Genomic DNA, 72,089 nt, shown 5'->3' with positions numbered 1-72,089 from the left:
GACTTAATGTCTCCAATTCCATAGGTGTTCCACCACCACCATTACACAATGTCACCCACGACACACAGGAGCCAGGACAGGGAGTTAACTCAGGGCTCAATTTTGTCTTTATGGCGAAATATGTAGCTAATGGGATGCTAATACCCGGCAGATTTCAGGAGGCTTCTTTGACCTGTTGAAGTGGATTTCCTTGGGCGTCGTTGGCCCTCTTCTGTAGACATTTACATCCTGCAAGGACAAGCTGGTTCTGAAAGGCTGTCCGTTGAAAGCAAAGCTTAAAGTGACACCAACTGTCTATCACCTTCTAGCCTCTGCCCCTGATCCCAGAGCAGGGTCCCTCCAAGGTGGATTTGATGGATGGATGTGATGTCACTTCTCACCTTAGACACTAATCCCGAGAAAAGCCAGTACAGAAAGGGTGGGAAAAAATAAAAAAATGCAGGCTAGGGTCTTGGAGCTTCTGCCCCACCAAAAGGAATCAATCCTATATCGATGGTAGAAGCCCTCCTCCAAGTATCAAGACTTGATCTTTTTGGGGTGCCTCTGGACCCTTTTTTTCCAAAACATTTTCTTGGCTTTTATTTTTATTCTTAAACCTCTCAGAGCATCAGGAGTTAAACAACTACCGACTTAATAATATGATCTTGCTTTAGAAGACCAAGTTAAATGGACCCTATGAATTTAATTTTTTTTTTTTTTTTTTGGAGTCCGGGCAGTAGCTCTAATTCATTGATGCCAAATGATACATTGTAATTCAAAACATATTCAGTATGACTTTTACTTGTTTATCTGAAGCAAGATAAATTATGATAAAATTATTTCACAAATCTCTTGCATAAGCACATACTTCATGCTTATTACATTCCACCATTTCCAGAAATTGTATATCCAGGTCACTATGCATGACATAACTTCATTCTTCCCATGGCGTATGCAGGATGTAGGTATTACAAAACCATTGTGTACCTAATCATTCAAGCACCTCCCTAACAAGCTTCCCTGTCCCTATTTCAGATTTTAGTAATGTATTGGAAAGAAGCATATCTTTTCTCACCTTAACCCTTAGATGCACAGTAAAGGTAGTTATCAGTGAGCTAGTCTAGGGCCCAACCTCACTGCCATAATTTACCAGGAACAGAAGGAGTTCAGTTTCAACGTATGCTAATGAGCCGCCCCTAGTCTTTCCTACTCTGTATATAGAATGACAGCAACATTCCATTTTCAAAAAGCTTATTCCATACTCACAAATAATTCATTGATAAAAATTTTGTTTTTCTAAAGGCGGTGGAATACAATTCAATAGGAAGCTTTTCAGGGCTTTCCAATTTTAAAAAGTGTAAGATTTCCTTGGCTCTGTGTTTACAATTTCCCTGTGACAGCTCAAAGCCAGAGACTGAATAAAGAAAGAGCTGACTCTCATTTGAACTCTGGCAAGTGCTACTCTTTTAAGTCCTATGACTTAGTTGGCTTCCCCAGAAAATCAAGCATCGAGAGTCCACTACATCACTGGAGACCCTGAGGCAGGCTTCTCTCTTCAATTTTCTCCAAATCTGAACAGTGAAAGCCTGTTTCAGAGATGTACTCAATAAGACTATAATATAAATTTGCCATGTAAATGCTAAATATCGCCTTCTGTGAGTGACGATGAAACCAAGTTTATAAAAATACTACGCATCATAGTTAGAGTTGGGGGTAAGGAAAATATCTTTCTCTATACTGTTGTATTGCTGTTTATTTAAGAAAATAATCAGAGCATCGGTTTGAGCTCTGGTGAAGGGTGAGCACGGACTGAATCCTGTGTAGAAAGAACAGGCAATATATTTGGTATCATTAATCATTTCTTATTCTAGTCTTTGTCATATGTGTGTGTGTGTGTGTGTGTGTGTGTGTGTCCATACAGATACAACTTGACAAATTCATAGGATATTTGCATCTTGACATTTTGGCAGTGAAAAGAAAAATAAAAGAATTTTGCAGAAAATGTCAGCAATGCAAAACTTAGTGACATTCTATAAAACTGGGCTAAGCATTATCAGGAAAAAAATCATAAGGGTTGGGGGAAGTTAAGACTTCCAGGTACAAAAGAGCCAGATGCTGGGTGTTAGATGGAGAAGGAAAGTTAAAACTAAAAAAAACTGACCACCCAAAGGTCAGTGAAATATTAAAGGCCAAATCCTGGGCTAACTGAAAGAATTGGATCCACACGGAATTCATTTTGCATTTATTTAAAGAGGGTACTTTGGAAGACACTTTTACTACCCAAGTGTGTGTGTGCGGTGGGGGGAGCTCTGAGTTTAGCCGATGGAGTCCTGTGATTTGTGAGATGTGAAGTTCCAGAAGTGGTTCAGTTATGTGTGGAAATTAATGAGTCTGAAGCAAATAATCTAATCAATATTCTATTATCCAATAGCCCTGTACTTACACTGGGCCTGAAGAGCCGCGATTTTCCTGTTAGTCATGCCCTCTGTATGCTTAATGATAAACTCTCTGCCAAATGGAGTCTAGACAGGAACAGGCCTTTTCCTTTCTCCAAATTCAAAGTAAAATGCCCTGAAAACATCTGGATCAAAAGGAAACAAGGAAATTGGCAAATCTCTATAGTAAGGGTAAAGTAATCCCATCGCATCGGTTGGATGAACTGTGCCCTAGAAGATGATCTTGGTGACCACTGTTAAAAGAGCCTTACTGCTATAGGATTTGCATAGCCTTTCCAAAGGTCCTTCTAGTTATTATCATGTTCACTCCTCACGGTGACACGCCAAGTGATGTGGTCATGATCTTAACACCGTGGAGTTGAAATGCTGTCCCCAGCTGCACTTGGCTAGTCAGTGGGAGCACGTGGGCCGAATCCAGGCATTCCAGATCCTGCCAAGTTCACCCTTCCCAGAGTCACAGCAGGGTCTCTACAGGGGTAAGCCCTCCAATGTATACACTTCTGTCCCTGTGCATTTTGTCAGTCACTTTGCCATGGAAAATTCTTGTGTGATCATTGAGAAGAGAGACTAGAGAATTCAAAGCCAAGGGCCTTCCTCCAGGGCTTCCTGAGTTTATCATCAAGCTGTAGTGACCTCTCTCCACCCCCATCACCTCTCTTCACCTCAAAGTCCAATCACTCCTCAGTTCCGTCCCCAGATGCAGATCCGAATCAACACTGCCCCATAAGTTTCTAGGAAGCATGTGTATGTACGATGGGTTGTGTCTACAAAGCCTTTACCCCTTTCCCGACTGAATTCAGAGCTCTTCTTTTCACTTGCTAATTATCCATATCCTACAAACTACAGATGTGAGTAATGGCGATGCACTCATGATGAAATATCATCACTTTTATCAGAAGCGGTTGCGAGGTCTTATTGGAATTCATGACAAGAGTCTGCTTGTAGGGGTGCCTGGGTGGCTCAGTGAGTTAAGCCTCTGCCTTCGGCTCAGGTCATGATATCAGGGTCCTGGGATCAAGCCCCGCATGGGGCTGTCTGCTCAGCAGGGAGGCTGCTCCCCCGCCCCCGACCCCCACCCCCCGCCGCCTGCTGCTCTGCCTACTTGTGATCTCTGTCTGTCAAATAAATAAATAAAATCCTTAAAAAAAAAAAAAAAAGAGTCTGCTTAAAATGGATCCTTGTAAGGATCCCAGCTTAGGCTTGTCTCATAAGCGGTTCAGTCAGCGATCACTAGATGGCCAAAGGTGAATTTGTAAAATTGGACCCTCCCTCTCCTTACATCAATTGTGCGTATAAAGCGGTTTCAAACATCGCGTTCTCCTACCACACATACAGGCGACACACATAATTATTAGTAGGACTTTGAGAGCCACAGACAAAGATGCTTGCAAAAGTAACTGGCCAGGTGTCTGATACAAGTGAAATTCACCATGGGCGACGCAGCATGAACTGAATCTCCTTCTTTCCTGCATGGTAAATTTCACTTCTTCACCCCACGTTATCCCTTCTTCTTCCCATAGCTCCCTCGTTCCAAGTTCCCTACCACTTTTTCTACTCATGACATGTTACTTTCCATCACTGTGCTCTTCATAAATAGTAACAATAGAAAAACATTTAGAGTGGTTTGGAAACAGGAAAAATATAGTAATGTTTCCATGGCTGAAACGTAGCTGTTTTCATATTTAGGTATTCCCTCCTCATATTGGTCTGGAAATTGTATCTTTATTAAGTTAAAAACACGATACATACCCACTTTTACATTCTGCATTTTTCACATAATATATTCTATAAATATATCTCTATGGTCTTTGCTATTAGCATTTTAATGATGATACTCCATTGGGTTGATGCCTCATAATTTACTATACTCTAGTGTAAGACACTTAAATTGTTTCCAATTTTTCCTTGGTGTAAATAGTACTGCAGAGAATATCTTCATGAATAAAGGCTGTGTGTGTTTTAGATTTTTTTTCCTTAGGATGGATTAACATCCATTCGGTCTCCCATATTCCAAAAATTAGAGAATGGTTTGTAGCCACAAACTCTACAGGAACCAGGCATGTAATTTAAACAAGTAAAGTGGCCCGGTAAATACAGTGAATAAATTAGTTTTTATCTCAGCTCTGACAGCATTCCCCAAATCTACTGCCCTGACTAACAATATTGATGCTTCCATCTGTCCATCCATCCAGTCATCTATCTGTTCATCCACCCATACTTCTGTCCGTCTGTCAGTCAGTCTATACTGATGTTAAAGACAACAGGTCCAAAGTGACGTTGCTAAGCCAAGCCCCACATCAACAAACTGAGACTTAATTACAGGTTCAGATCTCCCAGAAATGAAATCTTAAACCAATTAGGAATCGCCCTATCAGCATTAGTTTCGTCATCTGCCTAATAAATCCCTGCCGTCCCCTAAAGGAAAATGACCTTACAATAACCAGCCACTTTTTGTCTCCGACAACTTCCTTGTTCCTTCTCCCTTCTGCCTATAAAAGTCTCTAATTTTGTACAGCCCCTCAGAGCTTTTTTCCCATCTGCTAGGTTGGATGCTCCCCAATTCCTAAATCGATGAATAAAGCCAATAAGATCTATAAATTTACTCAGCAGAATTTTGGTGTTTGTTTTTTTTTTTTAACACTGGGTGAGGTGCCGTGATCAATGACTAATAGAGAAGGCACAATTTCGCAAAGCTCTAAACCATTTGGTGAATTGTTATTAATTAATTTGCTTGATTGTCAGTGTGAAGTGCTGACACTAAGAGGTGTTGAGGGGAATCCGGAAGATGCTACTGGAGTGGTCTAGGTGATTTCAGGGAGAAAGCAGAGCTTGAGATAAATTTTAAAAGACAGTTTGAGGGTTGAGTTTGAATAGAGTAAAAGTAACACAGGATTCTGGTCATCGGTATACTTCTCAGTGCCATTTATTGGGGATCTTGAAATTTTTCTATACCTTTGACCAAAGTTTTCCAACTCTCCAAGTTGAAAAGCACCAAATAATCCCTCTTCAGCCAATGAAAATCTTTATGACTTTGTGTCTTCCCTTAAGTATAAAAGTCAATTTCTGAGTGAAGTATGAGGATCTAGATTCTTGATCAGACTAGGGAAAATGGGTCTGTTCTCTGAGACATGTAAAATCCATTAAAAGTAATCTAGTTCTCAACATATGGAGAAAACTAGACTTGGGTAGGAAAAATGGAATACCATGAACTTTGCCCATACAAGTTGCCAGTCTGCCAGCAATATTGCCCAAAGTCAGCTTTTGGCTTCTACAATAACCAGAGAACAAGGACATGTTTCCAATGAGTCCCAGCATCCGGAAGGAGGCTTGATGGGTCTGTAATTTAAAATTTACTCGAAACTCTACAATCTAATCAATAACACCAGAGGCCTGACTCAAATGAGACAATCAACAAAAATCACCAATTTCCTGCCTAACTAAAAAAAAAAAACAAAAAAACACACAACAACAAATAAAGCCACTTCCCCTAACCCTTCAGGTCTCCTTCACGTGGGCTTTCTCTTTAAATAGCAGATGCATTGAAAGTTTCAAGTGTTTTCTCTGAGAACTTGAACTTCTTTCTTTGTCCTCTTCCCTCCTTTTCTGTGTAAAGTCTATAACACTTCTTGTCTGCAGGTTTAATTATTTAATTTCCTCACTGCATTATTTAAAGAAGATGGTTCTGAGGTTGCAGGAGGCATGAAGGAAGTATGACTCCATGCAAAATTGAAGGAAGCTGGGTAATATTTCGTAGCAGCGTGCTCTTTAGTACAGAATATTCTGCAGTCTCTAATCATCTTTTAATGTTTCCTCCTGCCAATATGAACTAACTGATCATTTTGTTCACTATGACAGATAACTATCAATGTAGAAAAGACCTTCAGGAGCTTGAAGAGAGGTGACATAAGTGAAAGTATATCATCCTTTTCTGTTAAGATCCTTGAGAAATGGGCCGAGATGAAGGCAGGACTAGAAATGCTGATCACAACATTTAAATATAAAGATTTCTTTGACTCTTCCTCCCAAAACAAAAAACCAAAATGGAATGTCAGTTGCATTGGAACACAAGTATGGTTTGTAAAATGTATGATTCTCTTATATTTAGGAGACATTTTCAACCAAAAGTTTAAATACCTCAAGGGTAGAGGTAGACATACTCATGAATAAAAATTTTCTCTGAATGGATCAGTATAAGTTTATTGTAGAAAACAGTAAAATAAATAAAAGTATTCCATAACCTCCCCATCCTAAAACACTACTAATCACTATCTTGGCATATATACGTTTTAATCCCATCTTTTCTCTTTATCTTCCTCTCTTGATAGATACACAGATATAGATGTAATGTGTATAGATATAGATAATATCCAATACATATCAAATTACCTATGTGTCTTACACACACATATATATACATACACACATACATATATACACACACTCGCAGTTCTATCCAAATTTAACACTTTTAGTTACTTTAATTTACTTTTACTTCCATATTTCAATTATATTCTATTTCCCCATTTATTTTTTTAAATATACCTTTTCATGGTTATCTATCATATGGACATATTACACATACACACACACACACACACACACACACACACACACACAGTATATACACACATACATAACCATTATTCTATTGTGGACAATCTAAGCCATTTCCAATTTGGGACTATATTACAGATAATACTGTATTGACATATGTATACAGGTACATCTTTTTGGTCATAAGTTATCAAAGTCAAATGATTTTCACAGAGGAAACTTCACAGTTCCATAATGATCCATGGCATAGCCTGACTCTACATGGAAATCATAAAATGTCAAAAAATTAATAATGAAGGTATATTTCATGGTGTTAACACTATGGATTCTGAAATCACACTGCCTAGGTGCTAACACCAAATTTACTGCTTCTATGATCTTGAGTAAATTCCTCAAACTTTTTCTTTATCTGTAAAATGGGTATAGTTCTAGGATCTATTTCATAAGTCTATAGCAGATGCATGATCAAATCATTTATAAAAAGGGATTTAGCAAGTTATTTCACATAGTGGTTTCTTAATAGGAATTAGGAGTAGATGATATTTTTATTAATATCATAGTCTATGTAATACTTACACAGACCAAAATACCTCTAAATACATACCATCCAGTGGTATTCCAATTTCTCCCTGCAAGTATTTTAACAATTTTTCATTGGAGCACATAAGAGAAAAGAACAACTCAACATTTAGAGACTATTTCATTGATTTTGTTAGCATGCCAACCATCATTTATCTACTATGCCACGTTCCACCACAAATACTCAAATCCAATAGACCCATTGGGTAATATCATGCAGGGATTATGGCACAGAGTCACCCTCCGTAGCTGATGATTTCTGATTTGCCCGGATGCACATATGTCCCCTTCCATGCAGTATCTACTGAGAATTTTTCTAGGTGGGCGAAGACATCTAAGATACAAATCCTAGTGCATGCTGTCAGAGGTCACAGATGAGTAAACCTGCCCTCTCTTTGAGACTAGATTCATTTCAGAGGTTCTGTCTGGAGAAAGGAGTGGTTGGCTGTAGCCAACCGTCAGAGTGATGCCAAATGGCCCCTTTGGGGAGCTGATTGGATAGAGCCATTTCAACAGATGGGCAAGTAGGCATTTCGCATGTTGTACAAGTCAGGATGTTCACAGTGTTCTTCCCACTACTTGGAATTTCCTTCACCCTTCGCATCATCACTTTGAGATAAATTTTCAAGATTCACGCAAGGAATCAGTTTTCGCAAAAAGCCTTTCCCCAAACCGTGTCCTCCCTTACCTGCAGCAAACCGCACTGTAGCCAACCCCACGCCTTTCTATTTCTGCCTCTCCCTCCAGCTACCTATCCACACTCCCGCCTACTCACGCGCGCATGCGCGCATACACGCACACGCGTGCGTGAGAGTGCACGCGCACATACACGCACTGATCTTAAACTCCTGAAGGCATACAGCATGTCCAATTCTCTTTTCTATCCTAAGTAACACGTGTGTGTTAGGTGCCTAATATCTGCCTGTTGCATGAATAATTCTGTAGTCTTTCATTTCCGGAGTAGACTGATGGCTCACATCAATTCTGGGAGATGTGCAGATAAAAGTAATATTGATAGGGATTTTAAAAGTATGTCTTTTTTTAAGGTTTTGTGAATGGAATGATATGCTTTGGATATGCCTCAAAAGAATCTAGGGTTTTTTTTGGGGGGGAGGGTGCCAGGAAGTGGTGATGGAAATTGTAAGTATTAATGAAAAAAACTGGCCATGCATTGATAACCGTCAAGGCTAGGTGATAAATAAGAAAAAGTCAAATGAGCTATTCTATCTACATTTCTATTTGAAAATTTTCAATTTTGTATTCGAAAATTTTCATGAAACAAAGTAACTATTATATATATAGTATACACACGCAACCACGAACACACCACATGAAAGCACATCCTAAGAACACTGGCTTTATAAAGTTGGTATCTTAAAGGAGAGCATACATTGCTGGAATTTTATTTTTACAGCACATAACTGCTACGTTTGGGGAAATATAATCTGAACGAGGTCCAAGTATAGTTTGTTCTGCTATGAAAGGCTAACTACCACTGTACTTCGGCCAAAACTGGTGGGATTACAAGAGCGAGGTGGATAAAAGTCTCCTTTATACAAGGACCCAAAGGCAGACATTGAACCAAAAATAAAAAGAAAGAGAAACAAACTCCGAACTACAGAACGAAAAAGAAACAAACTATAAGCTTCAAACCTTTAAAATCTCGCCAATAAAACTCATCTGCAAAGTGCCGGGGGATGGCACCATGGCTGAGGTGGCAGCCTTCATGTTTATGTTGGCCGCTTCGTTCCCCTAAACACCTTAGACATCTCTAATTAATCCCTTTGGAGCAGCAGTGGCTGGAATTCGCAGCTCACAGTCTTGCCAGCCAGATGTAATCCTGAGCCACTGCACGTACGTGTGAAGGGACATTATCACCCTTCAGATTTAAGAATAACTGTCTAATCTATGAGGTCGAGAGGTCTCTACTCTGTGTGCACCTTAAAATCAGTTCAACCAGGGCCGCCTGGGTGGCTCAGTGGGTTAAGCCTCTGCCTTCAGCTCAGGTCATGATCCCAGGGTCCTGGGATCAAGCCCCACATCGGGCTCTCTCCTGCTCCACCCGCTCCCCCGCCGCCCCTACCTGCATCTCTGCCTATTTGTGATCTCTTCGTCAAATAAATAAATAAAATCTTAAAAAAAGAATTCAGTTGATCCCGAGAGTGGGAATTGGCCATAGACATTTTGAAAACTTGCCCCAGATGATTCTATTTTGTTAGACCAATCCCTTGCCTGCCCCTCCCCCCGCCTCCCCACCAAAGCTGAAAGATAGCAGCCCCAAGACATCAGTAGCCTTCAGGAATGAGAAGGGGAAATTTTGCAACTGGTCACTAGAGCCATGGTGTGGTGTGCTGCTCAGATTGTCCCCACCCCACCCCTCCGGGACCAAGGCGCTCATTCTCTGAGTGTCCTTTCAAGACTGTTGGCTCCTCTAGGCTCCCTTCATACCTGATTCCTTCCTAGGAATTACCTCAACCCAAGGAAGCTGCCCCATCCAAGGGTGCCCTCCCCAAGGGTGGTCTATATCCAGTCTCTGCGCAGGTAGAAAGGCATGGTCCCCTCGCTTTAATCTGGAATATCTCTGAAGGGCTCTCCCTGCTTCTGTGCCCCACAGGCGATCAGCTGAACCAGAGGTACATTGCAGCTCAATTCTCCCTCCACTGAACCTGCTTCCCAATGCTTTGCAACTCCCTTACAGAGATGGCCTGCATAGCCTTCCCCAGTGAACCTGTTCCCTGGAAATCTCCACCCCGGAGGCTGTTGCCCAGCGCCCCTGACCAGGACAGTAATGGAGGCTTGCCGCCCAGCCTGAGGGTTACCCATCTGCCTCCAGTGGGGACAAGAAGTCTTGGCATTTGCTTTGCTCCAAGTGATTATTTACAAAATCAACTCAGCACTAGATTAGAGCTGCTTCCAGAAGTCTCATCATTTCTCCTAGTTATAATAGATGGAAAACTCAAGACTATGATCCATAATTAATGTATGCAAAATATTTTAAGTCTGAGAAATATTTATCTCCATGTGGCAAATCAGTCAAAGGAAAAGTAATGGTGAACAACTACAGACGCTCTTTTTCTCTGATGTCTCCAGAATCGTTGTGTGATATCCGGGTATTTTTTGGACCGGTCAGCTTCCTCTTTCCCCAGTGGGTATCCCTTAAGGCCCTTGGACGCTGCTTTGTTCCTTTTCCAGATCCTCACTTCCTGGCTTTTCTCTGCCTCGTGAGCAATGCAGACAGAGCCCGATGGAAGTTCTTACTGGGAAGGCCTGTGAGGAACAGATCTCTTGTTCATGGAAACCTAATAAGGTAGTCACAGGAGAGAGTAGTGCCTGAGTGTGTAGATCTGCCAGACTTGGCCTTCTTCTAAGCAGAAACTCTCTGATTTGTAGACTTGAGATTACATGATAGACTTCAAAGTACGAAGCATGGGGAGAAGAAGTGTATTTGGGGAATCCAAGAATTAATGTCCCGCTCTCCACTCAGTGGTGACTAAAATCTGTATGGATTCAGCTATGTCAGGGACAGCTCTCTTCACTAGTTTATGGGCCCCAAGAGGTTGTAATTTTTTTTACTTTGATAAGTGACTTTCAAGTTGCACCCAGTCACTGAACACAAGAGGGCTATGACCTGTGTTTTACAACTTGGTAGGTAACTTCATTTACTCTAACCCTGCTTATCACCATGCGGTTTATGAGCCCGCAGCCCTGACATCACCTGAGAGCTTGTGAGAAATGCAGAATTTGGGTCCCAGGTCTACTCAATCAGAATGTGCTTTTTTAAAAACAAAACAAAACAAAAACAAACAAACAAATAAAAAACCAAGAAAATTCTGTAGTTCTGGGAGACTCCACAGAACACATTTTGAGTAGCAAGACTCCAGAGAATTCCATCATGTTTCTAGTCCTTACAAATGTTAACCCTTATTGGAAGGGGGGTTATGGTGGTGTCGTTCTATGTCCGTTAGGGCCGTGTTGCCCCTTCCCATTTGCCACAACAAGCCAGAATCCTATGAAAGACAACTAGACAAGCAGCAGCCTCCACCTGGTCACAGTGATTGCTGTTTCCAAAGAGAGGAAGAGAGTCCTTGTCTTAGGGGCCAAACCAGTGTCTGCCGTAAGGGACGGAGCCTCTAGGTCATCTCTGAGAAATGGGTAATTGCCTCATAGAGAAAGTTCAGCAGGAAACAGCTGTCACGTGGAGGAGAATAGTGCCCGCCCAAACCGAGAGAACTGCCTCTCCACTGGCTCCATCCAGAGGCAGCAGGAAGCGAAGCCTGGCGGGGGTGGGGGGGGGGGTGGGGGGGGGGGGGGGGGTGGGGATCACACCAGTGATGGTATTCTGTCAACTTCTAAAATAGAGAGGAAAAGCTCTTGATTGGGAGGCAGGAGACTTGGGTACTGGTTCTGCCTCAGTCACCAATTGGACAGAAACACTGACAAGTTACTTGTCCTCACTGGACTTCAGTTACCCCAGCTGTGGAGTGAGGAGGTTTCTGAGATCTTCCCACTCTTCAGCATCCAAGAACTCAGACGCTCTAGAATTGGCTGCAAAACCTGCTCTTGCCACAAGAGGGAGTTCTCTTTCTGAAATCCCAGAGATTCCATGTATTGTCTTAATGAAATGCTTTAGGCAAACCATAATATTTGAGCACCCCAAACTAAATGGTCTTACATAAACAATTAAAATAGATTAAAAGGGTCATTAATTTTTTAAGCTGAGATTAAATCAAGACTAATTCCTTGCTTGAACGAAGCAAAAAAGGAGACTAGACTGAATGGGGGCAGTCAACAAAAACACTGATGGAGAGCCTACAAATATAACAAAAAAGAATGGTCCGAACTTCCCTGCTCGGCTTCATTAAGAATCCGAGGCCTGTTTGGTGGCTCTTTTCTTCTTTACAGCCTGGCAATTTTAAGGGTGACCTGGCCCTGGGATAGAGTTTTATGTGCCTGGGACTATATATGGGACTCAAGGTGTGTACGTGACAACAAGTAATTCTGGCCAAGAGTAATCTGGTGCAGAAGGCAATGGGGGAGGGGGAGAACAGTTTATAGAATTCCAAACATCTGCCCGGAGAGTGAAATACTTAATTGAATTTCAACATACTGCCTCCACAAGAGACGTTCTCAGATACCTGGATGTTGGGTGTCAGGTGAACTCAAGGTCCAGCAGCAGATCTGAGTTCTCTCCATCTGTCCTGGATCACCCAGATCCTGGTCTGTAAGTGATTGCACCCTTTTTTCTCTCATCTTTTCTCTATCTTTCTGTCTTGTTAAAGAGAACCTTCTGGGCTGAAGGTGGTTGAGATGCCTCCCCGAGTTAGAGGACAGAACATGGGATGTGACATTTTGGCTAGGCTGGGAGAGGAAACAGCAGACTGAACTGGGGGGCTTCAGATGACGTCTCTCCACCCTGCCTTTGACTAGAAAGTGTGTCTCCAAGAACTGTGCCGGAAGGCCTTCTCAAGGTCATCAAGTTCAACAGTTCCCAAAGTTGAAAGAGTCTTGAATTCATAGAATGGAGATATCATTTTAGCTTACGCATGGACAATGATAATAACATTGAATGACAGAGGGAGAAGAGATACTCCCTTTCAGCTCTCAGGCCTTCCCTCTAATGGCCTCAAGGAAGATCCCTCACTCTCAGGCTGGGATGTTTCTGAAGCTGGTCTAACCGTTGCCAATTTCTCATTTTAACCATGTAAGAGAAGACCTCAAGAATCAGAGTCTTCACTATCTAGCTAGACAACACTATCTAGCTAGAATATAATGGTACTGCTTGATTGATTCTATTGATTTTTTATGATAGTGTTCTATGTATGGCAATGATATTGGTTTTCCACCCATGGTGACATTGAATTTGCCTTAAGCAGAATTTAAGTAAAAATGTGAGTTGACTTAAAGAAGAACCTTTTGTCAGTGATAGTATAGGCGGTGTGCAGACAAGGCAAATATTGTATAGATGGTACCGGGAGGTAGAGGACCTTGACAGTGAACACCTAGCTCGACCTTTGACTCTGTGGCAAGTTCTCACCTTTGTGTACTGGTTCTATGTTGGGATTGACCACTAATGAGTTACTTTATTCAGGCTGACACAGAAAAACAAATGTGCCCTAATTTTCTTTCAACTAGTCAAGTTTTTACTTCATTACATATATTAAATAACTCCTATTGCTCCTTGGAGACAAACAGGGGAGAGGGGAAAATTCCTTTTGTGCCAAATAATACAGTTTTATGTTAAATCCCATCGCAGCCCCTAGGCAAAATCCCATAGCTGCCAATGCCATTTCAAAGAAAGTTCTCTATTTCCATATCCCTGTAGCTCCGAGTTAATAGTACTTGGTTTACCTAATTACAACAAATTCTTTCCAATAATAATCCTCACATCCAGTGCTTTCTCTGGCCTTGAGCCAGTCGCTCCATAAAGCAAAGCCCCAACTGTTACTTCCTTCAGGCAGGAAATCCTTTCTCTACTACCTCGGATATTTCTTATAATTTTATTTGTATGTTTCTCCCCCAGTGCAATCATACTCCTTGTACTGAATCAGCTCCTTGAAGGCAGGGCTCTCTGTTTTGTTCACTGCTGTATTCTCGATTTTTGGAAGGGTGCCTGGTCTCCAATAGACATTTGTTGATTAACGGAGAGATGAATTAACAGCACTGGTGGGAACAGGTCTTGATTTGGGAGAATTGTTTGTTTATGTAAAGCCAGCGGGAACATCTGCTCTGTGTAGGTGCACATCACAGAAGCAGCTTTCATCTTCAAGAGGGAGATAAAGAACATACTAGCGATGTAGGTTATGCTTGGCATGGGAAATCATGAATTCCAAAGAGTGCTCGAGGTTATCTACTCTGTATTGAACAGTGGAATCATCCCCGGTGGAAAAATGCCTAATAATGGTCCAAGGCCATCAGAAGCATAGGCTGGCTGGCCAGTCACTGCACATTGCCAACAGGTAAGTGTTCTTCCTGTGAAATCATACAGAATTATCAAAACCTCCTGCGGTGATTATGATTTGGGGGGGAGGGGTATTGTTTTAGCTAAACATTAAGTGGATTCAATGCACACACTGGATTTCATATTGCCAACCCAAACAGTTCAATTTAGTTCTGTGGAAAATACACAAGCTACAGGAAAATGCAAGGTCACAGATAGAATTGTTAGTTTAGAAGAGCTGGGTCCCTTGAATCTCCCCTATGGCCACAGCATTTTGTTTTCACAGCAGATATTTCTGTGCCAGAGAGCACTGGCCATACAACATGGCATCCTTGCCCTCAAGAGGTGTGATCGCAGCTGAGCTGGCAGACACACAGGTGGGCCAGTAACTCTAATCCACATGTGTCACAGATCCTATCAGGAGAGCAAATGCTTGGTGCTAGGGGAGCACGTGGAAGGGCTCGTACCCAGTCTCTGTGTGCATAGTGGATGCTGGGGGACCAGGAAGAGCCCCTAGGATGAGGTTAATAACCTAACCATCTCGTAGGACTTAGCCAGGGAGAATGAGCCAAATGTTCCTGGAAGAGCATGCTTCCCTTAAACTGTCCCCACCATGCTTCCGTTCTCAGGGCTGCCTTCTGCTTTGCTCTGTGCTGTGGTTCTCTCTGTGCAGTTTTCATGTGTCATTACAGAAGAAGGCAAGATCATTGCTGTGGACTGCATGTTTGGGTCCCTCCCAAGTCCCCATGTTGAAGTCCTAATCCTCAATGCAGTGATCTTTGGAGGCAGGGCTTTTGGGAGGTAAGGAGATCGTGAGGGTGGAACCCTCTTGAATGGGATTAGTGCCCTCCTGTGAAGACAGGAGAGGGATGCTCTCTCTCACCGTGCATGGAGACAGCAAGAAGGCAGCCATCTGCAAATGGAAAGCAGGTCCTCAGGAGACACTGAATCGGCAGTCACCTTGAACTTGAACATCCCAACTTCCAGAACTGTGAGAAATAAACGTTTAGAGCCTAAGCCACCCACTCTCCGGGATTTGTTACAACAGTCCCAGCTGACTCAGACAGCAGTGATGTAATCCAGCATGAAACCATCTGAAAATGTCATCCAACCCCTGCTCCCATCCCTGCTTCCAGGGTCTCCTCTTTGAGCCCAATAAAACCCTTTTATATCCGAGAGCAAAGTTCTCACCAGGGACCCCAATGTAGCCTTGGGACAGGGGTCTGGGGGATAAGTAGAAAACATGCACATGCTCCCACCTCTGGAAAGCTTCAAAGCTAATGTTGCTGTCAATGGTGTACACAGTACATAGCCACATTCGGTTGGTAAAGCACACATATTTTTTTGAACCTGGCTCTTGTCCTCAGATGACAAGAGAGGGAAGTCTTTTTGCATCATAAGCTGTCTCTGAACAAGACATTTACCAAAGCCTCTGGCTGGCTGGAGGAGGGGAGGAGTAGGTGACAATGACCAAAATACCAAAATACCTTCTAGGTTTTCCTGAGACTCTCAGGAGATGCTACCCATTCTTCTTTAGGAGAAAATAGAACTAATTTTAATTTTTTAAAAGTGTGTTGATTTTTGAATAATTCATAGGAAGTTAAATGCTGCATGGAGTTGTTATTTTCCTTAGATTTAAAAAAAATACTGTTTTATTTTCAATATTTTAAGATTCATAAGAAGTTATAAAAAATAGTACAATGGGTACCTGTATACCTTCCATCCAGCTTTTCCAATGAGAACATGTACACAATCCTAGTGCATTGTCGAAACCAACGCCCCTTAGATTTTAAAGTTAACTTTCTAAAATAGAAAACTTCTATTTATTATATACTTGTTCATTTTATAATTGATGAATTCTGCAAATGTTTAATGAGAACTTCCTCTGTTCTAAACATTGTACCAGACTTAGTGACTGAAAGCCGGCTAAAGCATGGTTCCTTCCCTCAAGGAACTCATAACCCCGTGTGGGGAACAGACCAGGACGGTGTGATCACTCCCAGGACACAGTGCTCCCTGGGACCAGACGAGAGGCAGCTCCAGAAGACTGCTTGCCCAGGAAGACTCCTCAAAGACCAGCCTGACTGGGCTTGCAAAGGTAGGTGATCTTTAATTACCCAAAGGGATCAGTGCATACTTGGAGCAGAAGAACTACATGTGATATGTCCAGGAACATAGAACAGCAGAATTTGTTCAGAGAACAGAACTGAATCAATTTGGACAGGTCAAAGAGCAAACAGCACATATGTGCTGTGGGTAGGCAGTGGTGGGAAAAGGAGAGGGGACAGCAGGTAAGTGATGATAGGCAGTCATGGTCCAGATCAGGAAAGGTCCTGCTTGTTAAATTAGTGCCTTTGAAAGTTAACCTGAAATTCAGGGTGAGCCATCAATGGGCTTTGAGCAGAGAAGTGATATGATTAAAAATGCATTTTGGAATGATTGCTCTAACAACATTGTGGAGGATGCATTGAGGGGGAAAAAAAGGAAATCTAAAGGCAGGGAGGTAGGAGTTAGGAGTCCCTTTTACCACTGAAGCTGAGAAAGAAGGGAGAAGAGGGAGAAGGCCAGAGGTGGTGGGAAAGAGCAGAGGCGGAAGCTCTAGAACTCAGTGACTGGTTGGATGTTGGGCTGGGGGCTGAGTGAGAGCAAGTCCAGGCTGGCTTGCAGGTCCCTGGGACTGACCACTGGGTGTATTTTGGAGACAGAACATAAAGGAAGAAGGGGAGATTGGGAAGAAAATTTGATTTTCGATATATTAGCGATGGTGGAGATATCCAGTTGGAAATTATATATATATATAAGGCTGATATTAGCCATAAAATAGTACCCATTTATTAACAGTTACACCTTCAGGACCTGGTTAGAGCTACAAACTGGTTGAAGGTGAAACGATCCAGCTAAAGTAAATTCCCACCTCCTAATTCATTCTGTTCCCCCGACAATAGTATCTTTTTACCCAAACACCAGCTTGGTGGCGATCATCCTTGTGTCCCCAGTCCTGCACACAGTAGGTGCTCGATATTTCCTAAATGCATACAAGTGACTGCTCTGTTGGTTTCCTATGGTATGTAAGTACTTCCTACCTTCATGTCTGGGCAAGTTTCCAGCTCTAGGACCCCAATCCCTGAGTATTTCCTCTTCTTCCCTATTCTTGGAGCTTTGACAGAAGCCACTAGAGGGTGACATGACAACACCCACTTAAGTGGCTCCACAGAGAAAGCCTTCCTTGTTCAGCAAAAGTCAGAATGGCAGGGGGCACGCAGGCACGCAGCAGATCCACCGAGAGAAGACGGAGGTAGTGTCGCCTAGAGGCAAAGCATACCATTGCCAGCCTACGGATGCCGCCATTACTGTACCAGGGGCACGTGCTCTCCCCTGCAGAACAGCAACACAAGGCTGATCTTTGTGCACTGTTTCTGGCTTTTTGAAGTTTATACGCTTATCATATAATGTCTCTGCTCCCATGAAAACACAGCATGGCAAAGAATAATTTTTCAAAGGTACACTCTTAAGAGTTAGCAGAAAAGTTTTTGCACTAAATTTCGGTAAGGGTTTTGGCACACGAAATGCCTTAGGCTGTTATTAAATAATAAGCTAACAGGAAAACAGTTTGGCAGTATGTCTGAACCATTACTTCACTCTTTTTACTTCTCAAACAAATAGTCCTTGGGTGCCTGGTGATACGGCGACAGCATAAAGAACGGGCTTTCCTGGAGCTTAAGTTCTTTTTTTAAAAAATTAACTAATTAACTAATTAATTAAAGGGAGGGACAGAGGGAGAGAGAGAACTGAAAGCAGGCTCCACACCCAGCCTGACTCGGGGTTCCATTTCAGGACCCTGACATCATGCCCTGAGCTGAAATCAAGCGTCGGACCCTTAGCCGACTGAGCCACCCAGGCTCAGTTCTAATGGGCTGAGGAGCTGGACAGACAACCATGCCTTGTCTGAAGGTACCAAGCCCTGCCGGGGCACAGTGGAGCCACCTGCTCTTCGTAATCACTGTCACTGGGGCTCATCCCTGGGGTCGCACCATATGTGACCGCTTCCAAAGCGCTTTGCCCCTTGTCATTTCATTCCCGACCTCATGGGGGGACAGCTGTTTCAGTAGATGGGAAAATGGAAATTCAGAGAGGTGGAACTCTGTGTGCAACATTGGGCAGGTGGTTTGGGGGTGAAGCACGGTGTTTTGGTTTCAGAAACACCAGTGCCCCCAGGAAGAGCTGATCAAGCGATAGAGAAGTCTTTCTCCCTGGTCTGTTGGCAAACTGATTTGCACTGGAGGTAAAACCCAGGCCACAATCAGGCAGTTGTTGCATTTTTCCACTGATCTCTAATTGATAAGAGGGGCCTCCGTCCCAATACAAGGAGTTGCAGAAATAAACATCGGTAAGGGGAGGATCCTTTGGGGTGGAAAGATAGGGAACTCAAATTCGGCCTCTTCTTAGGAGCCTGGCGGGACATCTTCCAGGTAAATTCTTGGGGCGGGGGGAGTGAAGCCCAGAGACGACCCAGAGTTGGACCTCTCACTCCATACTGTCAAACCCCCTCACTGCTTCTCTCACTATGGGGAGCCCCCTTCACAGAGCTGCCTTTTGGATCCTGAAACTTCTAGATTTGGAAGAGACTGTGTTCCTTCAACAGCAACTTTGCAGCAGCTCATTTCCAGTACCAGAAAGGGTAGGGAATCAATGAATATTCATGACGTAGCTAGAGAAATGGAAGATTTTAATAACATAAAACTTATTTTACATTAGAATGCTTCCCTCTGTCGCCTGCCTTACTTCTGTCTCCATCTGCAGATCTCTGTCAATACGAAGATGTTTCACTGGGAGCACATTTTTTTGTTCATAGAAAGTTATGCCTTTATTTTTGGAAAACAGAGCTGGTGACTGCGGGAAGCTTCTTGCTACTTTCTAATTATATGTGCCCGACTGTACATGGAGGTGGGAAAATGCAACTCTTTTTTATGACGCCGGCCCTGGAGCCCTGCAGTCCTAGCTTCTCCCACTGGTTGAGCAAATAGTTATTGAACTTGAGGCTGACAACGTCTGACCCCAAGGTCTGTCTGAAGTCTGGAACCAGATGTGCTCTACCACTGATCCACTCCATTTCCTTAAAAATTGAATGGATACATTTCAAGCTGATTAGATAACAATCTTTGAGTCCATCTAGCTGCCCGGCTTGTTGGTAAAGTCGACTCTGTTTGGAAATGTAATCTTGGAAATGATGGGGAGGACGGTTCCCAGGATGAGAAAACAAACAAGGATTCTAACACACAGGCCACCTTTACTTTCCTTGGGCTCATGTGATACCAGAAGGCGAGTGGCTCCCCGAGAGCCTTTGCATTTACAAAACGTTATACTTACTGTTGCTTCTGTTTTGTGCTGATTGAGTTAGTCAAAAACAAACACAGAGAGGAAATTAAACTGGCAATAGGATCCCAGCAAGGAGAAGCAAAGGCCATAATATTTGAGCATTGCTGTTGTCTCTTTCATACAGAGCCGTGTCAAAGAACACAAAAACAAATCTCCTTTGACACATGGCTCTCCTCATTTGGATTATAATCATGGCCATGTTTCTGGCTTTCCAGACGTCTCTCAGGGAGGTGACAAAGTAGAAAGCAGCATAAGCCATGGTGGAAAAGACGATTTTCTCAGGGTACCGAGGCCCCTGATTGAATGAGTGGGTAATGGCGCTGCTGATTTTCGGAAACTGGCCCTTCCCTTCCGGCTGGCATGTTTCAGAGTGGTTGTTATCTGGGAAAGACCTATTCATTCAATGAAAGGGTGAGGTCATTGGGGGGTCCCCACCCTTCCTACACTTACAATGCTGAGACCTTTCCTACCAGTGTCAGATGCCAAAGCCTGGTGAGGGGTGGAGTCCGCCAACCAAAATGAACCAGGAGACTTGTCTCCTGGCGAAAGTTGAATTCATGCTCTGTGTGCAGCGAGCTGAAGACCGTGTGGCGGAGACTGGCTTGGATAAGGAAAATTGCAGATGCACAGAATTTCTGAATAAATGAGAAAGTTATGGGTCACCTAAATCAACCTGAGTCTCAATTAAAAAAAAAAAAAAAGCTTAAATGTGACATAACCTACTTTTTCCTCTATACCCAAGAGTGAAGGAAAGAAGATTGTTTTGAAAAAGTTAAACACTAAGTGAAATAATCCTGAACGTCCTGTGATATATTGATTTACCATTTGAGTTCAAATTGCATAAATGCTTTTCCCAAATTTGAATCCCCAAATCCTGCTTTTTATCTCCTCAAAAAGAGAAAAAAAAAATTTAAGGTTAGTGTTCTGGGCACCCCCCACTTCTACTTAGTGTTCCTATTCCCTGATGTGCTTCTCATGTATAGAACAGTGCCTGAGACATAGTAAGTGATCAACGCTTTTTTTTTTTTAAAGGTTTTATTTATTTGACAGAGAGTGGGATCACAAGTAGGCAGAGAAGCAGGCAGAGAGAGAGAGAGAGGAGGAAGCAGGCTCTCTGCCGAGCAGAGAGCCTGATGCGGGGCTCGATCCGAGAACCCTGAGATCATGACCCGAGCCGAAGGCAGAGGCTTTAACCCACTGAGCCACCCAGGGGCCCCTCAACGCTTGTTTTTAAATGAATTAATTACTTAATAAGTTGATGCCTTCTTTGTGCCAGGCATTCAAGGGCCATTAATAAGATTAATCCACTAGAGTTCTTATTCCCAGTGAAACCACAGGTTGAAAGAAGTAAATATACCACAGTGAATTAGAAGCAAAGTAGAAAGTAACTTAGAACACTTCTAGTTTACATAGATCACCTCCCTTAACCTGAACGACAAACCAAATAGGTAGATACCGTTATTATCCCTGTTCTACAGATAGGAGCAGAACCAAACCAGGATATCATTATAAAGGGGACACATTTGAAGCAAACTTAACAAGATAAGCAGGAGCTCGGCATTTACAGCAGTGAATGGTTTGCAATTCTACCTGTTTGCAAGCTAACGAGTGAGCCTCCTCCAGCTGCATGAATGCGCTTGGAGATGTGAAACTCCAGGGTCAGAAACAAAGAACAGCTTGTTATTCACAGCAATAGCTTGTTTCCATGTCTAGGTGTGGGAGCCACTGACTAGTTCTGCCACTTCTCTTGTTTCCCGAGTGCCATCAGCAGGTGGCTTATAGTGGTAGTGCTCAAGCCCGTTTGCCTGGCCTGGATCTTTTATTCTTCCATGGTTGTTTCTGAAGGGGAAAGTACAGAACAGTGGGTCTAGTCCCAGGTCACCTCAGCACTTGGAAGAAATTTTGTAGGGAAAAGTGTGTTTCTGGTGACAAGGAAATCACTTTGGGTTACTTCTAAGGTACTCCAGAACTGAGTTAAACTGCTGATAATAATCATTTTAACATTCTTTTTATTGGCATAGAGGAGAAGAAGAAAGGAGAAAGGGAACATTTTCAAAGATCTGATGGGATTTTTTTTGTATTTAATAATGGTATCTTTATTAGCCTGCGTGGGCTGCCATAATAAGATATCATAGCTGGGGTGGCTAACATGGGAGAGATTTATTTGCTCACAGTGCTGGAGACTGGAATTCAAAGATTAAGGTGCCAGCAGGGTTGGTGTTTAGTGAGAACTCTCTTCAGTTGTAGATGATAGCCCTCTCTCTGCTTACGAGGGTCCTTCCTCAGTGCATATGCACGAGAGAGAGGTAGGTAGGGGAAGGGTGTGGGGGAGGGAGGAAAGCGAAGGAATATGAGTGCTTTCTAGTGTCTTTTCTTATATGAACACTAATATTATCAGATCAGGGCCTTACCTTTATGACCTCATTTAACTGTAATTACCTTCTAAAGACCATATCTCCAAATATATCTGCATTGGGCTTTGGTCTTCAGCATACAAATTTTAGGTAGGGCAATACAATTCAATCCACAGCAATATCCTATAAACCTCAACTAACTCCAGAAGGTCTTGATTCCTGTTATTCAGAGAAGGAAATGAACTTAGAAATGTTCAGTGAACCATGCCAGGTCACGAAACCGATAGGTGGGAGAGCTAGAGATTGAAACCAATCTTCTGGCTTCAAAGCCCATTTTGATTTCAACATCACAGGCTGCCACCAACGGCCATTTTCTATCTCCTGTATAATGACTACTTCCCAAGCGTCAGCAACCTTGCTAGAGGACTTTACAACACTATTTTTTTTAACCCCTCAACAATGATGGGAAGGCACAGAAGAGTTAAGTGACTTCCCAGAGAGCACAGTTAGAAAGTAGGATGACCCCAAAACCTTAAATCCAGATTTAATTTTATTCCAATGCCAACATTTTTGTTCTGTTTCTCTATAATGGATTTTTGGGGTTGGTCAATTACTCGCTAATCAATCATTTAATTAGAATGCATTATAAAACAAAGTACTCCAAGCTTTCTGAAACTATGGAAATTTTTGTACCATGAAAAAGAAAATCCACAGAACATTAATCAGGGTGAAAAGCTTTAATATATGTAAGGGCAAATGACATCAAAAATCAAATTTGTACCAGAGTATGCCAGAAATTCCACATTAAAGGGTAGAGGCCAGTATGACCTGGAATCACACGGAAGAAATAGTCATTGGGCGGGGCGCCTGGGTGACTCAGTTGGTTAAGCAACTGTCTTCAGCTCAGGTCGTGCTCCTGGAGCCCAGGGATCGAGTCTTGCATCAGGCTCCCAGATCCGCGGGGAGTCTGTTTCTCCCTCTGACCCTCTCCCTTCTCATGTTCTCTCTCACTTTCTCTCTCTCACTCTCTCGCAAATAAATAAATAAAATCTTAAAAAAAAAAAAAAAAAGGAAATAGGCACTGGGCTTGGGACTGCTGTCCAGGAACGTTTCCATAAAATGTCTTTGGTTTCACAGTTGTGTCTGGTGCAGTTAGTTTATGTTTTCCACCCAAAGGTGGCAGCACCCGTATTACTGCTTCTGGTGTGCTTCCGACTGCATTTAACATAGCGGAGTCTTTGAGAGTTTCAAGGGACCTGGAAGGTCCTCGAGGGCAGCCCCATTGTTTTGAAACAGAGGAAGCTGAGGCCAAGAAATAATCTGTGACCTGCTGAACACCCCACAGCTTTTTAAAACCCCAGCCCAAACTGGAGTCCAAGGTCCTTGACTTTCCAATCTGTCTTCAGGCCCTAAGCTCTCCTCAGCGTTAGTCACAGATTCACAGCAGATGGGGGATGATGAGAGGGTAAACTTGAGTTCACAAGGGGAAAGGAAGAAGGCAGGAGGGAGAGGAAGAAAAGAAAGGAAAGCAAGAAAGGCATTTAATTTGGGAAAGAAGACTTGCTGTAAACAGAGTTTTGAAGCATGCTCTAACTTCACAGAAACGTCCAAAGTTTACTTCCACCTGCAAAATAGACCTCACGTTCTAGGGGACAGTTAGGAATCCCTTGCTCTGCACAATATCAGATATATAAATATATATATTTATTCTGCTAATCAGCCTTTTTCCTGGCTAAGATACTGCTAGGAGCCATTAGCTAGTTAGTGGAAGGGAGGGGTGGGGGTGGCATTGACAGTGCCTGGAATGGGATCATTCAGCTTTTCATAACTCCCTGAGGAGGACATGGAGATAACATCTGTTCTCACTTTGTTCCGGCCCCCTTCTGTTTTCACATACAGAGATGGAAGCATGACACCTTTGGTATACCTTGCGGGAGGCTATGAAACCACCCAAAGTCATAAATCTTCTGTAATAAAACACTGAATTGGGGTACCTTTGGAAAAAAACATGAAAGAAATGCCAGCGGACACCCACTCTTCCGATAGGAAAACACCGAGACTGAGAAAATTCCAGGGGAAACACGGGAATTCACGACCCTTTGTTCATTCTACAAGTATTTTTCGGAGCATGGGCAGCGCCGCCTCAGACAATGGGGCCCACAGAGTCAACTCCGCTTGTGTAGTAGGATCTGGGGTGCCCAGCTGGGGCGCTGGATGGAGCAACACCCCCCAGCACCCAGCGTTGGAGATCATCCAGTACCAGCTCAATGGAAAAGGAGGAATAAGGCTGGAAAGCACTGCTGCTATTATTATTCTGTTGTTGTTGTTGGGTATGACGATTTTACCCCCGAGAACACATCGTTTATTTCTTCTTGTGTGAAATGGGGACATGATTGCCCTATCTAGCTCATCTGGAGGTTAATAGAATCAAATGAGATTACATACAAGAAAGAATTTTATAAATCCATATTTACATATGTATATACGCATCTATGGCAATATATGCCAACCAGCGTTCCCGTTATTATGAAACTGTCATTAAATATTATTATTTTCTGTACCTGGGAATTTCCAGAGCTTCTCTTCCTTATCCTTTTCAAAAGTGATAAACAACTGAAAGGTTCTACAGTTTCGACTCAAGCAGGGGTTGGCAAGCTTGCTCTATAACATGCCAGACAGTGAATATTTTGGGCTTTATAGGGCCACATGGTTCCACTACTCCACCTTGTCTCTGTAGCTGGCAAGTAGCTTTGGACACTACATAACAATGGGCGCCACTGTGTTTCTGTAAAACTTTATTTACAAAACACTGCTGGCAGGCAGAACGTGACCCTGTCCTCCGACCACTCCTGACCCAAAGCACTCCCTTGAGTTCTCAGCCTTTGATAAGCTTCTGTAGAACCTGGGAATCCAGAGGCAAAGGAGAGACAACAAGCAGAGATCTATCTCAATGTGGTGTTTGGGAAGGGGGAAGGAAAGCTTTTGGCAAAGTTAATCTCGAAAATTCTATTCAAAAAGAAGAGAATTTGCAACTATTTATTGCCCGTGTACTGTGTCAAGCACTGCTCTGGGTTGGGCTGAGAAAGTACGGAGTTTGGGTTCACATCTGCTCTGTGACGTCAGAGCAGATCAGTTTGGAGCACTGACTGTACAGTCTGGGCCGTGCTTGTTACAATGGAGAGAAAGAGAGGCTCCTTTCCACCCAAGGAGCTTACTATTTACTGAGATTGGTAAAACCAGCTATTAAAGACAATAAATAAGGACTAAATTGAGTATGGGACCAGGAAGACTTCATAAAGGAGGCAGGGACTAAGCTGGAGGGGCTGGGATAGGCTCAGTTAGACATTTCCCCAAAGGTAGGTAGTTGGCGGACAGAATGGATCTCTGAGCTCATCCTTCTCCATTTAGGATCAGTCTTTGATCAATGAGTTGAGAGAAACTGCATGACTCCTCTTTCATCTTCTGCCAATTGTCACAAAGAAAGATAAATCAAATAGTATCCTCTACCCAACCTTATCCCCTACCCCCAAAGAAGTAACCTGGAATTGTGAGAAATATAGGCTACCTTCCTGTTCGGTTGTTTCTTTAGGTGAAACCCAAAGAGAAACCCATTCCCACCAGGACAAAGCCTCCTCGGTATGGCTCAGGTTCAAGAACCTACCTAGCTGATGTCTATTGTAACAGCAGTATGCCCAGATATTTTAGAGCTGGAAAGCTAAAGTCATGGACCATTATGTCAAGTGATCCTGTTTTATGGAAGAAAAACAACCACATTTCTTCACTCTGTGCTTGTAATGCCGTTGAAAAAAAAAGATTAGAATCAGAGTGTTGAAATACTACGGAACCAATCACCTATCTATGCTGTATAGCTCAGAAAGCACTATCCTACATGGTCAAAATTCAGCCAACAAGGGGCAAATGTGACATAGGGCAGACACTTTTCCTGAAACCCGACTAACAAAATACACATTTAGAAATATTTCATTTTAAATTTTGAAACCGGAAAAGTTGTTTTGTATTCCTAAACAGCTGAGTCAGGCCGTGCGTGCAGAAATGAAGTCATAAGAAAAGAGAAATTCCAAGGAATATTTTGGAGAATTAATATGAATGGCAAATAATAGCTAATGTTTGTTTACTATTTGCCATGCACTACATAGGCCTTTATATTAATTGACTTATTAAACTTTACAGTACCTCTGTGAACTCTGTAGGATTACTTTTGCTTTATTAGAGGTGATAAAACCAAGGCTAAGAGGGATTACCTAATCTTCTAAGACTCCCAGAAGATAAATTCTGCCCCAGCCAAAGCTTAAACCACAGTATAAGACAGCCTTGGGTATAATCAAGGGAAGAGATGAGAAAGCACGTTCAAAAAAAAAAAAAAAAAAAAAAAGACTTTTTTTTTGAAGGGATAGTGAGGACAGGACCTGCATATCTTTGAATCTACAAATTGAAGACTGACTGTCGTGATTGGTTGAGAAAGCTGTGGTCCAGAGTCACATAATGTGTTGATGTCCAGAGTCTGGGTCTCCTGACCCCATTTCCTGGACTTTCGCACACTCTCCAGACCACCTTAAACCATCTTTTCCTTCTATAAGATGCTGAAAGATTTGAGAGAAATATACCGGCTGGCAATGCCTACGAGTCTCATTCACTCGTTTTTTGTTTGGAGGTTTTTAATTGAAGTCCAGTTGGCCAACAGTGTTATGTGAGTTTCAGGTGTGCATCATGGTGACCATGTGATTCTCTGTGTTATACGGTGCTCACCATCTGTCACCAGATGACGTTATTACAGTATTATTGACTATACTACCAAATTGTCTAATATGATTTGGGGTAGGAAAAGAGACAAGCTCCCAATTTTAAAAAAATTGTTTCTCCTTTTTAATTCTTTCTTAGTTCCTGCAGAGATGTATAGCTTTGTTCTCCGAAAAGAGTGAATCCAATATCTGTTTATCGTCTTTTACGGTAGAGCCAAAATTGTGCGTAATTAAACTCAAGAAGATAGAATGCTTGTCCAAATGGGAAAAGAGCCTTGGAAGCTGCCAGGGCTGTGACCCGTGATGGCTCCTATTGGTCGTTCTGGAGCTTGGAGTCTACGTGTTGAGCGCTGCTCTGGAATGCAAAGCCCACACTGTGAAGCCACTGTTGGGACACGTACTTTGTATTTCTATGATTGTCTAGGAGATTTCCTAAGTCATCAGATTCTTAAATGGGGATGGAAACAAACTTTTCCCAGGTACCTACTGGACCTTTGCTTATTGCCCCATTTAATCATTCCTGTGCCAACTTTTTCACGGATGCTGTGGTTCAAGGGAAGCTGCCCAGAGCCATCTAACCTGACAACACTAGGGGTTGAACCCAAGGCCTTCCCTTCAGGTCCCAAACTGTGCTCTTTTCCCCTCTGTCCCCTTTTCCCCTTTCACCAGATAACAGCTTGTCCTACTTGGAGGCAGGATCTGGGGACAAAAAATACTATCTACAGAAAACTTTAATCTTGTTCCAGAAAGAGTAGGTTACGAAGCTCTGTAGAGAATAACACAACTGAAACCAATTACAACTACAGAAAGTGGGAAAGGAGGTGAACATTTTTAAACATATTTACAGAATGCTTCCAGAATTTGCAGTGTGACATCCCCACATGATCCCACTCATTCCCCCTTAACAGATCTGTGAGGAAAGCAGGGGAGGTGTGGTGTGGTTTTGCCAAAATTCACAAAGCATAGCCGAGCCTAGGTGTCCCTCACCCCCATCTTCTTCTCACCCCGTTTTCCCACCCCTCTCGCCCCATGCTTTTCCTCTTAGAATGCTTATGATCTGGAAATTGCCCAACCTCAATTGACTGGTGAGTATAGGACTGACAATTGGATTGGGATGTCTCCATCCACCGATGGGCTGAGTGACTTGATCTAGTCCTACCTACAGCACTGGTTTGCATTCCAGAATGGCCTTCCAATACAGGCCTTGGAGCTAGGAAACAGGAGTGTTCCACATCCTCCCCAAGCCTCGTCTCTACCATGCTGTTAATAAACTGTTGTGTTTTTAAATCTTTTCACTTACTTATTTGAGAGGTTGGATTTAGCACAAGGTAGAAATGAACTTCATCCTAATTTTTATGTATTGAATCTTTCAATAAAGAAAATGTGGTACATTTTATGCCTTGCCTTTTATTTTGTATGGTGCAATGATGACCTTTTATTTCCTTCCCTGGTGTCCTCAGCATATCAATCTTCTGCATGATTCCATCCTAGCAAGACTTAGGTTCTGCCATACTTTTGACTATACATGAGATAAGATGGTTTCTGATAAGACAACTTAAACAAAAAAAATTTTTTATACATGGGATATACTAATTGTAGAAAAAAAATTCAGGGACTATGAAGAGAGAAACCAGCAGGTATGCCCAACCTCAGGTCCCACTTCCCCTCTCAGAGGTGACCCACACTAAATAGCTTGATCTGTTTCTCTTTAAGACCTTTTTCTGTGTATTGTATAAATAGTGTTTTCAAAAGTCTTGTGGCCCTGATTCTAACTATGGCCTCTCATGGAAGATAGTGAAATTTTGACAACACCCAAAGTTATATGCACTGTCACAAAGACACAGTGATGGTATGACTAGAAGACTATCATCACATAATTTAAAATTATATGACTCCTGGGGCAGCTGGGTGGTACAGTCAGTTAAGGGTCTGACTTTTGGTTTCGGCTCAGGTCATGATCTCAGTGTGGTGAGATCGAGCCCTGTGTCGGACTCTGTGTTTAGCACGGAGTCTACTTAAGACTCTCTCTGCACTGCCTGCCCCCTCTCAAATAAATAAATAAATAAATCTTTTTAAAAAATAACTAAAATAAACTGCATTTAAAAAATAAATAAAATAAAAACTGAGACTCTTTCCCAGACTACATTGGTTTGAACCAACAAATACCTAATATATATTAAAGACTTCCTGTATTGTCTTATTATTATATATCACATGTATAATATTATAATATACATATGATATATAATACATTATGGGTCTTATATATGATATACATAGAATCATAATTATATATATAGAAATCCTGTACTTATCTTGAGAAGAACCTTATAACTTTTTTAATGTTGATTCTTTGATGTCAACCTATAGGAAATCACATAATTTCTGTGATTCTGCTTTAGAGATCTTCATTTATTAGCAAACCATGAGCCTTGAGAAATGGATATGGCCTCGGCAGAGTCCTGGCTTGGAAAGCAGTCTGTGGCTCTGCTTCTTGCTGTTGCAAACTACTTAGGGGACCTGGGCCCGCCACTCTGAGAGGCTTCTCTGATCTTGCCTTCAAGAGGAAGAGGCCTATTCGTAAAGTCCCCATTTGATCTCACTGCGGGCTGGGTCTGTGGTAGGACTCATCCAGGCTGCCTTTCCTCTGTTCCCCTTAGTGTGTCTAGTGCCTGTCCCCATCGTCTCTGCAGGACTCAGGGGCCCTGCAGAAGGACAGTGTAAGTGATGCGAGAGCCTATATATAAGGCACCCACAGTGGGGGAGGACGGAGGTATTTGGGGCAAAATCTCCCATCTAAACAGCAAACAATGTGTTCTCATCTGTGGGTCCACACTCAAATATCTTTCACAGCTCCAAAGATTAAAAAAACACCTAATAGGGGCACCTGGGTGGCTCAGTGGGTTAAGCCTCTGTCTTCGGCTCAGGTCATGATCACAGGGTCCTGGGATCCAGCCTCGCATCAGGCTCTCTGCTCAGCGGGGAGCCTGCTTCCTCCTCTCTCTCTCTGTCTCTCTGTCTCTCTGCCTACTTGTGATCTCTGTCTGTCAAATAAATAAATAAATAAAAATCTTTTTAAAAACTAAAAAAATAAAAATAAAAAACACCTAAGAGTCCTTTGCAGCCCGGTGATCTTAGATCAGCTTTCTTAATCTATAAAATGAGTGGGCCAGACTCATTAGAAAACTTCCAAATGTACTTTATCTGAAGGAAGTGTGTATTGCTTGCCTGTGATGTTTAAATCCATGCGCAAATTTTATATGCAGACGACCTTGGGCTTCGTTCCTAGTCACCGGCTGCGGTTTGCAGGAGTCAAAGAATATCCAAAATATCACAAATGGCATGACATTTCTCAACTTGTGAAATTTTCCAATTTATTAAAATAATTTGTATTTTTTTATTAACGGAGAGTCATTTCACCCACAAATGAGGATAATTGGATGCATTTCACAAGAGAAAGAAAGACAGCACTTGCCACCTTGCCCTGCTCTTGAAAAATTAAACTCTGTAGTACGTGAGGAAATGAGATTATACCCAGAAGAACGTCGTTTGCTCTGGAGCTGTTCGTACGTCACTAGTTCCAAATTCTGTCAAATTGCCACCTTCTCAATAGCACACGGAGAAATGAATCAACAGTGATAACACTCAATGGGGAGTTAGAAATTATGGATAATACCAATTAAATAGATGATTTTTTCTGGTGGTGTTTACTAGTGGGAGTCTGAATGAAGATGTTACCTTATATGGCAAAAGGAATTTTGCATGTGTGATTAAGGGTCTTAAAATGGGAGATAATCTGGATGATTCGGGTAATCACAGGTGTCCTTAGAAAGGCAGGCAGGGGAGGTGTGACTATGGAATAGACGTGACAATGAAAGGAAGAGACTAGTGTGATGTGGCTGTAAGCCCAGGAATGACATGCGACACTCAGGAGAGCTGGCAGCCTCTAGAAACTGGAGAGGCAAAGAACAGGTTCTCCTTTGGCGCTTCCAGAAGGATCCAACCCTGCGTGCACCTCGATTTTAGTCTTATAAGATGAATACTGGACTTCAGGGCTATTGGAGAATAAACACAATAAAATATCGTGTTTACCTCAATATACTGAAAATGTTACTGCAACATGTAATCAGTGTTAGAGATTATGAATGACATAGCCTACGTTATATTTCGCGCTGAGCCTTTGGGATGCGGTAGACATTTTATACCCGTGACACACTTCACTTCAAACCAGCACTTGAAATCAAGTGCTCTATGGTCACCTATGCCTTTTCACTATCATACTCGTCAGCCAGTCTAGATAAAATGCCATAGATTGCCCTTCTGTTGTTGAGGTGTGAGTAGGTCACGGCTCTCTGTTTTCTGACTTACGCAGTCCAAGCCTATAATAGGTACTCACTGAAATGGGAAGTGTGCATGTACATTTTCTGGTGTGAGATTTCCCGCTTTTGTTCCCGTGTGTTCTAGCATTCTCACGTGGTCACCTGCTTCCCAGCCCCACCCCGCCCCCATTCTGCCATGTTGGCTTCACACCCAATTTCCCACAGTCGTGCTCGAACACCTGCACCTCACACGCCAGCCCCATGCCAGGCTCCGTACACACCACACTCCCTGCTGCCTTTCCTGCCTCATTCCCCTACCATGGCTGTGTGAGGTTTTGAAAGGTTCTTTCTTAGTTCCCAGAAACGGGCAATCAGATCTCATATCGAACAATGTAACACAAACTACTTCTTTTTCTAATTTGGGAGAACTTCCAGGTTCATGCTGAAAGGGGCCACTTCAGAAGACCATGAACTCCCCCCTGTAAAAGAAGGCTTACAGGAAGCAGGAAGTCCAAATTTGTAAAATAACAATCACCTTTTAGGCTTTCTTCCTATGTACATGTCTTTTACCTATGTAGCTGTCACCCATCTATCTCTGATATATGATAGATATGATCTATTTATGCCTTGCATTGGCAGAAGATTTTATTTTTATCACCATCAAATATTTTTAATCATTTTTATCAGAGGACTTTCCTTTTCCCATTTGTTAGCTCATTTGCTCTTCAAAAATCTTGTGACATAACAGATTAGTTTCATCGCTTTCATTTTTCGGATGAAGATGAAGTTGAGGCCTTTGCATAGAGCAGCGGGGAAGGTTTACTTATCCTTTGAAGGGCTGCATCCTATAGCTCAGTGTTGCTGGGCCCAAAGGGGTAGCCAAACCCTCTTGTGGCTGTTTAAATTTAAATCAAAGTTAGTCAATACTGAATAAAATTAAAAGTTCAATTCCTCTGTTGTGACAGTCACATTTCAAAGACTCAATTGTCACATGTGGGTAGTGGCTACCTTGTTGGGCAGTACCGACAGGGAGCATTTCTATCATCGTAAAAAGTTCTACTGGAGGGGCGCCTGGGTGGCTCAGTGGGTTAAAGCCTCTGCCTTCAGCTCAGGTCGTGATCCCAGGGTCCTGGGATCGAGCCCCACATCGGGCTCTCCGCTTGGTGGGGAGCCTGCTTCCTCCTCTCTCTCTGCCTGCCTCTCTGCCTGCTTGTGATCTCTGTCACCAAAAAAAAAAAAAAAAAAAAGTTCTACTGGACAGCACTGTCTTGAAGAGACACCCCAGCCTCCTTCAAAGGCCCACACTTCTCTTCTGCCATTCCAATTTCCATACTGCCGGCTCGACAACAGCGCTGGATGGCAGCAGGCATGCTCTGGGCTCCAAAGTGGGATTGTGATCTTCACTGCTATCAGATGCCATTTAGGATGAACCTTTCCTTATCAAAGCATCATTCGACAGTGAGGAGAAGCATCCTAGGGCAATACGAGCTGTCTTTGGAAAAGGCTGCAGTTGAACCCGAAATTGATAGGATTCACTGAAACCATCAAGGCGCTAATGTCAAGTTGATGTGACAGAGCCGACAAAGAGACGAGTTTTCTAAGCAGCTGTCCCACTGAGTCTTGGAATTGGTCTTCCAAGACAGTAGCCATAACTAAGAGGGATTTTCAGACTCTTCTTTTGCCTACTTTGGGTTGGTTTTTCAGAGGAATTTGGATTGAGGATGATAAAGGTTTGCTTCAAATTGCAATGATTTCTTTAGCCAAATGGGACTGAAGGGATACAAAGGCATATGCAGGAAAATGAAAACTGTGAAATAAGCAACTTCATTTCTTCAATAAATATCTATTAAGCCAACTATGAGCCAGATGCTGTGTTAATTGTTAGGAGGATAAAAAGAAACACAAGACTTAGTCCCTGTCCTTATGATGCTTAAAGGTAATTAGGAAGATTAAAATAATCAGTCATGATAATAGCCCCCCTTTATGGAGCACTTATTCCCTTCCACAAACTATGCTAACCACTTAATGTAGATTATTTCACTTAAGGATCCTCAAAATCCTAGGAAGTAAATAAGTGGGCCACGGTCAAAGCAGAGATTAAATAGGATTGAGAGAGATACCAAGAATCCCAGCCTCTCTTTTGTCTACGAGTGGAGAAGGGACAAGCCATTGGAATAAACCTTTTTATTCAGAATACAGCCACGTAAGTGGTCCCTTAGTTTTATAAATCACAGTATTAAGGTGCTTTTAATTTTTTTACTTGACTAATACTGACACATCTCTAGGTCCTTGGTATACAAAGCTGGTCCTGGGAGGAGATGGCCCAATTTACCTAGAAGTTCAAAGTTTTCTGAGGAAGAAGGGATAAATCCTAGCCCTATTTCCCATATATTCATATATATACATATCCATATACACACATATATACATGCACATACATATACATATATATACATGCACACACAGACACACACACACACACACACACATCAGAGTAGATCAGGTAGGTCCCAAGCAAGATGCTCTGGTGGATAAACTGAACTAGAGGTAGGTGTCTATGTGTTTGGGCGAGTGAGAGACCAAAAATTATGCCTGGTTGCTAATGCAAATGCCAGAGTTATGATACCCTTGCTTTGGTGCCCGAGTCTCAGTTCCCTAGAACAAGGAAAAGCAGGTGAATGGGGAGCTTTATAATATGCATTAACTGGAGAGTCTCTGGGATCATCAGAACCAAAGCAATCTGTATATTTTGTTAAATTCATTGCTTCCCTAAGTTATTTAGTGAGGTATGAAGAAGAAAATATTACATATAGTATTTGGCCTAAAAGTCTTGTGAATTAATGTTCCTTAGAACATCAGTTTAAGAAATGCTATAGAGATGTGTTCTAATCAGGGTCTTCCTCCTTCCATTCCCCCATCATGCAATATATGTGTATTAGTTTGCATATGGAACAAATATAGGAGGGCAAGCTAATATTTACATCTCAGAATCAAGATACAAAATGACTTTGACTGGGACAGGTAGAACCATAATTCCCCATTTCTATGATGAAATTTGGATGAGAGTAAATTATGAGAAAAAGAAAATATACAAATAGGGGGTCTCAGACTTCTGTTTCAATGGCAGTTCATGTAAAGAAAGCCATGGATTTTCAACATTAGAAAGTTCAATATGAAACTATTGTGCCATGACTGACTGCCCCCCAATCGTGTAAATTTGGGTGGCTCTAGGAGTTCCACTTATAGCTCTGCTGTTGTGTCCTGTATGGGTTCTACTGTTGGCGGAGATTTAAGAGGAAATTTGTAAAACCACAGCAATTCCATAGACTGTGCTGTCATTTATTGTCAACTGGAGTATGACAGAACACATTTTCCAGCATTCTCTTCACTGCATGATTAGAGTTGGTCAAAAAAGTTGCTTCTAGATCTGAATGGTACAAACCAAGGAGCAGCCATTGCTCTCTGAAGTATGTGGTGTTGGATGTGGTGGGAGACTTAGGGATGACTGGTTGTCCTTGTTTCTTGCTCTGCATTTAGTTCTTCTTCCTGACTACTGACTCTGTGGAGCAGTGGTGGTGGCAGCCCATCACCAGAGGCTGGAATGTTGATCCACCATCCCCTCTGTAGGTGTTTCCACAGCTCCCTCTCGGTGATACTCCTTCTGGCAGTCAGGTGATCTGGGTCTTCTTAGATGGATACGGTGACTCCTCTAATTTCCCAACAGCTCCTTGGACCTTCATTTCCTGGCTCCTCCCACAATCATGTAAGTCTTATATTAATTTCTATATCTCGCAGCTCATATCTGTCTCCCCAGTCGAAGCCTGAGTCAGCTTTTTAACAATCGTAAATGACACTATCTTGTCTGTGGCTATTATTATTGTTATGTATCTGAAGAGCGCTAATTCTTTACCAGGCACCATTCTAAGAGCTTCGCATACAATCATTCATTTATTCCTCCTAGCAGTCCTATGAAGTAAATACTATTATTATTTCCAGTTATAAGTGAAGAAATGGAAACACGGAGTAATTGTGAAATTTGCTGTACTTTCTTTAGTTAATAAAGGGCAGCACCAAGATTCAAACATGAATCTGACTCAGGAATCCATTTTCTTAACCATTCCAGAGATGAGGCCAATCAGAGTTATGAGAGGCCCAGGAATCATGTCCAAAAGGAATCATTAAAAAATAAAGGAGATCTAATCTAAAAAAAAAAATTCACAGTTAATATTGTCAAATAGCTCAGGGAGAGTGATAAGAAGAGGGTAAGCTTGTTTATTCCTATCCTGCTGGGAAGAACTGTAACTCTTTGGTAGAAGTTGGGGAGACAGGTTTTATTACTTTTGAAACTCTGCAATTATTAGGGTTCAAAAGTGAAATGTCCTGCCATGTGATATTTTTTAACCATACATGGAATGATCATCAGTCAAAAAGAGGGCCAGGGAAGTTTAGATTGATTAGGAACTAAGTGCTCTTTCACTCACTGAAGAAATATTTCCACATATTTCCACACTATGCTTACACTGAACATCACAAAACAGACATGGTTCTGCATATCTCCAGTCCAGCAATTACTGATATGAAACAACAAAAAGCATATGTATTATACATACATACACTAAACATATAATACAACCCATGATGAATGCTCTGAAGGACAAATAGAGCTAATTAGTAGCTTTAGGAAGACTTCCATTAGGGAATTACAGTCAATCTACATCTGCTGACTAAATAAGAATTTTCTGGGTGAATTGGTGGGATACAACAGTACAAGGCAAAGAGAACGTCTATTCATAGTCCCAAAGGCTGGAAAGACAGTGGCAGTTCTCCCTCCCTCCCCCACTTCGTCCCTCCCTTCCCCCTTCCTTCTTTTGAGAGTGCATTCAGGGGCGGAGGGTGAGAGAAGCTTAAGCAAACTCCACACCCAGCATGGAACTCAAAGTGGGGCTCGATCTCAGAACTCTGAGATCATGACCTGAACCAAAATCAAGAGTCAGACACTTAACCAACTGAGCCACCCAGATGTCCCAAAACTGGCATTTCAAAAGGAGGTCAAATGGCTGAAGGACAGATGGTTAGAGAGAAAAGGAAATACTATGGCACTCCGTAGGTAGATGAGACGGATGACGTAGAACCTACCCTACAGGGGTGGATTTTTGTCTTTAGCCAAAGGGGCCGTGGGAGGATTTTAATGAGAGGTTTGACATGAGAATCATTATAGGTTACGAGTATCATTTTGGATGCAGTGGGAAGACTGGTTAAAAGAGAAGAGTGAGGTGGCTCATACAGTAGTTCAGGTAAAAGAGGAGAGTCTTATGGAACTGGGTGGAGGTGGAGAGGAGCAAACAGATCCCGGATAGGTTTTAAAGGCAAAGTATACGGGGCTGAAAGTGCATTCTTGGATATGGGAAGTAATGGAGAGAAAAATCACCAAGATCACGCCCAGGGTTCTGATTTGTACAACTGGTAACCCTGGCTTGAAATACACTGAGATAAGCATGTCAAAAGAGGGCTGAATCTGGAGAACAATGGAATGGGAGACGACGAGGTCAGTTTTGGAAAGGTTTTATCGAACTGTTGGAAATGTCCAGTTGAGGTAACAGAGCAAGCAATTGGCTAATTAGGTTGGTGCTGGTGAAGGTGTGGCCTTGAGATAGAATCTGAGAAAACATTTGCATGCAGATGGAGACAGAAACCAGGGCTCAGGAAAGGGCGTAATGTAAGAGAAGAGGGGCCAGGGATGCATCTGGTTGAACTCTAATGTTAAAAAGTCTGACCCTAGAGGATGTGCACAGGCAAAGGAGCCTGAGAAGAAGGAATATCAGAATAGCAGGAGGAAAATCAGGACGGTAGTGACTTGGAAGCAAAGAATGGAGGAGCATTTTCAGTGAAGAGAAAATGATATGATATCTAAGATGGCATCTAGCTCCAAAATTTTATTATTCTATAGTTTGGAAAATAGATATGGAGTTTTCCATTGCATGATTCTATTTTGAATACCTTTCAGCATGATCAATGCAGAAAGTCGAGAAAGCCTGACATTTGTATAGTGCTTCCACACATATCATTATCTTGCCCCTCACACAGTTGAGGAAGAATGAGGAATATAGCCTTCAGGTGTTTTCAGATAAGGAAACTGAATTTCAGAAAATCAAGTGTTTTGCCTAAGGTTGTAACTAGAAGAGATAATTTGACTTCTTGGCCATTTAATTTTCTTTCTCTTCGAGTTTCTTCATATAGAATGTTATATTAAGTTTTAGCCAGTCTGTCTTTAAATTATAAGAAATTCTAAGTGGTTAACATGCCTATATTTGACTGTATCAATTTTTAAAGCTCACAGCTTACCAATCTTAAAGATTGGAGTGTGGCTGAAAATAAATTTTAAAAATTTGATCTCAAGAAATTTACCTGGATTAAAATAACTATATTTTTCTTAAAGAATAGTCTCTTTCTAATGTATTACAGGTCAGTTCAGTGCTTTTATTCTCTTAATTGATCACCCTGGAAACATGTGCAAGTTTAGGAGCTGCTAGACCAAATCTACAATCATTACATGGTGAGCTCCCCATTGATGATACCCACCATCAACGTAACCGAGTGAAATTTTGACTTTCAGCACTAATTTAGTCACTAATTTTGAAGTCTATGTCAACTTTATAGGTCAATAAAAAAGTAGAACAACTTTTCTTACAGAAACAATGCAAGGATTGGTAATGAAAATGAATGCAACCCATATAAAAGTCAACAGTGGCTTAAGAAATAATTCTCTTGACATTGGCCTTAATGTCAATGTCAATTAGCCTCACTCTTAATCTGTAAGGGCATTTCAAGAAACTCTGCTTAGCAAGGTACTGAAGAGAATAATTTAGTCAAAAGAATAAGTTACTATTTAAATCAAATGTGCATATTGTCTTGGAAGCCAACTGAATTCATTAAAACAAAAGAAAAATGAGTAAGCTGCAATCTTGTTATTTCAGAAACTGATGATTAAATAAAGCTGTCAAATTTTACTCAGGTCCAATATTATATAGCAATTACTTGATACGTCAACATATTTTAAAGACTTATTATCTTATTTGTTGAAATTTTTTTTTCTTTATTTTCACTGGGTCTATAAAGTCACCTAATGATTCTTCTTTTCTTCCAGCCTAATAATCCATAATCTCCATCCACTCTTTCCTCTACTTTCCATTCCAACATGCCCAGCTACCTTGGAACACTCGATCCTCCCACCACACAACTTTCAGAATTTAGCATAACCTTATTATGCTGCCTACTTCCTTGCTCACCTCTTTTGAGTCATCCCCTCACACCCAGACTGTCAATATTTGATGTTATTTGTTTATTTTCTCAGGAGCTCTTTTTCTCTAATCACCAAACAACACACTTTGCACAAAATCAAAATAAGACAGAAAGGTAAAAATCAGCAAGTGATAATGCCCTAAAGCTTTGCCCATATCAATGGCCTAGTCTATTCTGTAAGTATTAAAAAATGTGTATTTTCTTTTATAAGCATACGGAAGTATTTGTATTTTATAGGGCTTTTGGCTACATTTATTCTTCTGCCAATTACTTTTCTTTAATTGCATCATATTGATTAGTTTTTACATTCTCTATTTCAGATATAATTTATATAAAATTTTGTTAACAGATGCAGTAAACTGCTGAATGAATGAACTCAGTATAATTCCCATGTTATGCTTATGATATCTGAGAGGGCATATAAGCACATATAATGACATGATAATGACATATAATGTCTGAAAGGCACAGAGTCCAAGGTCAAAGTAAAACAGGGGTCAGCAAACTTTTTTTTAAAAGAACCAGATCACATTTTAGGCTCTGTGGACCATATGATCTTAGTTACAACTACTTAAGTCTGCTGTTTTGGTGCCAATAGAGCCACTGACTATACGCAAATAAGTGAATGTGGCTCTGTTCCAATAAAACTTTATTTACAAAAGCAAGCAGTGGGCCAAATTGCCCCATAAGCCATAGTTTTCCATTCCTAATGTAAATCATTCCTTTTCCTATTGTGTCAGCCTATTCAGAGTTCACTTCTGCTGGACTCTTTCTGTTCTCCCTCCTCTTCCTCCTCTTTCACATTTCTCACAGACTTGTGTACTACTTTGCCTGTTACCAGGGCCCCAGTTCCAATTCTAGGATGATAGATTCAGAGCTAAAGATTCTGTGCATAACTATAAAGTTCTTCAGATTTTCTTAGACTAAACAAACAATTTTGGTTTCTGATATTGTTTGTCTAAATGTAACTTCCTTAAAATATTTACTATCTGGTCCTTTACAGAATAAACTTGCCAACCTTTGTTTTACAAATATCTTTGGAGGCAGAACTGTTCTACTACCACAAGAACTCCCTTGTGCTACCCTTTTAGGGTGGCATGCACCCCCACACACACACCCCTGTCCCTGTTCCCTGGCAACCACTAATTTGATTTCCAACTCTATAGTTTACAATCCTATCTTCTTTTCACCTTTGCAACCACATGCCTTACTATGAGTGCCAGGTACACAAGTATTTACTAAATATGTGTTGAATCAATGAATGGAAACAATGCTAAATGTTCCTTTTTAAAGTTGAAGACATAAAAAGTAGAATATCTTATATTAAATTTCTGATTGTTTGAAAATTATGATTAAGGTTTCAAAATAATTCAAACTACCTCTACTAACATCTTTAACAGCATTTTCTGAGGTTGTAAATGAAGTCCACAGAACAGTGATCAAGATGGGGTTAGGACGCCACAATGACCTCCTTGGAGGTCTTGCTAATTGTGTTACACAGGAAGTGTGATCCTGGCACTTCACAATGGGTCATTTTTCAGCTCATGCGCTAATCAGGAAGTGACTGTGACCAAACGAGCTTGAAAGGCCCTACCCTTTCCTGTACCTTAACCGAGACAACTTAGTGCAGGCTTCTGAAGACTGGTTAGACCAAGTTTGAAACCCATCACTGCTTACTGTGACTTTCAGGGTCAAGCCTTCAAGAGGTCCTCTGGAAGACAGTTCTTGGAGGAAACCTCAGGTAAGTTAAAAAGTGAGGGGATCCCTGTGCGTCACATGCCATACAAACAGCCAACGTTACACGGAGAACCATTACCTGAACTTAGACATCACAAAGGAACACTGGAGGAGGCCAGTGGACCTCAAATTGGGACACCCAAGGGCTGTGCAGGCACAGAATTAGATTTTCAGTTTTAGTCCTTCAAGTTCCTAAAATTTCAGTAGTTGAAATTGCATCTGAGTTCCCAAAAACTCTTCTCCGGTTTGACACAATAAAAGCATTTCTTCTCATCCATCCATAAACATTCCCTGGGTTCGGAACCTCAAGAGGACCAAGTAAAGGAGGAGGCTCTGTTTACTACCAATCTAGGCATCACTGCCTGGGAGGACTTCCTGTCTTACACATTTTGCTCTTCTGGGTGAAGCTTGTTCTTGGAAGACTGAGCAGCTCTGAGGGAAGGTCCCATAAGAGCAAAGCAACGAGGCAGAAAGTACTGAACACTGAAAACAGCTTAAAAAATCATTAAAATCAAATTTGTTTCAACTCTTCTCCATACTTATCCTTACAACATATAATGAGCTGAAAACAATGAGCACCTTCCAACAGCTGAGGCAGGACAGATTGGTATTATTGATTCTCTTCATACAACCAATATTTCCTAATACCATGCAAATTTTCAAGATACAGTGGGTAAAACTTGAATGAAAGTTTTATGTAATTTCTTTAAAATTGTGAGGTGTTGAGGGAAATTGGAAGGGGAGGTGAACCATGAGAGACTATGGACTCTGAAAAACAACCTGAGGGTTTTGAAGGGGTGGGGGGTGGGAATCTGGGGGAACCAGGTGGTGGGTATTATGGAGGGCACGTATTGAATGGAGCACTGGGTGTGGTGCAAAAACAATGAATACTGTTATGCTGAAAAGAAATAAAAAAAATTGTGAGGTGCTATTTTAGTAGTAATTACCATTTTATCAAGAGTGTTTTGAAATATTTACTTCAAATATAGTAAATCTTTATTTTACTCTACCCCCCAAAATATTTAGTATTTCCATTTCCCATTAACAAAAAGTATATGCTAGCCAATCAACAATTTTTAGCAATATATGCTCTTTTATTAAGTATATAAAAGTTTGACTGTAGTACCTAGTAAGTAAATGGTATTATTTCTAATTTTTAAAATTTGATTCTTATTTAATCACTCCTAAAAGCCAAGTAGCAAAAAATATTCACTAAATTCTATGCCTTTTTATCATACTTCTTGCTTCATAAATAACATAATTTTAGCAATATTTTATATTGTCACTAAGTAGAAAATGAGTAATAGATATTGATTTATTATCTTAAAAACTTATTATAGATGTATTAATTACATTAGGTCTATAATGATTTAATCTTGAATAATTTTGGTAATGTATTTTGCAAGATGTGGTCTATTATTCTTTGCTTATTAAAAAACATTCCCTAAAGACCTTAATACTACACTTTACTGCAGGTAAAAAACAGGACCACCCTTTTTCTGATGGAAAATAGGTCTTATATGGCTGTTGGGTAGAAAATAAAAGTCAGCCTTCTTAAACAAGTTACCTGATAGAGAAGTCCCATAATCTGAATAAGCAAAATCTATAGCTCCAGGGTTTTGGTGAAGGTATATTTAAAGCTCACGATGAAATAAAACTATTTTATCAAAAATAATGCAATTGTGAAAGTGTGCGAAACTACAATGCTTTGATTTTACTCAATTCTTTCCATAGTTAAACAAGATGGCTTTAATTTGAAGAGTAACAAGTATAATTAATATAATTATATATTGTAATTATATTATAATTAATATTATAATTAATAATTATATTAGTTAATAAGTATAATAATTAATTGTAATAAATTACAATTTTCAATGTTTGGATGAAGACTCTATTTCCTGAAATATTAGCCAGTGAATGGCTAACTCAAATGTCTAACTTGTAAATTTTATTTTTTGCAATTCAGATTTCCAGTTTTTTACATTCCAAAAAATTAAAGGAGTCAATTAAATTTTTAGCTGCTACATCATTAAAAAAAAAACAAAACACTTTTGATGATAGAAGATTGCATGAGTTTTGGTTTATAACCAGGAAGGAGTTCAAAAAATAAAGTGACATAGCTTAAAAAAAAAAAAAAAGTCTATCTCATATAGTTCTGTGAACGTGGTAAAAAATTGGTACAGAATCAATGGCAACACTTACTTCATTTGGGCATTAAGCCATTTTTTATCCATAGATACACGAACTAATTGAGAATAAACAACCTAAGTTATCTCATTGGAGAGCATTTGCATTTAAACTTGATGTCTTATATATTTACTTATTAAAATTTGTAAAATAAAAATGCTGTTTAGATCAAATATTTTAAAATAATAATTATAATGATAACTCATTCCAGAAAGGTCTTGATCACATGAAGATTTAATTAAGGTCATAGGAAATGAAATCACTTTAAAATTTGAAATATAGTCTATATATGTATTTACACGCACATGTAGATGTATATTTGTATATTTGTGTATTTATATATAATTATTATTTTCTTTCAGTCAGGACACTCTAATTCTTTAGTTCTGGGAAATATTTTTGAATTATTCCTTTAATTTCTCCTCCATGATGAGTTTTCTAATTTTCTTACTTTTTTTAATGTTTGAGCTCTGTTCTCTTGTTCCACCATAAGGGATTTTCCCTTAATTTTAACTTTAAGCCTTTATATTTAATTTCTGCTATCATATTTAAAACTTCCAAGAGTCTTTGTTTTGTCCTTTTTTCTTTTTTAATTGTACTTTTTGTTTAAGGAACCCAAATCCCTTACCTCCCTGAGCTTAATGATAGTTTTGGTTTTTTTTTTTTTTTAGGATTTTATTTATTTATTTAGAGAAAGACAGAGTGCACACAGGTGTGTGAGAGCAGGAGGGCGGGGCAGAAGGAGAGGGAGAGAGAATCCCAAGCAGATTCCATGCTGAGTGTGAAGCGGGTGGTGGCTGGATCTCAAGACCCTGAGATCAGGACCTGAGCCGAAACCAAGAGTCAGATGTTTAACCGACTGAGCCAGTCAGGTGCCCCACGGTAGTTTATTTCTAAACATCTTCTTCTTCCTGTAGTTTCTATTTTTTCTAAGGTTTTTGTTCTATTTCTGTTTATTCATTTTGGTCTATACGATTCATGGGAGCCTCATCCTCTCTACTATGGGAGCCAGTACACATATGGATTATTGAGCAATGGAAATCCAAAATCCAATGTGCCGTACATGTGAAAAATAGTCTGGACTTTGAGAACTTAGAATGCAAGAAAGGATGGAAATAGCTCTTTAATATTTTTATATTTCTTACATGTTGAAATAATATTTGAAATATACTGAAACACATAAAATATATTCAAATTGATTTTTATTTATTGTGGCTACCAGAAAATTTTAAGGTCCATAAGTAGCTTGTATTATATATCTAATTGGGAAGTCCTACATTAGGTCCTTTCTCAGATGTCTGGCAAATTCTGTTTTTTTTTTTCATGTATGTGGAGTGTGTGCATATGTATTTGTACCAGGCTTACTGAGATAAAACTCACGTGCCCTAACATACCCTTCAGTAACTTTTAGTATACTCAGAGTTGTGTGATCATCACTATCAAATAATAAAACATTTACATTCCCAAAGAAATAAACCCTTTTACCTATTAACAATCCACTCCCCATTCCCATCTCCCTCTAATCCCTGGAAACTACAAATCTATTTTCTTTTTCTATGAATGTACCTATTCTGGACATTTCCTATACATGGAATTACACAATATGCAGCCTTTTGTGACTTGCTCTCTCACTTTGCGTAACGTCTTCAGGGTTCATTCATGTTGTAGCCTGTGTCACTACTGCATTCTTGTCTATTGCTGAACAATATTCCAGTGTATGGATATACCACATCTCGTGTATCCGTTCATCAGTTCATAGATATTTGGGTGGTTTCCACATTTTGGTTATTAGGAATAATGTTGCTATGAACACCCATGTAGTAGCATTTGTGAGGACATGTGTTTTTATTTTTCTTGGGCATAGAGCTGGGAGTGTTCATATTGACAGACTGAGGCACTATTCAGCTCGCCAGACTGTCTGGGCATGGCTGTGAGGCCAATAGAGTGTACACCTTCCTGTCTGGGGATTTGGCTAGAAAGATACCTTGTTATTATCACCAGGTTTTTCCTTTGGGCCAGATTTCACAGAGAAATGCTCTAGCATCCTGCAGGACTGACTCAACGTGTCTGATGACTTTCTTGAAATTAATCGAAAGAAGAAGGTTGGGTTTTTCAATATTCAGTGTGTCAGTACCTTCACCCTTGACTCTGTTGGTATCTCCCAGTTAGAAACTTTCCAGTTGACGCTCACTAGGAACAGGATGGGGGATGGCTAGTACTTGACGGTATAGAGTGGGAGGAAGGATCAGAGACTCCCTTCTTAAACAAGCTTTTCTCTGGCTTTTTGTACCACCAACCATGCCTAGTTCCCGAGGTACTCGCAGCAATCGGTTCCAGCACCTTCAGTAGGTCTCATGGAAGAAATCGGTTTTCTTTCAGCTTACCCACTTCCAGCTTAAGGTTTAGTATTCTTAGCTGTACTTATCTGCTTTCCAGATTCCAAAGTTCTGTGAGTGATGTCTCCTCCCCCATTCTCTTTTGTTCTTGTGGGTGTATGCCTTAAAAATCTCTTCTGTGCCATTTTAGAAGGTTTTAGGGGGGAGTGAAACTAAGTGCACGTAATCAATCAGCCATCTTTATCCCAAAGTCTCTGTTCTATGCATTTCTCATGTATTGTTTCAAATGCTTTCTCTAACCGTTTCTCAAATTGGCAAACCAAATCATCCTTCAAGACTCTTAGATCCTACTGGGGTACCTATAATATGGAAGGCATAATTATTTGCAAAACAACGACTTGACTGATTCCCCTACTCAATTGGATGCTCCTTGAAAGTAGGGATTGACCTATTTTTCCTCTGTCCCCTGCTGCTTAGCATAGTGCCTGGCTCAGTAAATGCTTGCTGAATGTAATTGATGCACAAAGGTTAAACAATGGTGTCTTTAGAAAGGAAAGAAAGACCCAAATGCTCAAATCACTCATTTTCTAGGCAAGGCTTTTGTCCATCCACACTCTGCTTTTGTTCATGAAGAAGTTTGTCTACTTAGGGATTTTCGATCTGGGAATCTTATGGAGGCAAATCAGAGAAAAATTGTATCTACTCTGTTCACCAATAACAGATAATGACAGTGGTCACATGTATATTGTCCCTTTGGATGTCACATGTATATTGTCCCTTTGGATGTGGATTCAGATAAGTGCATTCAATAAGAGCCTAGGGAGTCCCTGGATTTAGGAATTTCCTGAACCTAACTTGTTCACGAGCTTATGGGGTTTCTGTAATACACACACACACACACACACACACACACACACACACACACCCCTCTCTATCTTCCTTGATGTCATGGTTCTTTTAAAGCAATTACCTCTTAAATAACAGCCTTCATCCTGCCCCTTGCTATCTGCTGATATCATTCCCCACAGGGCTTCAGGTCAGGCTTCCTTGAGATTAGCTTTCAACCGAGCAAGAGAATAGAGACAGTTTGGTCTGAGAAGGTTGGCTGCCTTGGTCCCCAGACCCTTCCCCGATGCTGCTATTGCTGTTCTTATTCTGCTGTATTGTCACTGTGTGCAGATTTTCTTGTCTTTTAGAATATACCCTCCAGGGGCGCCTGGGTGGCTCAGTGGGCTAAGCCTCTGCCTTCTGCTCAGGACATGATCTCAGGGTTCTGGGATCAAGCCCCGCATCAGGCTCTCTGCTCAGTGGGGCGGGGGGGGGGGGGAGGCTGCTTCCCCCTCTCTCTCTGCCTGCCTCTCTGCCTACTTATGATCTCTGTCAAATAAATAAATAAAACCTTAAAAAATAAAAAAAGGAATATATCCTCCATGCCAACCATGTGAGTTGGCTTTGGACCTCCATTTTGCTCTGCCCTTGAGCCATATTTTATCTTGGCTTTCCAAGATTTTGATCTACTAAGACCTTGCCCTTTAGTTTTACATTTGCTTTAATTTCTGGACTAGGTGTTTCTTCCAATATCCTCACTGGCCTGCTGGAGGGAGTACTGAGTTCCTTTTTTTTTCTGGCCTCTCAGCACTGGCTATCCCACTCCATATCCAGCCTTACTTTTCCCTACTATCAAAACCATTTTTTTTAATCCTGTGATTTTTTAATTTTCCCAGTTACAAGTTGGCAAAGGAGAGTGACCTTGTGTTAAATACTGTGAAAAAATCTCCCTGGGGTGTTGGAAAATATTTGGATACTCTGTGATTAGAGTTGGATGCTTTCAGGTGTGTTGGATGCTTTGGAGAAGGTGAACAGGTGGTGGATTACAGGTTGCACCAGACTCAGCAATAGGGCATAAGCCAAGGAGAGTACTGATTCAAGGTATGGAATGATGTTATATTTGACCCACCTTGTCCCAACACCTTGGGGGTCCTAAGTCTCTGATGTAAAATAAAGTTGTAAAATAAAACAACTGGAATTCAACATTAGTGTGCTCAAGTAACTGTTCTGAAAGAACACCCCCCACCCCCAAAACACATGCAGACCCTCACTTTCCAAACAGGGGCACTGGAGATAGTAAACAGTTTCCCTTGACAGCTGAGACATGAGTAGCAGAGCTGAAAACAGATCAGGGATACCATGTGGGCAGCCCAACAGGGTTTTGGCCTCAAGAAGAACCATGACAGGTGACCTTTGGTGAGTGAGAGTCACAGACAGGCAAAGCTCCAGGTGGCAACAGCAGTGAGAGGACATGTTGCAAGGGCACGGAGACAAAGTTCAGGTCAGTGATTCCGTGGTAAGGAGCCCCAGGAGAGTCGAGGAAGCACTCCCACTCCAAGCCAAATGATTAGAAAACAGGTCAGAGCAATGGCAAGGGTAGGGCTGGATCATAAGGACAGCGAGGTGCATGCAGGCACCTCTTGTGTCTCTCTCCTGTGAGACTGTCAGCCAGGTACAATACGGGGGACAGGGGTGCTCTGAGTGCTTGTCCCTTGGGAGACAGGAGGTTATAATCTGGGAGGATTTAGGGATCAACCATTACTTCAGTCTTAACCTATGGTTCATACGCTGGTAAGGCCTTGGGTAATGTGCACATTATCTGGGAAACAACATTGCAGAGTGCCAAATGTTTCATGAGAAATGTAATATTTATGACTCATTATGGGGCTCTTAATCACTTGCCGACTGACTTTCCTATTTGTCACAAATACAATTGTACATAGCCATTTCCTTTAAATGTAAAAAGAAAACACAGACACATACTTGCAAATATGCACAAATACCTCGTTAAAAAGAATGGAGGGCAATGGAGTAGAAGAGTGTTAAAAATTTGAGAAGACCAATCGCAATTTCCCCCCAACTGGCCCACACTGTAGAGTGCTGTTTACAGGGCTGCTCTCACCTCCGCTGTCCTGGGAATGGCATCCCTTTGGCAATTTAAGTTATTGGAGAAGATGATAGTCTTACATTTCAATTACAGCTTGTTTGCAGAGATTGAAAATACTTGTCCATGATTGTAGAGCTGACTTTATTTTCTATATGAATGCATTGTCTAAGATACATTCTAAGGGCACAGCATCCCGGATTTTTGTTGAATGACTGAATGGAAAACAACCAGCCCGTCTGGCGAGTCTTCAGAGCCCATGGATAGTTGCTGTCAATGAAAATTGGAACTGGGGGTGGAGGAGGATTGTTGTATACAAATCAGAGTTAGTTCAGTCTCCTGGCAAGAAAGGGTTGAGATGTTACCCAAAGCAACAAGCAGAGGAGAAAGTTATAAGGATACCAGGTCAAAGAGGTCAACTTCCAGACATGGAAGTCCAGATCCAAGGTGAGATGCATGATTGGGATTCACAGAGAAGAGTTGGGGGACTGAGTCAGACGGAGATGCTGGTGGTGTTGAACAAAACACCTCCACTTAGTAGATGTGTCACCTTGGGCTGGTAACTTCATCTCCTTGTATCTCAGCGTCCTGAATACTTAAAATGGGGATGACAGTAATAACAATTTCACAGAGATTTTGTAAAGATTAAATAAATACCCAAAGCAAACTACAGATTTAATGCAATCTCTATCAAAATACCAACAGTATTTTTCACAGAACTAGAAAAAAAATTTGTATGAAACCACAAATGACCCCAAACAGCCAAAGCAATCTTGGAGAAGATAAACAAGGGTGCTTGGGTGGCTCAGTCAGTTAAGCATCTGACTTGATCTCTGCCCAGGTCTTGAACTTAGGGGTGTGAATTCAAGCCTCACACTGAGTGTGAGCCCTACTCAGCATGGAGCCTACTGAAAAAAGAAAAGAAAAGAAGAAAAAGAAGAGAAAAACTGAAGGTATCACAAACCCAGATTTCAAGATATACTACAAAGCTGTAGTAATCAAAATAGTTTGGTACAGATTAAAAAAATGGACACACAAGCCAGTGGAACAGAATAGAAAGCCCAGGAAAAAACCTACAATTATACAATCAATCTTTAATTTCAATCAATCTTTAATACAATGGGAAAATGTCTCTTCAACAGATCATGTTGGGAAAACTGGACAGCCGCATAGAAAGAATGAAACTGGACCACTTTGTCATACCCTCCACAAAAGTAAACTCAAAATGGATTAAACACCTAAACGTGAGGCCTGAAATCACAAATACCCTAGAAGACAGCACAGGCAGTAATTTCTCTGACATGAGCCATAATAACATCTTTCTAGATATGTCTCCCAAGGCAAGGGAAACAGAAGCAAAAATTATCTATTGGGACTACATCAAAATAAAAAGCTTTTGCACTGCAAAGGAAACAACCAACAAAACTAAAAGGTGACCGACAGAACGGGAGAAGATGTTTGCAAATGACATAGCCAATAAAGAGTCAGTATCCAAAATATATAAAGAACTTATAAAACTGGACATCCCCAAAACAAAGATTCCAGTTTGAAAATGGGCAGAAGACATGAACAAACATTTCTTCAAAGAAGACATCCAGTGGCCATTAGGCGCGTCAAAAGATGCTCAGCATCCCTCATCGTCAGGGAAATGCAAACGAAAACCACAGGGAGCTATCACCTCACGCTTGTCAGAATGGCTAAAATAAAAAACACAAGAAACAAGAAGTGTTGGCAAAGATGGGGAGAAAAAGGAACCCTCTTGCCTTGCGGGTAGGAATGCAAACTGGTGCAGCCACTGTGGAAGGCTGTATGAAGGTTCCTCAAAAAATTAAGAGTAGAACTACCCTATGATCCAGCAATCACACCACTGCGTATTTACCCAAAGAATACGAAAGTACTAACTCAAAGGGACACATGCACCCCTATGTTCACTGTGGCATTATTTACAATGACCAAACTATGGAAGCGGCCCAAGTATCCATGGCTAAATGAATGACTAAAGAAGATGTGAGATATATATATATATATATACATACACACACACATACATATATATGCATATATATATAATGTGTATATATATATATATATATATATATATGTATATGGACTATTATTTACCAGTTAAAAGAACGAAATCTTGCCATTTGCAACAACATGGATGGAGCCAGAGACTTGTATGCTAAGTGAAATAAGCCAGTCAAAGAAAAACAAATACTATGTGATTTCACTCATATATGAAATTTAAGAAACAAGACAAAGAATAAAAGACTCTTAATTATAACTGGCGGCGAGGGGGTTGGGGGAGGGGTGAAATAAGTGAAAGGCATTGAGAGTTTACTTTTCCTGATGAGCACTGAGTAGTGTAGGGAACTGCTCAATCACTATATTGCACACCTGAAACTAGTGTAACACTGTATGTTAACTACACTTGAATTAAAATCATAAAAGATTAAATGAAGATTAAATGAATTAAATGAATAATAATTTATAAAGTTATTACTAAAGTACTTTGAAATTAGTCCTCAAAGAATGTTGAAGCATCATTAAGAGAGTTAAGCACTGGGTTTCACTAGACAAACCATAATTCAGCTTCACCAGACTTAAGTTTTAGCTAGGTCTGTATCTCCCACGCCTCGCAGAGTGTCTGGTGCTCTGTAGGTGTCCATACTTGTGGGCAGAAATATGCAGTGAAATGCCTTGATTCCATATCATAGCCTGTAACCTGGTATAGACCTTTGCCTGACACAGCCCACTGCACAGGAAGGTCAAGGTTCTGGATCTCAAACAGCAGGAACTGGCCTGGAGTCAGTCCTTAGGACTGAGTCAATGCCACAGTAGCTGATAGTTGGTATCCCAGTGAGTGGGACATTCGCTAGGCCACCAGCTGCTTTCCTGTCATGGTGGGTCACCATCAGTTTAGGAATGGTCTGTGCTGAGTCTATTTTCTTCATCATTATATCAACTATAATAATACACTGGTATATTATTATTAGTGACCCAACATTTTCTTTCACTGCAATTCTGTGTTTAAATACATGAATAGTCTCTACCCCCATATTGATAGAACTGTCAAAATATTCAATATTCCCTGCAGTAATCTCATCTGGGCATAATAAATTAAACATTTGATATCAATCATAATCTCCTGAGGGCCCCCAGTTGGCCAACCCTGAGCACAAGGTATTCAAATGTTAGATTTTAGGCTTTATGCCACTAGCTCCTGGCATCACACCTAGCATGTAATGAGGCATTGAAAAAAATGCTTATGGAAAAGAGGTGAGCAGCTTTTAAGAAACTCATGTGCCACCCAGTAAATGCAATCCTGAAATACATTTAATCACTAAACAAATATTTATGGAGATCCTACTATACGCCAGGCAGTCTTCTAGAATCTGGGGATACAGTGAGGAACAAAACAAAGCTATCTCTTGGGGAGCTGACATTTCACAGAGATAAAAATGTAAGAACATTTTAAATAAAGATAAGTACTGTGATTAAAATACAAGGCAACGGGAAAGGTAGATTAGTCACCACTAAGGATACTCCAAGAAGGTGATTTTTAAGCTGAGACTTGCATGACTAGAATGTTTCAGGAATGCAGTGATCTAAAGTGGGAATGAACTTGGTGTGTTAGAGGAATAGAGAGAAGGCTGCTGGCTAGTGAGTGATGGGCAGTTGCAGGGGAGGAAGGCAGGGAATCTAAGGAAATGGGGCTCTGTGAGTGGACTGAATTTTATTTTATACATATAGGATGCTTTTGGGGAGATGGGTTTGTGTAGTAAAATGCTATGGGCTGCTGAGACCCATCGAGAAGCTCAGGAGAGGGTACCACAGTGGGGCAGTTGCAGAATCAGGAAGACTAGTTAGGATAGGAGGCCATTGCAGACAAAGTAACAGCTTGGACTCAGATAGTAGCTATGGGCCGAGGGAGAAGTAGATGGATGCCAGGGATGTTTGGAAATTGGTGCCAATAAGACTCCAAGATGGGTTGGATATTGGAGGTGAAAGGGAGGAATAAGGACATTGCCTGTTTTGGTCGAAGCAATTAGATGCTTTGCGGTGACATTTACCAAGATGGAGAAAACTGGGGGAGGAACAGGTTTGAAAGGGGGTAGAAATCAATAATTCTGTTTTGGGCATATTAAGTTCCAGATGCAATACCGTTTTTGTAGTTTTCAATTTTGATCTCAGTGAGCTAGGTGGCAATTCACTGGAGAAAGCTTATCTGTTAAATTTTTAGTGGAAGGAGTGATCACTGGAGAGACTGAAAGGAATGCCTTGGATCTCAAAGAGCACAGGTGGGAGGCGGCAAGGACACTCTCCATTCTAATGCGTCCTGAGGCTCACACAGGGGAATTACAAAGCAACTCCCCGAATTCCCTCTAGCTCCTTGTGGCTTTCTCAGAACTATTCCATTCAGGAAAAGAAAAACAAGAAATGTGCTTACACCATATTGCACATTCTTTCCTGGAAAAATCAATCAACGCTGTGTTTATTTCCCTGGCTTGCTGTATATGGAAATGAGAATTATCAAGTAATAAAAAAAAAAAAAAAAAAAAAAAAGCCTAAACTGCCTCAGCACATGGGCACCCTGACATTTAACACAACTCCCGAGAAGTTAGTGCAGTAATAGTTCCCAGACTTCACAATATGGGAGATGTTCTTAATTTTCGATATTCTTTCCAAGCGGATGTTATTTTTTTCTCTGTCTCCTATGGATTTATTTATTTATTATCTAGACACTTTTTGCCCCTCAAAGGGTGTATTCAGCCAGGAGCTCTCAAGCTTGCAAACACTGAAGTATGAAATGTGGACTGCAAAATTCTTTATTGGGCAGAAGGATGACATGCCCAATGGAGAGAGAGGGTTTTTTAATTTACTGAATGGTAAGTAATTCACATTCATCTTTTTAAATCTTGCAAATTTTCATGTTACGCTTTACGTTTATTTCAGAAGTATTTTATTTCTCGTGGCAGATAACAACAAACTGTTGCCGGCACATGTTTACTGTGACAGTCCCATTTTGTTTTTTAAAGTCAAGCAATGAATTTATGCAAGTGAAACAAAGAATAAAGGAGGAATAGGACTTTGTAAGCCAATCCCAGCTCCCTTTCAATTCATTTCAAGAATTTTTTTTTTTCCATTAGAGTTTTGTTTGAACATATTTATAATAGCTAGCCTAGTGTCTCTGACCAGTAAGTCCAACTTCTGGACCTCCTCAGGGATGCTTTCTATTGACTGATCTCCCAACCCTGTGGTGCCATACTTTCTTGTTTATTTATCTCAAAATCTGTTGTCGAAAACTGGATGCTCTCAGCTACCGCCCCTGAGTTTGTTGTCATAATTGCTGCCGTTGTTATTGCTCAGTGACTTTTCTGGAATAGTTCTGTGAAGTCTCTGCTCTTTGTGCTCTGTGGTTGCTGAGATCTCTGCTTGGTGACAGCAATGGTCAGCTGCCTTAGTGGTCCAACTAATATTTGGATAGAAATTTCCTTAAAGGCCTGCGATCCACAAGCCTCCCAGCCATTGCCGAGGGGTTCATTGTATATATTAGGGTATGTTGCAGTCCTCAAGTTGTTAACCACTCTGCCTCACCCTTCACTCAGTGCCTGAAGAGTCCCACAGTCAGCTATATGTGTGAGTGCTTAAAGCCTTCTCAGGTCCTTCCTGAGCATGCACCAAGCTCTCAGGTCCTTCACGGGTTTGCATGTGGGGCACGTGTACACGGCCCTACACATGGGTGTGACCTTCTAGATTCCAGAGAATACGTGGGGGATTTTCAAATCTCTTTATAGACATCTTATTCTCCAGTTTCTCAACTGTCTTCAGTCAGCTTGCTGTTTGCCCCAACTGTTATCCCTACCTCAAGCCGCTGAACTGTAAACAATTGTCACCACTAGGGGAAAGTCTGTTCTATTGTTAATGGGCAGAGCTCTGAGTCAGGTCAAATAAAGACAAGCCGCTCATGTGTAGTTTTCAAGGGAAGAGCCCATAATGACAATTCCCTGGAAGTAGGACTTTGGAACACTTTCAATACCTTTCTGTCACCTCCAGAGGCTTCTAGGCTACTGGTCTGAATTCACATGCTTGTGGAATTGTTGGTTTTCAAGGCTGCTGTGAAACCAACGAGGGGGAAGGAGGAGAAAGCCAGTTAAAATGTCACAGAGCTTGTTCTTACTGATATTCAGATATTTTTCTTGAATAAACTATCTCCGTGTTGTTATAAGCCTTTCATTAATTTCTAAAGTTCTAAAAAAGCTGATGCTGACCACTTTTTCCAGTGTTGGTAGTAAAAGCGTTGGGTAAGAGATCCTTCAGCTCAGTCAATGTTAACATAGTGCAAAACAGTCACAGTTGTCCCAACATGGAATGGGCTGCTTTAGCGAATAATGAATCCCCTCATCTGGTGACTTTCAAACAGGAGGTTAACAGCACATAGCCAGGAATATCATGGAGGAATTCTAACAGCAGAAAAATGACTAAAGTAGATCATGATGTTTTTTACTATTGTCAAAAATTTTCAATATCAGCAAAAGCAGAGGAAATAGTGCAATACACCTCTGTATACCTATTCTTTAAGCCCGACCACATTAGCTTCATCAATACGTTTTTGATTTTTGCTTTTCTCTGCTGAAGTATTTAAAGGAAGACCTCAGACATCAGGCAATTTCATCCTACCAGACTTCAATCTATGTCTCTAAAATGTAGGTTGTTTTTTTTTTAACATAAATGATATTACATAAATCATATAAATGATATTTACATAAAGGAGAGACTGGGAATCATCATAGATGCTATGGAAAATAGAAAGTTATAAGGGAACTGAATGAGTTTAGGATAAAAATCAGAGGGAGGCTGATGAAACATAATTCCAAGAAATACATAATAACATTCTGAAAAATACTGTGGGGAAAGTTTAAATTCACCATTAAGTCAATACATCAAGATGGAAAATGCCTTCAGGCTTTATCAACTGCTTTGTATATTCCCAAGATACTATCTCAAGGGAATAACCCATGTTTTATTATACTTTAAACCAACTTCGGCTCAGCTATAAATTTTAATGCTTTAAAAAATAAACAGTACAAAGTTCTAGATAAAATTTTATCTTTGCTAATATTTAGGTTTGGGCTCAAATTCCCAGTAACTGCAGAAAGAATTTTGTTTAAAAAAAAAAAAATTCTCTGCTGTTTGGCAATTGAAAAGGACAATCAGGACACCCAGAGAGAGCAAGTTGTGTTTTCCTAAGGATCTTAGCTCTGTCCTCTTTCACATCACCTGTCCACACACAAAGGCCTCTCTCAGGCTGGGCCAGTGTGGATGGTGAGGTCTTCTCCCTTACACACTGTGATTTTTAGGGAAATAAAAGAGTTGAATTTTTTTTTTTAAGATTTTATTTATTTGTTTATTTATTTAGAGTGTACTCATGAGCACGGGGAGGGGCAGAGAGAGAGGGAGGGAGAGAATATCAAGCAGACTCCTGGCTGAGCATGGAGCCTCACGTGGGGCTTGGTCCCACCACCCGGAATCATGACCTGAGCTGAAATCAGGTCAGATGCTCAACCGACTGAGCCACCCAGGCGCCCCTATGAGCTGAATTCTTTACAGAGAAGACATTATCTTTTATAGCTATTATATGTAAAACAAAACAAAACCCAGTTCTTTCCATGTTTGCAGGGATATCTGTTAAATATCTCCTTTCTCTGAGACCTACCCACTCACTCTATAGAAATGAAGTCCAGATACCCACGCTTATGCCATACAATCCTGTCCCCCAAACTATGTCCCCACATGCACCCTGCTTATCAGACGCCCAGAAGACATCTGTTCTGAGCTCCACGTGGAGGTTTGACTCCGAGTAACTTGGAGGTGGGATTCAGAGGTAACTCATAAATTTCTGCCCATGGACAGGACCCCAAGTGATTGTAAGTGAGGGAGCTGGAGGTGTGGCCCCTTCTACTGTGTACGAGGAGATGGTGAAACATTGCCCAGTCAAGAGAGAAGAGCAAAGACATACTGAGAGAAGCAGAGATAACTGAGAAAAGAGACAGCTGGATTCCTGTTCATTTTCTACTTCTGGTTGTAGTCACCAGATGGTCCCAGTCTCTTCTGGATTCTGCAGAACTCACTAACTTCCCAATAAATGCATTTCTTTCCCCCTCAAGTAAATCTGGGTTGCTGTCAGTTACTTGCCGTCAAAAGAATGTTGACTAAGACAGTTTGCCTATACTTTGGAGGAAGATGGAATAACTCCAAGTGTCAAGTGTATGTGTAGTTACAAGCAGTCAGTTTCCAAAAGGCTTTTGTGAAAGTCGAGTCGTTTTCATTTCCCCAGCAAAACCACTAATCTTCTCTTAGTTAGATGCTGTCAATAAATGCACTTACTTCCATTCCTCTCAGATGAGAGTCTCAATGTTGTCAGTAAAATCAGTGTGAAGAGAGATGTTGATGCAAACCCCTTTGCCCCATGCTGATATGAAATGATAAGTTCGAAATGACACCCTAAACAAGGTCTTCCTGAATTAGACCCTAGTCTTTTTAAGATAAAAGGACTTTATTAAGATGCCAAATCCAACAAAGCAAGATGGACCTTGGTGACAGAGTGATGGGCAGATCTCCCTTTTTGTGAATTAGCTGACATTTTTTTCTTGTGCAAAGAAGGATGTTGATTCTCTTCTACCTGTATGTTTACATGGGGCATTTTATTCCAACGGATGAATACTGACAGAGAACTCAAAGCAAACCTACAATTCAGAAACTCTGAGAGCTGGCAAGGACAAAAGTGATCACTCTAAGTTCCATGGGATGGTGTTTTATCCATTATTTCAGCAGTGATATTACTTTATAGTTTTTAACTTTTTCTGCACTCTTTGAGGGAGAAAAAGAACTCTTTATTAAAAGACTAGTCTCATAAAAAAAAAATTGCTGGATGCAAAAATAGACCATCTTTCAGGAGATCCTAAGGGAAACTAGATTCTGCCTGGTCTTGCAAGTTTATTCCCCAAGGTGATGCTTGATTTTTTTTTTTTTTTCCCCTCTACTGAAGCACAGCGTGTGTTCTACTCAGGAGCCTGGAACAGGGCCCATGGTTTGGGATGCAGCAGGCACAGCTCAGGGATGAGGATATGACTTTAGGGCTAGAGCATGATTGCTTGCTTCTCATTGAACAATAGTAGCTGACATTTATTGAATGCTAGCAATGTTCAAGCATTGTTTTATCTTATAGCTATAATCTCATTTAACCCTCACATTCCTATGAGGTATGGGTAGGATTGTTATAATCCCATTTTACCAGTGAGAAAAAGAAGGCACAGAGCACTTAGGTTACCGTAGTCCAAAATCGCGAAGTTGGCAGAGCTTTTTGGGCTCAGGTCATTCCTGAGCCTTTGTGAAAAATCACCATGTCATGGAGGACTTCTTAAGTACATGTTGTTTACTTTACACACCTTGCTTCTAATATTCTTTTAAAAAATACAAGCTGGGGGGCGCCTGAGTGGCTCAGTGGGTTAGGCCGCTGCCTTCTGCTCAGGTCATGATCCCAGGTCCTGGGTTCGAGCCCCACGTCGGGCTTTCTGCTCGGCGAGGAGCCTGCTTCCTCTTCTCTCTCTGCCTGCGTCTCTGCTTACTTGTGATTTCTGTCAAATAAATAAAATCTTTAAAAAAAAAAAAAAATACAAGCTGGGTATTGTACCCATTTTACACATGAAAGAAAATGGATGACCAGCAAGTAAAAGTGGGATACTCAATACTCTTTATCACTAGTTTTCCGCAATTTGACTCTAATACTACTTAGCATCTTTTCCTTTGTGTTTATCCTGCTTAAGTCTCACCGAGTTCTTGATTAGTGGGTTTAGTTTTCACCAAATTTGAAAAATTTCCAACTATTACTTCCTCAAATAATCTTTTCTGTCTCCTCTCCTTCGGGAATTCAAGATATAGGCATGAATTACACAGCCTAATACTGTCTCACAGGCCACAGAGTCTCTTTTATGTTTCTTTTCTGTTTTAAAGCTTCTAGTTCTAGGCACTTATAGAAGTTAAATTATGCATAAAAAAGCAGATCTGGGATATGGGGGCAAATTTCACCATCACAAAAATATTGTGTATTGCCCAATAATTATGCTGGTTTCTTTACTTTTTAAGCTATTTGATAGAATTTGAAATTTATAAGAATTTAATGCACATACTTTTTTCTCCCAGAACTCTCCTATTTTGTAGATTAAGAAACTGATACATATGCATGGCAAATAACTTTATGTATATTTATAAATATGCTTGATAAATAAGATAAATATAAGTATGCTATCCCTCCACCACTCTGTCCCACCCCTTTGCCTGGACAATCCTTTCCAGGATATTTATTCTGACCCTCTCTCTAAGTTCAGAACAGAAATCCTTTTTGCTGGTTCCCATAGATTCCTCTGCATCGCTCTTCTATATTGAATACTTAATTCAGATGACAGATATTGTGATTTTATGAGGTGCTAGGAATGTATCAGCAATGGGTTTCCTTGACCACTTAGAGCTTGTATTTTAGTAACTATACCAGTGCTATGATTTTTAGTGACTCTAACTGTTAACACGACTGCCTCATCAACAAGACTAAATTCCTAGAATCCAGTGTCATCCAGAGTCTAGCGCACAGTAGATACTCAGCAAAGGTTTGGTTTTAAAATGACAAATGAGTAAGTAATAAAGAACCCAGTGAAGGATCTAGACCAGAGTTTCTCAACCTCAGTACTCTTGATATTTTGGGTCAGAGAATTCTTTGCTGTAGGATGTTTAGCAACATCTCTGGCCAGAAAGCCTAAGATTAAATAAAATTCTTTGGAGAGGGGAGGGGAATAGGCGCGGGTACTGTGTGTTGTTGACTTTAGCTGAGTGTGATCCGATTAAACGTAAATTTCCAGAGCTTGGACTTCATCCTGTGGCCCAGGGAGAATTGAGTAGTTAATGACCCAATTAGCAAGTTAACCGGGGATGAGCTACAGGAAAACAAAACAAAACAAAGACAAAAACAACTCAGGCTAAAGTGGGAAAAATCTGTAAGAGAGATCCTACGGAGCCATGTATGGGTCAAAAAATAGGAAACTGTTTACAATATCCTACAAAGCTGATGTTCTAACAGTAACAATCATCAGCTATTCCTCAACTGTTTTTTTTTAAAGACGATGAATTTAGACCATGTAAATTATTATTATTGATTATGCCTATTGCAGAGTTAAAGACATAATTCAAATGATGGGGAAAGTTTGGGGTTTTTTCCTTAATTCTATAAGATTTGGCTATGAAATCAAATGCATTAACACAACATAATTACTTTTTGGTTCCTGACTTTATCAGTTTCCATGCTGCTATAACAAATTACCATAAACTTAGTGGCCTAAAATAATTCAAATTAATTACCTTCTGGTTCTGGAGGTGAGAGGTCCAAAATGGGTCTCAGGGGGCTGAAATCAAGATGTCCGTCGGACCATGTTTTTTCTGGAAGCTGAAGGGAAGAATGCATTTCCTTACCTTACCCAGTTTCTAGAAGTCCCCTACAGTTTTTGGGTGGTACCCCTCCCCCCCACCTTCAAAGCCAGGAGGGTAGCATTTTCTAGTCTCTTTCAGCCTCTGATACTGTGTCCTGCCTCCTCCCTCTTTCACTTTTAAGGACCCTGTGATAACATTGGGCTCTCCCAGATTATCCAGGATAATCTCCCCATCTCAAGGTCAACTCATTAGAATCTTAACTTTCCTTTGCCACAAAGAGTAATATTTTCACAGGTTCTGAGGGTTAGGATGTGACCTCTTAGGGGGATCAATCATTCTACCCTCTACAATAAATATAGTCTTTCAAACTTCAATTCCTATCTCTCTACTGGGCCATAGCCAATTTGAAAGAAAACATCTTACCCTAGTCAAGACTACAAAATAAAGAGCCACGCAGGAGTCAAAGAGCCGCAATGTGGTCCTCCATCGCAAACCCCACTGTGGGTCCTTCACGCCCGCAATCAGACATGCACTCATCAACAAGGGAGCTGAACCACTGGGCCCTACATGTCCAGCTCTGTGCTAAGTGCTGTGAGGCCACAGAGGTGTGCTGGGTATAGCCTCTATCCACAGTGCAAACAAGTATTTTCAAGTCACTGTGTAACACTGGGCCATATCTAGCACAACAGAGTCCTCTAGGAGGGGAAGGAAAGGAGACGAGAGGTCACTTGTGAATTAGGTCTTGAGAGAAGGCGTCTCTCACCTGATGGTGGAAGCAGAATTCACTCCCCATTGCTCAGATGGAGACTTTCACAGAAAGATGGCTGATGGGGGTGTGGACGGGGTTTAGGGGAAAAAAACAGTAGAGAGCATGGCTCTGGGTCCCAGGGTGAGGTAAGGAAATAAATTAACGAGAACCCAGTGAGACTGGAAACACAGAGGTGTGGGGGAAGGTATACTGTCAGGAGCTGAATCACAGAAGCATGCACTCACTGCAGAGACACGGCACCCAAGCAGGGAGGGTTAGGCAGGGTGGCCAACTAAACCAGACAGGTGTGCCTGGCGCTGAGGGTTTTCCCAGGATGGGGAACTGTGCTAAAACCAGAAAAGTCCCAGGCAAATTGGGACAATTTGGTCCCCTGGGAGTGGGCAAGAAATGCCTGAGCTCTCTCTTCCCTCAGTCGAGGACCGCGATGCTGCCAGGGAGATGGCGTGCAGCCCACAGGGAGCGCAGACAAAGAGAATGATGGATTTGGGTGGGCGATGACGTATGAAGACCAATTAGTACATAAGTTTTAGCTAAATTTCAAAGAAGGGCAGAAATTTATTAGATTCGAAGTAGGCCATAAGAAGCTTTACTTAAAGGGGTTCCTTTTTCATTCTTGGGCTTTTCATTTGTTGGTTCTCCACGGTTCTCCACCTCTCCCCAAGCCCCTGGCTACCAAGCACATTTTGTCTCCCTTACTCTCTACACTCCTGCTCTGGCACCTGCAGGGCTCCCATCAGGCTTCTGTGCAAGTGAAATGAACACGGAAGAGACAGGAACAGCGATTAACAAGAATTTGCCAGTGGCCTTTCATCCACAGGGCCTTCTACTGCTCTAAGTCTGGTGTGATCTCAATTTGTCCTAAAGGGAAGTACGCTGAACTATCAGACCCCCAAATGAAAAGCACACGACCCTGAACCATTGTAACCCCCAACATCTGTCAACAGCTCCGAGACGCCCCGCTTGTCACAGCTCTCTCTCCAGTGGGAACAACTCCTGCATTTACTTCTCACCCTCGGGCAGGCATTCACCATTTTGAACAGAACGGGTTTCTTTTTTTTATGATTTTGTTCTAGATCTTGATCAAAATACATCCTGTTGCCTACTTTGCTCTACATGGTCCGCATAATATCATGTTTATAAGCATGGCTTTGGAGTCGGCCCATGTTTAAATCCCAACTCTGCTATTTACTGTGTGACTATGGCCAGGTTGCTTAGTTTCTCTGTGCTTTGTTTCTTCAATATGGATTCCCAAGTGTTCCTATTCCCCAGGGTCCTGGGGATTCAGGAAGTAAGACAGGCAAAGCACTGAAAATGGTGCCTGGCATAGAGCAAGTATTCAGTAAATGTTAGTTTTGTTTCCATCACTGTTCTTCCTAAATAAAAATGTTCTGGAGATGAGGAGCATCACATATAAAGTTCTCTTATCAATTCTCTCTTCTTATGCTTGAAAAAAATTAAAGAAATTGATGAACTATGAACCTGGTACAGACTCTGGTTGTTTCTCATAGATATGTTCTATAAAGCTGTCATAAATGCTTAGTGAATGAATACCAAAACCACTGATCACAGGAGAAATAGAGTTGGTTATACATTACTGATTTGTTACTGTTATATCTATAATATATATACTTATGTATTATGCATTGGCCAATAATACTATAACTAACGGCTGAATGAAGCACTCTGCATATTTTCCCTGTAAGGCACACCACACCCTTCTTGCCCCGAGGAACAATAGACATCCCTTCGGCATTACATGTGGGGGCTGTTTTAAACAGCTAAGTCACCAACAAAAGCACAAGAATGCAAAAAATATAGTGCTAAGTATATGGCAAAAAAAGGACACTTGTTTACAATACCAGAACTAAAACAAGAAGGGAAAGCCCTGCATCATTTGCCTCAACTGGTGACATACACTTTGGGTGACCATTTCCTTTACTCTCTGTGTCTATCTGCAAATGACCACAAAAGTGCCTGAAGAGTGTGACTTGAGGATTACAGATCAATTTCTGCGACTAGGCAGACTCGCAAATCCAGAATCTGCAAAAAACTGTGATCAATTCCTTAGTACTTGATTCAACATGCCTGCACAGCCAGAGGCTTTATGAGTGGGGGTGAGTATGGAGGAGGATTAAAGAAATGTGAATATAATCATTAATCTGAAGGTAAAGATGGGATGTTCCCAATTTCTGTGTAGATTAATATTTCCCCCAAAGGTATTTAAATGATTGAATAATGCTCAACCTGACCCTGTGTTGCAGAAACCTCCAAAGACTTCAATACGCTAACATACATTGTGAATTTCTTCAAAATGTAGTGTTTCTTAAATCTGACCATTAGAGCCTTTGGGAAATGCTTCTCTAAGGTACTTCTGACAAAATCACCTGTAATTTCATCCCAGTACTCAGAAATTTTCTATCTGAATAGGAGAATAATTTGCATTGTAAAGGCTCTCATTCAAATAGGCAAATGACTACTTTCTGGAATGCTTCTCAAGGTCAGTGGGTGAATTAAGCCTATTTCCAGATTTTAAGCACATTGTTGTCCCCCTCCCATGTTCTGTTTGATAAAGTTACCGCTATATGGGCTATGGGCTTTCTTGGAAGAAAGGCTGCTAAGAGAACATTTGCATTCTTCTTTTCAGCCTTGTACATTTCAAATTTTAATAAGCAATTAAAACAATTTTTATCAAGAGGCAGAACCTATGCATCTCCACTTAAAACATTGCTAGGACAGGGACACCTGGGTGGCTCAGTTGGTTAAGCAGCTGCCTTCGCCTCAGGTCATGATCCCAGCGTCCTGGGATCGAGTCCCACATCGGGCTCCTTGCTCTGCGGGGAGCCTGCTTCTCCCTCTGCCTCTGCCTACCACTCTGTCTGCCTGTGCTCACGCTCTCTCTCTCTCTCTAACAAATAAATAAATAAAATCTTAAAAAAAAAAAAAAAAAAAACTTTGCTAGGACAGAAAAGATTGAGAGCATGATGGTTGAAGATTGACAGCTAAGCCTCAGGTCTCCCGGCATTGCCTGAGAACTACACCATCTTAATGACAGACAGTGATTTAGCCCTTGGAAGTGAAAGACATTTCATTCTTGTAGTTTATTTTGCCCAAACCCATTGCAAGACAGATATGCAGCCTGTTAGTTTAGGGCTTTGTTTAAAGCTTTCGTGCGTCTCTAAGAGAGAAACATCACAAGTGCTTTCTTTCTGAAATAGCTTCCTTTATCTTAAGTTTAGATGCTGTGAAGACTGTTGTAGACAATGACATTTTTGTTTTTCACTACGTTGGAATGAAGGAAGTAGGGTGATTGGTGAAAGTCTGAAGAATGTGCAAAGGCCCTGGAGATCTGTAGGAACCAAGCCAGAATGAGCTCAGGTCAAGATGCTGGAAGCAAGTGTCCAGGAGCCACTGGCTTGGGCTCCTAGCTTAGTCTGTCCACCTCCTGAGAGATCTTGGCTAAGTTACTAAGCCACCTTATGCCTAATTTCTGCACTAGAGAGACAGGATTTTAAATAGTACCTACCTCTGTTACTGGACCCTCAACTCTATGGTCAAATAATCTTTGACAAAGCAGGAAAAAATATACAGTTGAAAAAAGACAGTCTCTTCAATAAATGGTGCTAGGAAAATTGGACAGCTATATGTAGAAGAATGAAGCTCGACCATTCTCTTACACCGTACACAAAGATAAAATCGAAATGGATAAAAGACCTCAATGTGAGACAGGAATCCATCAGAATCCTAGAGGAGAACATAGGCAGTAACCTCTTCAATATCAGCCACAGCAACTTCTTTCAAGATATGTCTCCAAAGGCAAAGGAAACAAAAGTGAAGATGAACTTTTGGGACTTCATCAAGATCAAAAGCTTCTGCACAGCAAAGGAAACAGTCAAGAAAACAAAGAGGCAACCCACGGAATGGGAGAAGATACTTGCAAATGACAGTACAGACAAAAGATTGATATCCAGGATCTATAAAGAACTTCTCAAACTCAACACACACAAAACAGATAATCATATCAAAAAATGGGCAGAAGATATGAACAGACACTTCTCCAATGAAGACATACAAATTGCTATCAGACACATGAAAAAATGTTCATCATCACTAGCAATCAAGGAGATTTAAATCAAAACTACATTGAGATACCACCTTACACCAGTTAGAATGGCCAAAATTAGCAAGACAGTAAACAACAAGTGTTGGAGAGGATGTGGAGAAGGGGGAACCCTCTTACACTGTTGGTGGGAATGCAAGTTGGTGCAGCCACTTTGGAGAACAGTGTGGAGATTCCTTAAGAAATTAAAAATAGAGCTTCCCTATGACCCTGCAATTGTTACTGGGGATTTGAGTTCATCTACACACAACAAGGTGAGTTCAGTAGTTCAGTGACTTATTCAAATAGTGTTTATTTTTCTAGGGAAACAAAAAGTCATAGGTAGACAGTCCAGGGCTGGAGCAATGGCTCCAAGAGAACATCGGTCTTCTAGACTTTTTCCTTAGTTTTGTGTCATCATCCTTAACATTGTAGAGCAAATAAGTGAATTTTAATCTCATGGTGACTTTTAATCTCACGGCTTCAAGATAGTTTCTGTACCTATAGATACTCATATTCCATGCAGAATGAGGGAAAAGAAGAGAGGTAAAGGATAAAATCTTCTCTTAGATTGTTCTACCTTATTATCATTTGGTCATGCAAGCCCATCCCAAAACTTGTTTGTATCTCATTGGGCAGAAATGCATCATATGACCATGCAAAGGAGGCTGGAGCATTTACTAATTTGGCTGGCTACATTGCCACCTCCCTCAAAACCATGTATTATTTATGTAGAAGAAAGTGGGGAGGTGGGGATGGATGTTCTGTAAGCAAAGAGCCGTATTACCAACATGTAATGCTGTTATATGGACCAAATGAGTTAAAGGAAGAACAAGGAAACACTGAGGAATTCAAGAAGTATCTAATATATTTACAACAAACTTAGAATGAAGCCAAGACTGCATCTGGACTTTTTTCAAAGGAAGAAGAATAAACTCCCTACCTATGTCCACCTCCTGGCTTGACTCCCGAGCCCTCCACCAAGCAGAATGGGTTTCTTAAAAATGTTCTTTATCTCTTGATTTGCAAACACTTGCAGATCCCTTATTTTATGAAATGGTGGCTTTTGGTCCGAGGTCATTGGGGCAATGGTAACTCAGTATATTCTTTGCCTGGAATGCTCTTTCAATTTGTGGCACATCTCACTAGGAGCCAACATGGGGTAGATGAAAACAAAATGGCCACAATGGAGCCAACACCTGGACATGACAAATGGCGTTTCCCAACATCCAAGCAGGTTTTTCTTGCCAATTATCAGCTGAGACTTGCAAAATGCTGCATGGGCAAACACTGGATTTAGACATGGCCATGACTATTGGGGTGTGAGGCACCAGTGTCTCAGAAACCAGTGCCAAATCCGTTACATTCTTAAAATAGCAAACAATCTGGTGGTTGCTAATGGCTGTGATTTCCTCTAGAGCCACATTCCTCCCTTGGATGTCTTCAAGAACTTTTCTGCTCATCTCAGACAGCAGCTAGAGGCTTCCAGTCCCACTTTCCTTCCCCTTTTCTTCATCAAAAATTTACTAAGTATCTACCATGAACTCAATAATAGCCACCGTGCTGGGAAGATAGAGGTTTCTCATGTCCTAAATCGTTAATGAATTTATTCCACAAATACTTATCTGCTTGCTTACTATGTGGCAATGGTGTGCAAAACAGAGGAACAGGCTAAATTCGGAATTCTGAGCTCTACATGGGGAGAGATGAATAAACACAGGACTGTAATGCACTGAAATAAGTCATATGAAGGGACAGGATGCCAAGGTTAACAGCAGATGGGCTGGATCTGGTATAATCTGGAGCACCTGTCCTCTTATCTATATCCCGTTAGAAGAGGGGAATGTTTGGGGCGCCTGGGTGGCTCAGTCGTTTGGCATCTGCCTTTGTTTGGCTCGCGTTGTGATCCTGCTGTCCTGAGATGGAGCCCTGAGTCTGGCTCCTTGCTCAGCCGGGAGCCTACTTCTCCATCTCCCTCTGCCCCTTCCCCTGCTTGTGCATTTTCTCTCTTTCTGCCAAATGAATAAATAATCTTAAAAAAAAAATAAGAAAGAAAAAGGGAAAGTTTCATTGGAACGACGTTTAAAAGTAACAGGAAAATTGAAAAATCCTTTCCCTCACTTAGATCTGTGTGATAGAATGGACCCCAAATTGTGTATTTAGGGTTATACACTTTCTTGGCTGAGATGCTTTGAAGCTTGGAAGGTATGAACTATAATAATTTTCCTTCAAGTTATTCTTAAAAATCTAGGCTTTTCTATCAAGTTTTGGCCTAAGACAAACAACTTTTAGCAGAGGGAAGAAAAGATAGGATATGCATGCTGTTATTTGTTGCCCAGGGGATGTTTCAATTTTGTCTTGTCTTACAAAAATAAATGAGATTTCAAAAGTATTCATCAGGACTAGAGTGGAACAACAACTGGAAAAGTGATGGGGTGTTTTTTGAGAAAGAAATCTGTAACTTGGGAGAATCATAGAATTATAGACTATCCAGGTTAGAGGGGACTTGCAAGTCCCTGGTAAGCCACGTGTAAGTGGGAGGTAGGAATGATGGAAGGGTCAACCGCGGTAAAAGAATTCGGCAACTTGTCTATTTTTTAACATTCCATTTTCACCTTGGAGGGCTTTGACATGAATACGGATGAAGTCAAGTGAGATCATCTCATCTATTGTTGACTGCATTAGTCCAAACACCAAGTTCAGGTGATGGGAAAGGAAGACAGGGTAAATAAACTATACCCACAATTGTAAATTATAGTACCTATTTAGGCACAGCCTTCAGATTCAGTCTCCAGTATGTGAACCAAAGCAAAATACGTAAACAAAAAAAGAGAGCTTGTTTTGTGTTCCTATCCATGCATATGTTAGCAGGAATCACACACCATGTAACATTAAACTATATGATATAATAGGTAATATAGAAGACTCTGTAGTGTAAATGAGTCACAGGAAATACACTATGTGTACTGTGGTTTAGCTAGAATTACTATGACAACCATAACTTTTGCATTTCCTAATTTTTTTTCAGTTTGAATTTGCAACTTAAATGTCACATTACCATAGGTTTTGGCTTTCCCTTTTCTGTGTAGTTCAAAAAGAAAAGTCACACACCAGTACTCCTGTTAAATCCTCATTTAATGAAGTGTACCTCCTGAACACATCACACTTTTTCAGAGATCAAACGTCTGGGTGGGTATCACTGCAGTTAAAATTAAAAAAGAGATAAAGGGGAAGGAAAGTCTTCAGTGAAGTCTTAAAATAGAATTTGCAGAAGACTTATACCATGTAGAATCATGAATCAATGTACTGAGTTCTCCTATTTCAGATATCTGTCTTCCATGTGATCCACTGGTAGAAGAATATAAGAAAACAGGGGACACAGTTTGACCCTTTTGGCATGAAATCTATGCATATATGACCTCCACAGAAATTTTATTTCTACATTATTCAGAAAGCATTAATAGGGAAGTGTCTCTTTACGATGTTGTTGCTTGACTTAATTGTATCCTACACCAGCTTTATGGAGTGAGCATTTTTCCCATGTTTTTATCGGAATCTGTAGATTTTAGATATCTTTTCTTGGAGCTCAACTGTGTCACATAAAAGTTTATTGACTGTGTTTGCTTGTCCCTTTGATCTCTTTATCAGAGTTCACCATTATTTCTGGTTCTTGCCTATTCCATTTTGAAAATTAACAAATACTAATTTAGTAATGTAAAATATATTGATATTTAATAGAGTCCTACGATGTATCCATGATCTTTGGGGTCAAACAAATATTTTGGGGGGCATCTACTCTGTGCTGCATATCATCCTTCCCTCATCCACCCTCCCCCACCCCCACGACAAGTTAGAGATACTGCATATGTATCTCGACCTTCTTCAAATGTGGGAGTTGCTGGGGAAGCAAACATCTGAAAGGAGCAGATGGAATATTAGAGATTGAATTCACCTAGAGATTGGCATCGACAAGATAGAACTTGTAGGGAAACTGAGCGTATCCTGTTGCTGACAAGAGACTGAGTAAGGGGGCACCATTGCCTCTGAGTCAAGCATCTGGGGCTGGGCTGGCCCGCCATTTTGCCAGCATGGCCAGGAAAGGACTAGATGAGGAGCAGAGGAGAGTCGGGACAAGATGGGAACTGCTGGGCTTCTGTGCATTCTTCCCCAACAGTGACTGCAAAGAAGTCTTTCTGAAAATAGTGACTGCTGCTTCATTCTGTCCCCCACATATCATGCAAGTTTCTCCTTTGGCCAACTCTAACCAGCCACCAAAAGAGAAAGCGATCCCAGTTCCTTGGCTAACCAAGGTGCCTAGCATGCGTCCAACACAACACTGGACACATCAGAAATAGTCACTGCTCCTGGGATGCTTACGGACTTCTGGCACATGGAATGAAGTTCCAAGTGGGAGAGGTGAAGAAGTGAGTCCATGTGGTAGTGCAGAGCTGTGTAGAATTACGGAAGGAGGAGTGTTGGAGTGACTCATGGACCTACAGTTTAGGGAAAGGAAAGATAAGAGATGAACAATATAATAATTCAGGTAAAATGTAGGTTGAGTCAAATGTCAACGTCATATCAATGAGATGAATTTATTTCTATTTTTCGTTAAGAGAATCAAAGATAGGGAGGTAAGGTGACTTGTCCAAGGTCACATAGCTATCAAATACTAGAGCCATATTGTTTTTAAGGATTTTACCCATTTATTTTAGACAGACAAGAAAGAGAGAGAGAGCACGTGTGCATGCAAATGAGTGAGCGGAGGGAGGGGTAGAGGAAGAGGGAGAAGCAGATTCTGAAATAAGCACAGGGCTTGAGGTGGGTCTCAATCCCAGGACCCTGAGGTCATGACCTGAGCCAAAACCAAGAATTGGACGCTTAACTGAGCCATGCAGGTGCCTCCAGAGCCAGATTTTTAACTGTTTTCCTGAATCAAAGTCTTGTGCTCTATCTCCTATACTGTTGCTGCCTTCTGAGGGGTCTCTTGATGGAAAGTCTTCCTTTACTCCATAAACACTTTCTGAATGGTTACTCTGTGCACAACCTCATTAGCTACGGTTGGTTCTGGGAATAGAAAAAATGAGAACATTCTCTACCTTTGGGGAGCGTATGACATTGTGGAGGAGATACACACTAAATTAACTTAAAAGCAAGGCAGTCTCCTTCAAGTGCCATGGTAGCAAGAAAATTAAGTCTCAGCAGGAGCTCAAGAGAGGGCTTCACTATGGCACCATCAAGTAGCATTTGAGAGCAGAGCTATTAGAATCAGAACACTTGTATCCAAATCCCAGTGCTACTACCTAAGAAGCAATTTCTCCTTGAACCATCTATTCACCCTTCCCTGTCTCAGTTACTGCAGTTATAAAATGGGGATGATAGGAACCTATAACCTGTATTAGTAATAAATATTAGCTGAGGAAATATTTTTAAAGTGCCGAGGTGCTGCTTAGCACATCCTAATAGTACGAACTAGAATTAAGAAAAAATTAAAATTCTAGCACTTAGTTGCCATGCAGAATAAAGGAATAAAAATAAAGGGAAAAAATAAGAACAAAAGAATGTAGTTATGGAGAATTGCAAGGAATAAACCATAGAAGCCTAGGACTAAGACTAAAGATGAAGCACAGAAAGCACATGACTAGTGAGTAGCCGTGAAAACTAAGTTAAGGTGCAAAGTAGGTACTGGTGGGGTGGGGGGTGAGAGGGCAGATGGACATTTCTAATTATATATCAAACCAGAATGAAGGCAGTTAGAAAGGTTGAGCTAATCAGGATCCAAGCCACAGAGTCACAGTAGGAGAATGGACAAAACACAGCAGGTTGAAAAACTTTTCAAAGTATAAAAAGATGGGAGGTACAACCCATTAAGCAAGGTGGAAGGTCATCAGGACAAGCCCAGAGCTTCTCAGGCAGGGCTCTGGCATAGCTTTTGACCGTGATGGTGACATTGGGCAGTAGAGAATGGATAAGAAATTGTGAAAAAGACACCTGTGAGGACCTCAAGACACGTGGTTACATACGCTCTCAAGACTGCGATGGGGATTTGAGAAAGGAGAGAAGTCAGCAGAGAGATACATTTTTATCCAGTCTAAAGAAAGCAAAGGGAAGCAGAAATGGGGAAGATCCGAACTCTTTAAGGACAAAGGACATTCATTTCCTACAGGATTATCCTTGATGGGTGAGGAGAAAGATGGCTTTTTCCAGTAGGAATCTAAGTAACTTTAAATACCTCTTGTAATTAGAAATTTAAAAATTTAAATAGATCACAATGGAAGATTAAAAATTCTTAAAAATGAATGATATTGAATATTCTGCTTATAAACAATTTGAAAGATTTTACTAAAGTGGAACTTAGAAATTGATGGTCTTAAATGCTTATATTAAAAACTAAGAGAGACTAAAAATTAAGAAGCCAAGTCTTCTACTTAAGAAGTGGGAACAACAAAACTAACACCAAAAAATATAGAATAAAGAAGATAATATAAGAGCATAAGTTAATGAAGTAGAGAAGACAGAATAGAGAAGATGAACAGAGTTAACAGATCTATGAAAAGAATAGATCTTCAAAAAGTATAGTAAGATTAGCTAACATCCAGCAAGAGTAATCAAGAAAAGGGAGTACAAAATAACAAGGATAATAAGAATGAAGAGGATCACAACTGCATAGCGAACAGAATTTTTAAAAATTAGAAAATAATATTATGAAGAATTTTATAGAAATAAAGTTACACAATTTTGGCACAATAGTCAAATTCTGGGAAAATACAACTTCCATAAAAGATCTAAAAGAAATATAAAATGTAAATATTGCTCTGATCATTAAAAGAACACTCAAAAATTTAAAGTCTTATTAGAAAGTTATAATGGCAAGGTTTAACAAATCTTGTAGGGTCAAGGATGGAAAATATACACAAATGCTTCTAGAGGATAGGACAAAGGGAAACTTCTTTAATTTTGTGAGGCTGGCATAAACTTGATATGATATTCAGACATGAGGATAATGCAAGAAATGAACATTTCAGGCCAATCACACTCATGAAATGTGGATGAAATAAAAATGAAATAAAAATATCAGTGAATAAAAACCAGAAATAAATTAAAATGATAATAAGTCATGAATGACCTGATTTCATGTCAAGAAAGTATGATTAGTTCAATATTACAAAAGTTACATAATTTACCACACTAGCAGATTCAAGGAGAAACACTTCTGAGAATCCCAGTTTTATCCTTTGGTCAGTAGGAAAACTGGGAACAGAGGGTAAGTTTCTAAATTGAAAAAGAAAAACTATGACTATTTCACAGCAAAGATCGTGCTTGATAACGAAAAGATAAAAGATTTCTCCTTAAAATCAAGAACAGAGGTATGCCCACGATCACCACTTTTTGTCAATAGGAGTATGAAGGAAATAGAGAGGAAGAAATAAAATGCATAAGGATTGGAAAAGAAAAAAGTCCTGCTGGCATAATTATTTGCCCCAAAACCAAAACAGACCAATTAGTAGAACCAATAAAGGAGTTTAGCAAAGTTAATAGATAAAAGATCAATATGTAAAAATCAATGACATTTCTAACTTGTAACAAAGAGTTAGGAAACAGACTTAAAATATACAACTTGGAAAAAGAACAAAAATGCAAAAGCTTAGGAAGAAACTTACAGTATTTCCAAAAGGTAAAAAATGAAATTAAAAACTTTACTAAGTTACATTTTTTAAATGTACAAATTGAGAAAATCGTATTAATGCATAGGAAGAAGTGATTATCCCAAACTCAATATAGTGAACGTAATTCCAATCATAATCTAAAAGTATTTTTCTTAGAACTTGTCAACATGATTGTATAATTTATAAAAATCCCATTGAACAGCCAAATCAATTTTGAGGAATAACTAGGCAGAGGAACTTGCCCTACCAGATTATAAAGACCTTATTATAAATT

This window comes from Enhydra lutris, unplaced genomic scaffold (genome assembly GCF_002288905.1).
Source record: "Enhydra lutris kenyoni isolate GAN:26980312 unplaced genomic scaffold, ASM228890v2 scaffoldscaffold33, whole genome shotgun sequence".
NCBI classification, from domain to species: domain Eukaryota; kingdom Metazoa; phylum Chordata; class Mammalia; order Carnivora; family Mustelidae; genus Enhydra; species Enhydra lutris.
This window is presented reverse-complemented; position numbering follows the sequence as displayed.